A 69799-nucleotide genomic window follows, 5' to 3' on the forward strand; every position below is an offset into this window, starting at 1 on the left:
CACCCCTGCAATACACGGAACCCCGAGATAACTAGCCCCGCGACAGCTAGCAATACCCCGACCTGATGTGATACGTTTATCACCTGGTTCTCACTCTCATATGTAGTCGAGGCACTCTTAGTGCTGGCGATACTTTGCAGTGTCGTGCAAACGTTTAGAGTCAGGAAATGGCGAAAGAGAGCATATCGCTCTCGCACCCCGGTATACAGATTTAGGTCCCCCATTTCCGGATTTCACCAGACCCCCGAACCCATTGGGACGGATTAAAGAGCATCCATATTGTTTAACGTATTCTGTGGAATAAAGAGATGTAAACCTCTGTGTCTCCCTGCCAGGCCAGAGAAATTTGTGTGCTGCTATTTTGTACAGTTTAAGATGTATAGATTATTTTTGGATTGTTTGTATTTTTGGATTGTTTAAATGAGGATAGTTTATTGAGAATAGTTAGAGGTTCCAGTTTTTTATTTTTCTGTAATGCATGTATTAATGTCAGAGCGCCCTGTAGAATTTTTGATAATGAATGTATTTAAAATGGCTTAGGTAAAATTGTGTTGCATCAGATAGGACAGTGTAGAGCCTAAGCATGGGTGCCCCGGGGGTCAGAGGATGAAGACGCCATGGTAATGTGATCCTTCACGTTTCGCGTTGAGGGTCACAAGGAGGGAGTGTAGCCATCTGGGATGGCCACGTCCCGATTACAAAATGGACACTTGCAAAGACTGCAGGGAAAATTGGACAATGCTAAGAAACAAGCAGGTGCAAGCTCTGTCTGTTGATTAGAACCTTAAACGCTCAGACAGGACAGAAACTACCAAACGATTTATATACTAATGAGCCATCTCCGGGGACAAAAGGGAAACATTTAGATACACAATGTTAGGACAGACTCCCCGGCGCCAGAAGAAGCTAAGACAAAGCAGACTGACAGTCACCAGGACACGCCCAGCGATCAGGGAACCACCCCTCTATTGGAGGAAAATCGATACAGATGATTGGGAAAGACCCAATTAGTTGAGGCCAAGTTCAAGGCCCGCCCAAAAGAGCGCGAAGCCCTTTTGAGTATAAAAGGTATCCCCCAAGGGAGAAACGCCCTCCTTTGGCTTTGGCTCTCACCGAAGAGAGAGACCTGCCTAGCAGCTGCACCAGACCAAGTAAGTCCCAAGTCAACGCACGCTACGAGATAGACGCTCCTAGTTGCCACCCTGTAAACAGCTCAACCCAGCAGCCTCAGAACCGAGCAATGGCCATTGTTCCTCTGACTGAGTGGTCGCCCGAAGCTAAGTATAGGCCTTAGTAATAGTGATAGTTTAGTTTTGTAGAGTTTATGCATGAGTAGATTTGATGGTGTATAAATAAATGAGCATTGCTTTTGAACTTACTAACTGGTGTATCGAGTAGTCGGTTCTGAACCTTGTGGTGGTGTCGAAAGATACCTGGCGACTCTTGAGTAAACATGGTTAAATAGAGCCAAATTAAGAGCCAACCAAAAGTCAGCAACAATCCTATCCCTCAGTATCTTCTCCAACAGTTTGCCTACCACTGGCGTCAAGCTCACAGGTCTGTAATTCCCTGGATTACCCCTGCTACCCTTCTTAAACAAAGGGACAACATTAGCAATTCTCCAGTCCTCCGGGACCTCACCCGGGCTCAAGGATGCTGCAAAGGTATCTGTTAAGGCCCCAGCTATTTCGTCCCTCGCTTCCCTCAGTAACCTGGGATAGATCCCATCCGGACCTGGGGACTTGTCCGCCTTAATGCCTTTTAGAATACCCAAAACTTCCCCCTTCCTTATGCCGACTTGACCTAGAGTATTTAAACATCCATCCCTAGCCTCAACATCCGTCATGTCCCTCTCCTTGGTGAATACCGATGCAAAGTACTCATGAAGAATCTTACCCATTTCCTCTGACTTATAGAGGTGAATAAGATCATGAGAGGCATGGATAGGGTGAATGGACTAAGTCTTTTCTCAGCGTTGGGGAATCGAGAACTAGAGGGCACAGGTTTATGGTAAGAGGGGAAAGATGTTTTATTTATTTGGTCATGAGAATGTTGCTTTAAGAAATATTTGGCTGCTCATGTTACTGCAGTGATGTCAGAGTGTGGGTGGAGCTGAGCTCTGGCTCTGCTTTTTAGTTTCACTTTACGAAAAGCTTGGGAGTGTCTGTCTTTTTGGTTTCGTTTTCCAGTGTGTTGCAGCTGAAGTCAGACAAAGCAGCTGAACTGATGAGCTCTCTGCCATGAAGGACTATCTCTTAATCATTTGGTGAATTCAGAATTATAAATGTTTTCAGTATTGAATGTAAACTCTGATGTGCTTCTGTTTAAAGGTTTATTAAGTCTTCTGGGTGTTAAAAGGAAAGCTTAAAGGATTACTTAGTGTTGTATTCTTTGGGGGTTGTATTTTAATTGATGGTTGCGAAGATGTTCACTGTATGTTTTAAAAAGGTTAACTTGAGTTCATAGAATAAACATTATTTTGCTTTAAAAAATACTTTTCCATTTCTGCTGTCCCACACCTGTAGAGTGGGCCGTGCGCTCCCCATACCACAATTTATTAAAAGTTGTGGGTCAGGTGAACTCCATGATACACTTTGGGGTTCTCTAAACCCGACCCACAACAATTTCTTTTTAAAATAAATTTAAAGCACCCAATTCATTTTTTTTTTCAATTAAGGGGCAATTTAGCGTGGCCAATCCACCTACCTTGGGGTTGCGGGGGGGGGCGAAACCCACGCAGACGCGGGGGGGAATGTGCAAACTCCACACGGACGGTGACCCAGAGCCGGGATCGAACCTGGGACCTCGGCGCCGCGAGGCAGCAGGGCTAACCCACTGCGCCACCGTGCCGCCCAAGAGGGGAAAGAATTAACGGGAACCAGAGGAGCGACTTTCTTTACACAGCGAGTGGTAGGTATGTGGAATGTGCCGCCGGAGGAAGTGGCTGAGACAGCATTTAAAAGGAATTTGGACAGACGCATGGATAGGAAAAGTTTAGAGGGATATAGGCCCAATGCAGGCAAATGGGGTTAGCTTTGGGCTTTTGGGTTGCCATGGACCAGTCTGGGCCGAAGGGCCTGTCTCCGTGCCGTAGATTCTATGATTCTCTAATGGGATGTAGTGGTGGGCCAGTGGTTGAGGCTTTCTGGAAAGTTTTTGGTCAACAATTCCTCTACCGGGTAGATCTCGAATTGCTGCCTGAACGCACGCCACTTGGCACTGAGATTGCCGTGGCACCCTGAGCTGCTGTGGAACCGGAATCTCGAATATCTTGCCTGGGTGCTGTTGCTGGTAGTCACAGATCTTGCTGAGTTGAACTGTAGAGATACAACAGGCTACTCCTGGTACCATGTTGTGTTATGCTTCTTCACGTAGCATAAGCTACTTCCTTGATGTATGCTCTGACAAAGGAAGGTTCAGACTTGGAGATGGGTTTAACACATTTATTGAACATGATGTGGAGATGCCGGCGTTGGACTGGGGCGAGCTCGGTAAGAAGTCTTACAACACCAGGTTAAAGTCCAACAGGTTTGTTTCGAATCACTAGCTTTCGGAGCACTGCTCCTTCCTCAGGTGAATGAAGAAATACCTCTTCATTCACCTGAGTGCTCCGAAAGCTAGTGTTTGAAACAAACCGGTTGGACTTTAACCTGGTGATGTAAGACTTCTTACATTTATTGAACAGTTAGCAATTCTCCTACTTGAGTTCGACTCTCCTGCTATAGTAACTCAGTCTAACTAACCAGCCTGCTCTAAGCCATGTGGTGGGTGTGATGCTACTGATCTGCCCCTGTCCTTCTCTCTAAGTGTCGCCTGTGGAAAGAGACAGAGCATGTGTGCCCTGTCCTTATATATGGGTTGTGTAATGCCCCCTTGTGGTAGTCTCACCTCTGGGTGTCTTGACTGCCCATTGGTCGTGTCCTATTCTATGTGTTCATTAGCTGTATGTCTGCGTGTCATCACGTCTCTGGTGCTCCCTCTAGTGTTACCCTCTGAAATGACCGAGCGAGCCATCCCAAGAGAGTGTCGGTGCAGATTCGATGGACCGAATGACTTCCTTCCAGACTGTAGTGATCTATGGTTCCATGAAGAGTTCGCCCTCATCCTCTCCAGGGGAATTTAGGGATAGGCTATCCTGCCCCGGCCGCCATCCCATCCGCAATTCTTTTTCAAAGTTTGCACTGCTGCCTCACGGCGCCGAGGACCCGGGTTCGATCCCGGCCCCGGGTCACTGTCCGTGTGTGGAGTTTGCACATTCTCCCCGTGTCTGCGTGGGTCTCACCCCCCCACAACCCAAAGATATGCCGGGTAGGTGGATTGGCCGCGCTAAATTGCCCCTTAATTGGGAAAAATCTACAAATCTTTTTTAAAAACATAAACGGTTTGGAGGAGAATGTAGCTGGTCTGATTGGTCCGTTCGCGGATGACACCAGGGTTGGAGGAGTGGCAGAGAGTGTTGAGGATTGTCAGAGGATGCAACAGGACATAGATAGGTTGGCGACTTGGGCAGAGAAATGGCAAATGCAGTTTAATCCGGAGAAATGTGCGGTAATGCATTTTGGTCGGTCTAACACAGAGCGGAAATATACCGTAAATGGCAAAACTCTTCGGGATATAGAAAGTCAGAGATCTGGGCGTGCAGGTCCACAGATCTTTGAAGGTGGCAACACAAGTGGACAAGTCCGTCAAGAAAGCAGACGGAATGCTCGCCTTCATTGGACGGGCATCGAGTATAAAAACTGGCGAGTCAGGCTGCAGTTGTACAGAACCTTGGTTAGGCCGCACTCGGAATGTTGCGGACAATTCTGGTGGCCACACTACCAGAAGGAGGTGGAGGCTTTGGAGAGGGTGCAGGGGAGGTTTACCAGGATGTTGCCGGGTCTGGAGGGTGTTAGCGATGAGGAGAGGCTGGATAGACTCGGACTGTTTTCATTAGAGAGACGGAGGTTGAGGGGCGACCTGATAGAGGTCTACAAGATTATGTGGGGCGTGGATAGAGTGGATGGGCAGGCCCTCTTTCCCAGGGTGGAGGGGTCAGTCACCAGGGGGCAGAGGTTTAAGGTCCGTGGGGCAAAGTTTAGAGGAGATGTGCGAGGCAGGTTTTTTACACAGAGGGTGGTGAGTGTCTGGAACGTGTTGCCAGGGGAGGCTGTGGAAACAGATACATTAACGGCGTTCAAAAGGCATCTTGACAAACACATGGACAGGACGGGTATAGAGGGACACGGCACGAGGAAGTGCTGAGGGTTTGGCCAAGGTTAGTATCATGACCGGAACAGGCTTGGAGGGCCGAAGGGCCTGTTCCTGTGCTGCATTGTTCTTTGTTCTTTGTAAATCGGAGTATCTAACCTGGGAAGTCACATGTAGGCCAGACTGGGATGAGGACGGTAGCTCCCTCTCCCTAAAGGAGACGTTAGTGACCCAGCTGTTTTTCCTTTTAATAGGTTTCGAGCACCCAATTCGTTCTTCCCAATTAAGGGGCAATTTAGCGCGGCCAATCCACCTCCCAGCACATCTTTGGGGTTGTGGGGGGAGAGACCCACGCAGACGCGGGGCAAATGTGCAAACTCCACACGGACAGTGACCCGGGGCCGGCTCCGAACCCGGCTCCTCGGCGGCAGTGCTAACCACTCCGCTGCCATGCCGCCCTTGAACCTGTGAATCTAGAGCTCTGGAGGAACATAGAAAATAGGAACATGATCGGCCATTTTGTCCTTCCTGTCTCCACCGCCGTTCAGTACATAAGACCATACGAACTAGGAGCAGGAGTCGGCCATTCGGCCCCTCGAGCCTGCTCCGCCATTCAATGAGATCATGGCTGATCTTTTGTGGACTCATCTCCACTTTCCGGCCCGAACACCATAACCCTTAATCCCTTTATTCTTCAAAAAACTATCTGTCTTTATCTTAAAAACATTTAATGAAGGAGCCTCAACTGCTTCACTGGGCAAGGAATTCCATAGATTCACATCCCTTTGGGTGAAAAAGTTCCTCCTAAACTCAGTCCTAAATCTACTTCCCCTTATTTTGAGGCTATGCCCCCGAGTTCTGCTTTCACCCGCCAGTGGAAACAACCTGCCCGCATCTATCCTATCTATTCCCTTCATAATTTTATATGTCTCTATAAGATCCCCCCTCAACCTTCTAAATTCCAATGAGTACAGTCCCAGTCTACTCAACCGCTCCTCGTAATTCAACCCCTTTAGCTCTGGGATTAACCTAGTGAATCTCCTCTGCACACCCTCCAGTGCCAGTACGTCCTTTCTCAGGTAAGGAGACCAAAACTGAACACAATACTCCAGGTGTGGCCTCACTAACACCTTATACAATTGCAGCATAACCTCCCTAGTCTTAAACTCCATCCCTCTAGCAACGGAGGACAAAACTCCATTCGCCTTCTTAATCACCTGTTGCACCTGTAAACCAACTTTTTGCGACTCATGCACTAGCACACCCAGGTCTCTCTGCACAGCAGCATGTTTTAATATTTTATCATTTAAATAATAATCCCTTTTGCTGTTATTCCTACCAAAATGGATAGCCTCACATTTGTCAACATTGTATTCCATCTGCCAGACCCTAGCCCATTCACTTAGCCTATCCAAATCCCTCTGCAGACTTCCGGTATCCTCTGCACTTTTTGCTTTACCACTCATCTTAGTGTCGTCTGCAAACTTGGACACGTTGCCCTTGGTCCCCAACTCCAAATCATCTATGTAAATTATGAACAGTTGTGGGCCCAACACTGATCCCTGAGGGACACCACTAGCTACTGATTGCCAACCAGAGAAACACCCATTAATCCCCACTCTTTGCTTTCTATTAATTAACCAACCCCCTATCCATGCTACTACTTTCCCCTTAATGCCATGCATCTTCTGTCTCCACGCCATACCCCCGAGCTCCCCACAAACCCCTCGATATCTTCAGGGTCTCAAACTCCCTTTCCTTCTTCAATATATCCGGTGATTTGTGTCTCTACAACCTGGTGTGGTGGAGAATTCCACAGGTTCACCAGCACTGTGGAAAATTCTGCTGTTTGTTTCTTTTCTCTGTTTTTTGGCTTCATGCTTGTTTACTCTTCTTTGATTGTTTGAGGGGAGGGGGAGGGGGCGAATCAGCGGGGGATAGGATTCTAGGCGCCGGGGTAGCTGGGCGGGCTAGTTCACGGAAGCACAGTGGGGGGTGAGCTGAAGATCAGTGGGGGGAGGGGGGTGTTGGAGGGGAGGCGGGGGGGGGGATTGGGTGAGCAGGGGGGGGGGGGGACAGTATTGCTGACGGGGGGGGGGGGGGACTTTCAAAGTGGAGGAGGGGGAGGGTTGGTGACGGCGGACGCCCGAGGGCGGGACGGGCGAGGTGCGAGGCATGGGCCGAAGACTGGCTTAGGAGAGGGTATGGCTGATTGGCACGAGAAGGAGGCGGGGTGCCCCCCCCCCCCCCTCCAAACCAGGCTGGTCACGTGGAAGGTTCGGGGACTGAAGGGGTCAGTCAAAAGGGTCCGTGTGTTCGTGCAACTGAAGGTGGGCGTGGCCATGTTGCAAGAGACACATCTGAAGATGGGGGACCAGATTAGGTTGAGGAAGGGATGGGTTGGCCAAGTGTTTCATTCGGGGTTAGACGAGGGGGGGGGGGGGATTTTGGTCAATAAATGGGTGGCGTTCGAGGTGGGGAATATAGAGGCGGACCGGGGGGGGGGGGCGGGGGGGGGGGGAATGTTCTGGTCAGTAGGAAACTGGAGAAAATGTCTATGATGTTGGTGAATACATATGCCCCGAACTGGGATGACGTGGAATTTATGAGACGAGTTCTGCGGGAGATTCCGGGCCTAGATTCTCATCGTCTGATTAGGGGGGGGAAGATTTCAACACGGTTCGTGATCCAAGGTTGGACCGGACGAGGTCTAGGTCTGGGATGGTATCAGCTCTGGCGAAGGAAGGGCAGCGCGGTTGGCGCAGTGGGTTAGCCCTGCTGCCTCACGGCGCCGAGGTCCCAGGTTCGATCCCGGCTCTGGGTCACTGTCCGTGTGGAGTTTGCACGTTCTCCCCGTGTCTGCGTGGGTCTCATCCCCACGACTCAAAGATGTGCAGGGGAGGTGGATTGGCCACGCTAAATTGCCCCTTAATTGGGAAAAATGAATTGGGTGCTCTGGCGAAGCAGCTCCGGGAGTTCATGGTCATGAATTTACAGAGTAGAAGGAGGCCATTCGGCCCATCGAGTCTGCACCGTCTCTTGGAAAGAGCACCCTAGCCAAGGTCCACACCTCCACCCTATCCCCATAACACAGTAACCCCAACAAACACTGAGGGCAATTTTGGACACTAAGGGCAATTTATCACGGCCAGTCCACCTAACCTGCACGTCTTTGGACTGTGGGAGGAAACCGGAGCACCCGGAGGAAACCCACGCACACACGGGGAGGACGTGCAGACTCCGCACAGACAGTGACCCAAGCCGGGAATCGAACCTGGGACCCTGGAGCTGTGAAGATGAGGGTTTTTGCGATCCAGTTGAGGGGGCAGGAGAGGAGATTGGGAGAGATGCCGTTCAAGGTGGTGTGAGGGAGCTTTAAGTACCTGAGGGTTCGGGTGGCAAGAGACTGGGCTTCACACAAATTAAATTTGGGCAGGCTGATTGAGCAAGTGAAAGGGGACGTCCGAAGGTGGGGCGTGCTCATTGGTGGGGAGGGTACAGATTGTGAAAATAACAGTCCTCCCGAGATTGCTGTTCATGTTCCAGCGTCACCCAATTTCCTTCCCATAGGAGTTTCTAGGAAGACGAATGCGGCGATCTCGGGTTTCATTTGGGCCGGGAAAACCTCGCGGGTGAAAACCTGCTGGGGCGAGGGGGGCTTGGCCCTTCCGAACTTTATCAATTATTATTGGGCAGCTAATATATCGATGGTCAGGAAGTGGGCGGTGATGCACCGTCAATTACCCACAAAGACGAGAATAGTGGAATAATCGAGGCTTTATTGAGCAAAGATGTTCTGCCTCCTGTAGCTGGAACCAGAATGGCTGCAGCTCGGCGAGCACACACTTTTATACCCAGCCTACTGGGCGGAGCCAGCAGGCAGGGATTGACCGTTGTACCCTTAATATACGGGCAGTGCCGTAATACATATAATATACTACTAGTGGTGACTACCACATTCACCCCCTGTTAAAAAAAGCGTCCGGCGGTGGTGGTGGAAAACATTGCAAGTTCAGTCTGTCGGGGGCCTTGACCCTCCTCTGCGATCGCCTCAGTCCTGGGGGTGATTTGGGCGCCGACTTGGTCACCTGTGACTCCGGGAGCGTGTTGTCCTCGTCTTCGTCACCCCTGTGTGGAACCAGTGGGAGGCCGGATGCTGCTGGGGTGGGGGCTGCGGTGAGGTTCGCTGCAGGGAGGATGAGTGGCGCAGGGGGCGAATGAGGCAATGGGGGGGGCAGTGTCAGGTCGGGGGTCGTGGGTGGGGTTCCAGCGGGTGCCAGGTCCCGGAGGGGGGTGCCACGTAGGCGTACTGCGGGTTTGCATGTAAGAGGTGGACCTTTTCGACCAAGGGGTCCGACTTATGGGTCCGCACGTGCTTCCGGAGGAGGAACTGTCAGCCATGTTGGGAGCGAGGCCCCGGAGGTAGACGTCCGTAGTGGGGTGCATGAAGCTCTCGGAGCTCCAAGAGTCAAAGAGGCGGGTCGTCTCGTTGCCCATCGGCCTTCACCGTCGTCGTCGCGGTCGCGAGGCCGAGACTGATCCGGGGTGATCGAGGCGAGCTGCGGCAGATGCTGGGAGGTCCCGGGCTGGTCGGAGGTAGCGGCAGGCGATGGACGGCCAGACTAGCAGGGGTCCTGAGGCGCCGTCCAAAATGGCGCCGAAGATGGCGGCGCCCACGGGCCGCACGCGGCTTGCGGTGGGGACGATTTCGGATGGGGGGGGGGGTGTAGGAACACCGTGCCTGGAAACAGCGGCGACCGACCGGGCCAGGCAAACAGACTTGCGGTGAGCTGGATTCGGCAGCTGGTGGGGCCCGCGATGCCCACGAGGGTGCCGCGCGGTCGAATTAGCGAGATGCCTAGTTCCCGCAAGATCGAGCGTGCGCCCTTCCGGTAACCGCTGGCGGACGTACGCAGACCTCATGCCCGTGACGTAAGCGCCTCGAATTAAAGGTTCGGTGTGCTAGACCAAACTGCCCGGCAGTCACATTTCCTACCTCGGATATGCAGGGCACGCCGGAAATCGTCCAGAGACTCCCCGGGGAGTTGCTGTCTCGTGGTGTTGCTCGTTTTAGCCTTAGTTTAATTACTCTTGTTCTGTCACCTTTGCTCTTGAGTCGCCAGGTATCTTTCTGATACCGCCACGTGGTTCAAGTCCGAGTAATGATCAATAATCCAACACCCCGCTTAGTAAGAGTTAAATCAACGCACATTTATTACATACAGCAATCAATACTTATACATTAATTCTACTTCTAAGCTACTTCCTACAACTAACAGGCCAATACTTAACTTTGGAACTGGCCCACCAGGTCAGGGAAACGAATGGCCTTTCGTACGGGTTCTGAGCCTGCGGGATTCAAAGCTGGTACAGGTCGACAGTCAGGAGTGCCTATCTCGTAGCGGGCGTTGGAGTAAGACTTACTATTTCTCGCGGCTGTTGCAGAGGGTCAGCAGAAGGGTCTCGAAGGGTGTGGAGAGGAGAAGGGTCGATTTGAACTTGGGCCCTATCCTTATAGTCCCCAGGGGCTTCCCGCCTCTCGGGCGGACCCTGTACCTGGTTCCAAGTGATTGGACTTGGTCCCAATCACTTGGTTCGATATTCTCCAATGCTGGAGCGGTTCCCTGATCGAGGGGTGGTCAGTCACCTCTCTTTGTGTCAGCTCCTGCTGGCGCCGAAAAGTCTGGGTTGGCTTTGCGTGTCTAATTTGTAGCATATTGTTCCCGGGGATTGCTACTTACTATGCAGATGGCTGGTGTGTTGTAGTGTGTGGCTGCAGGTATCGATTCTGTCTGGCCTCCCCAGAGGCGAAAACACAGTTTTGCCTGCAGCTGTCTGTTTGAGTTCTGTTGGCTGATTTTCCCATCAGCCTCTTCCGTTCGCCATTTTAAATCGGGGTTTGTCGGGAGTTAGCCATTTTAAGTGGCTACAGTGGCCAGGAGGTGCCTGGCGTATACTTGATTCACTGGTCAAACGTAATGTCCCTTCAGGAGCACCATCGCTTCGGAGTAGGCGGGCGCTTCCCGGAGGAGGGGGGAAAAATGTCATAGAGGATAGAGGACTTGGAGTTGGGAGAATTGCAAAACCGCCGCCAGCCCCGTTTCGTGCGCGAGAACGGATTCTCCCCCCGTCGCCAAACGCGGTTTCAGCGTCGGGGTACAGAGAATCCAGCCCTTGTCTCTGGTTTGTAATTTCACCTGAAGCCAGAGGTCCAACAGATGTAGCAACAGAGGTACCATCTCTCATTCATCGAAACTCTAGTTATGTTGCAGTTGTGCAGGATGTAGGCGAGGCCGCACCTGGAGTATTGTGTTCAGTTTTGCTGCAGAGCTGGGCTGAGAGGTGGCAAATGGAGTTTAATGCAGAAAAGTGTGAGGTGATTCATTTTGGAAGGAATAACAGGAAGACAGAGTACTGGGCGAATGGTAAGATTCTTGGCAGTGTGGATGAGCAGAGAGATCTCAGTGCCCATGTACATAGATCCCTGAAAGTTGCCACCCAGGTTGAGAGGGTTGTTAAGAAGGCGTACGGTGTGTTAGCTTTTATTGGTAGAGGGATTGAGTTTCGGAGCCGTGAGGTTATGTTGCAGCTGTACAAAACTCTGGTGCGGCCGCAATTGGAGTATTGCATGCAATTCTGGTCGCCGTATTATAGGAAGGATGTGGAAGCATTGGAAAGGGTGCAGAGGAGATTTACCACAATGTTGCCTGGTATGGAGGGAAGATCTTATGAGGAAAGGCTGAGGGACTTGAGGCTGTTTTCGTTAGAGAGAAGAAGGTTAAGAGGTGACTTAATTGAGGCATACAAGATGATCAGAGGATTGGATAGGGTGGACAGTGAGAGCCTTTTTCCTCTGATGGTGATGTCTAGCACGAGGGGACATAGCTTTAAATTGAGGGGAGATAGATATAGGAGAGATGTCAGAGGTAGGTTCTTTACTCAGAGAGTAGTAAAGGGCGTGGAATGCCCTGCCTGCAACAGTAGTGGACTCGCCAACACTAAGGGCATTCAAATGGTCATTGGATAGACATATGGACGATAAGGGAATAGTGTAGATGGGCTTTAGAGTGGTTTCACAGGTCGGCGCAACATCGAGGGCCGAAGGGCCTTTACTGCGCTGTAATGTTCTATGTTCTGCGAGTCCGAGGGTTCCTCAGCGGATGTTCGGAGGTAGCTTTCGAAGCAGGCTAGCCAGTGGTCAAAGGTGGACGAAGTGTTGGCTGCTTGAGGGCTCAGCCGCAGGCGATCAGGCTTGATACAGAGATCCATTGTTTAAAAAAACTTGCTCAATAAATTGATGCACCGTCAATGACCACAAAGACGAGAGTAGTGGAACAATCGAGGCTTTATTGAGCAAAGATGTTGTGCCTCCTGTAGCTGGAACCAGAATGGCTGCAGCTCGGCGAGCACACACTTTTATACCCCGCCTACTGGGCGGAGCCAGCGGGCAGGGATTTACCCATGTACCCTTAATATACGGGCAGTGCCGTAATACATATAATATACTACTAGTGGTGACTACCACAGGTAGTGCAGGAGGGGTTGATGTGGGAGCGGGTGGAGGCGGCATCTTGCAAGGGCACGAGTCTGAGGGCTTTGTTAACGGCGCCCCTGCCGTTCTCGCCAGCTCGGTACTCCACAAGCCCGGTGTAGTGGCAGTTCCGAGGGTGTAGGGGCAGTGGAGGCAGCACACGGTGTTGGAGGGGGGGCCGGTGTGGTCACCGATCTGTGACAATCATCGGCATTATTTTATTGAGGAGGGCTTTCCAAGTTTGGCGGAGTTAGAGGAGGAATTTTAGTTGCCGGGTGGGGACGAGCTCCGGTGCCTGCGGGATTTTGCTCGGAGGCAGATTCCGAGCTTCCCTCGCCTCCCTCTCAGGGGGCTACAGGATAAGCCGATGTCTGAAGCAGGGGTTGGGGAGGGGAGGGTCTGGGAAATGTATAAGGAGCTGATGGAGTGGGGAGGGGTCCCAATGGGGGAGGTGAAGAGGAAGCGGGAGGAAGAGTTGGGAGGGGAGTTGGAAGTCGGATTATGGGAGAAGGCCCCGCGGAAAGTCAATGTATCCCCGTCGTGTGCCAGGCTCGGCCTGATCCAGCTCAAGGTGGTCCACTGGGCTCGTATGGCTGTGGCCCGGATGAGTAGGTCTATGAGGAGGTGTGGGCAGGTGTGGGCGGTGCGGGGGGAGTCCTGCGAATCATGTCCGTATGTTTTGGCCGTGTGCGAGGCTGATGGGATTTTGTAGGGATTTTCAGATGTGATGTGTAGCCACCTGGGTTGGCCAAGTCCTGATTTAAAATGGAGAACAGCAAAGGCTGAAGGGAAATTCAGCCAACACAGGCAGAAACCAGCAGGTGCAAGTTTACTGTGTATTAAACTCTGCAAAAGCCCAGACAGCATCGATACAAGCAGCCATCAGCATAATAATGTAGCAGCCATCTACGTACTAATGCGCGATCCCCGGGAACAATCGCAACATTTGGGACAAACAAAGCCAAGCCAGACTCCTCGGCGCCAGCAGGAGCCAACATAAAAGAGGTTAACGGACACCTCAAGACCGCCCATCGATCAGGGAACCGCTCCAGTATTGGAGAAATCGAACCAAGCGATTGGAACAAAGTCCAATAACTTAGAACCAGGTACAGGGTCCGCCCCGAAGGGCGGGAAGCCCCTGGGGACTATAAAGTTAAGCCCCCAAGTTCAAATCGTTCTTCTTGACCGGGTCACTCAGCAACGCAAACCAACCCTTGACAGTGACCGGTGCAGCTGCCGCCGATATCCAGTAAGTCTTAAGTCAATGCTCGCTACGAGATAGGCACTCCTAGCTACCAGTCCGTACCAACTTCGAATCCCGCAGGCTCAGAACCCGAACGAAAGGCCATTTGTTCCCCTGACCTGGTGGGCCAGTCCGAAGTTAAGTATAGGCCTGTTAGTTGTAGAAGTAGCTTAGACGTAGAATTTGTGCATGAGTAGCGATTACAGTGTATAATAAATGTGCTTTGATTTGAATCTTACTAAGCGGTGTATTGAGTTATTGATCATTACTCGGACTTGAACCTAGTGGTGGTATCATAAAGATACCTGGCGACTCGAGAGCAAAGGTTATAAAACAGAGCCAATTGAACCAACCAAAAGTTAGCAACACATGTCAGAGATCCTGGGAGGGACGGTGACTCAGAGTCCAGAGGTGGCGATATTCGGAGTGTCGGAAGATCTGGGAGCTCCGGGGGGGGGGGGGGAAAGAGGCCGACGTTTTGGCCTTCGCCTCCCTGGTGGCCCGGAGACGGATTCTGCTGGGATGGAGGGACCTGCAGCCCCCGAAGTCGGGGGTTTGGGTCAGTGACATGGCAGAGTTTCTTAGGTTGGAGAAAATCAAATTTCCTTTCAGGGGTTCGTTACAGGGGTTCGCTCGGAGGTGGTTCTTTCCGTTTGAAAGTGTTAAGCTTATAAATGCCTCAAAAAATGCAGACTCAAAATGGTGGTCACCACTAGTAGTACTACATGTATTACGATAAAGCCCGTATAGTAGAGGCACATGGGTAAATCCCTGCCTGCTGGCTCCGCCCAGTAGGCGGGGTATAAATGTGTGTGCTCGCCGTGCTGCAGCCATTCTGGTTCCAGCTACAGGAGGCACAACATCTTTGCTCAATAAAGCCTCGATTATTCCACTACTCTCGTCTTTGTGGTAATTGATGGTGCATCAATTTATTGAGCAAAGATGTTGTGCCTCCTGTAGCTGGAACCAGAATGGCTGCAGCACCAGTCAATATTTGGAAACTTAAAGTCCCCCATAACAACTACCCTCTTGCTTTCGCTCCTATCCAGAATCATCTTTGCAATCCTTTCCTCTACATCTCTGGAACTTTTCGGAGGCCTATAGAAAACCCCTAACAGGGTGACCTCTCCTTTCCTGTTTCTAACCTCAGCCCATACTACCTCAACTGACGAGTCCTCATCAAACGTCCTTTCTGCCACCGTAATACTGTCCTTGACTAACAATGCCACCCCTCCCCCTCTTTTACCACCTTCCCTGAGCTTACTGAAATATCTAAACCCCGGCACCTGCAACAACCATTCCTGTCCCTGCTCTATCCATGTCTCCGAAATGGCCACAACATCGAAGTCCCATGTGCCAACCCATGCCGCAAGTTCACCCACCTTATTCCGGATGCTCCTGGCATTGAAGTAGACACACTTTAAACCACCTTCCTGCCTGCCGGTACACCCCTGCAACTTTGAAACCTTACTCATGACCTCACTACTCTCAACCTCCTGTATACTGGAGCTACAATTCAGGTTCCCAAGTCCCTGCTGAACTAGTTTAAACCCTCCCGAAGAGCATTAGCAAATTTCCCCCCCAGGATATTGGGACCCCTCTGGTCCAGGTGTAGACCATCCCGTTTGTAGAGGTCCCACCGACCCCAGAATGAGCCCCAATTATCCAGGAATCTGAACCCCTCCCTCCTGCACCATTCCTGTAGCCTCGGGTTCAACTCCTCTCTCTCCCTATTCCTCGTCTCGCTAGCACGTGGCACGGGTAACAACCCAGAGATAATAACTCTGTTTGTCCTAGATCTAAGATTCCACCCTAGCAACCTGAATTTGTGCCTTACAACCCTATACCTTTTCCTACCTATGTCATTGGTACCTCTGTGGACCACGTCTTGGGGCTGCTCCCCCTCACCCTTAAGGATGCCGAAAACACTATCCGAGACATCGCGCACCCTGACACCTGGGAGGCAACACAACAACCGCGGGGGCCGGTACTGAGGAAGTGCTGCACTGTCAGAGTGTCAGTACTGAGGGAGTGCTGCACTGTCAGAGTGTCAGTACTGAGGGAGTGCCGCATTGTCGGAGGTGTCAGTATTGAGGGAGCATCGCACTGTGGGAGGGTCAGTACTGAGGGAGTGCCGCACTGTCAGAGGGTCAGTACTGAGGGAGTGCCGCACTGTCAGAGGGTCAATACTGAGGGAGTGCCGCACTGTGGGAGGGTCAGTACTGAGGGAGAGCCGCACTGTCGGAGGGTCAGTACTGAGGGAACGCCGCACTGTCAGAGGCTCAGTACTGAGGGAGTGCCTCACTGTCAGAGGGTCAGTACTGAGGGAGTGCTGCACTGTCAGAGGGTCAGTACTGAGGGAGCGCCGCACTGTCAGAGGGTCTGTACTGAGGGAGTGCCGCATTGTCAGAGGGTCAGTACTGAGGGAGTGCCGCACTGTGGGAGGGTCAGTACTGAGGGAGTGCCGCACTGTCAGAGGGTCAGTACTGAGGGAGCACCGCACTGTCAGAGGGTCAGTACTGAGGGAGCGCCGCACTGTGGGAGGGTCAGTACTGAGGGAGTGCCGCACTGTCAGAGTGTCAGTACTGAGGGAGCGCCGCACTGTGGGAGGGTCAGTACTGAGGGAGTGCCGCACTGTGGGAGGGTCAGTACTGAGGGAGTGCCGCACTGTCAGAGGGTCAGTACTGAGGGAGCACCGCACTGTCAGAGGGTCAGTACTGAGGGAGTGCTGCACTGTCAGAGGGTCAGTACTGAGGGAGTGCCGCACTGTCAGAGGGTCAGTATTGAGGGAGTGCCGCACTGTCAGAGGGTCAGTACTGAGGGAGTGCCGCACTGTCAGAGGGTCAGTGCTGAGGGAGCGCCGCACTGTCCGAGGGTCAGTACTGAGGGAGCGCCGCACTGTCAGAGGGTCAGTACTGAGGGAGCACCGCACTGTCAGAGGGTCAGTACTGAGGGAGTGCCGCACTGTCAGAGGGTCAGTACTGAGGGAGCGCCGCACTGTCAGAGGGTCAGTACTGAGGGAGTGCCGCACTGTCAGAGGGTCAGTACTGAAGGAGCGCCGCACTGTCAGAGGGTCAGTACTGAGGGAGCGCCGCACTGTCAGAGGGTCAGTACTGAGGGAGCGCCGCACTGTCAGAGGGTCAGTACTGAGGGAGTGCCGCACTGTCAGAGGGTCAGTACTGAGGGAGCGCCGCACTGTCAGAGGGTCAGTACTGAGGGAGTGCCGCACTGTCAGAGGGTCAGTACTGAAGGAGCGCCGCACTGTCAGAGGGTCAGTACTGAGGGAGTGCTGCACTGTCAGAGGGTCAGTACTGAGGGAGTGCCGCACTGTGGGAGGGTCAGTACTGAGGGAGCGCCGCACTGTCAGAGGGTCAGTACTGAGGGAGTGCTGCACTGTCAGAGGGTCAGTACTGAGGGAGCGCCGCACTGTCAGAGAGTCAGTACTGAGGGAGTGCCGCACTGTCAGAGAGTCAGTAGTGAGGGAGTGCCGCACTGTCAGAGGGTCAGTACTGAGGGAGTGCTGCACTGTCAGAGGGTCAGTACTGAGGGAGCGCCGCACTGTCGGAGGCTCAGTACTGAGGGAGCGCCGCACTGTCAGAGGGTCAGTACTGAGGGAGTGCTGCACTGTCAGAGGGTCAGTACTGAGGGAGCGCCGCACTGTCGGAGGCTCAGTACTGAGGGAGCGCCGCACTGTCAGAGGGTCAGTACTGAGGGAGCGTCGCACTGTGGGAGGGTCAGTACTGAGGGAGCGCCGCACTGTCAGAGGGTCAGTACTGAGGGAGCGCCGCACTGTCAGAGGGTCAGTACTGAGGGAGTGCCGCACTGTCAGAGGGTCAGTACTGAAGGAGCGCCGCACTGTCAGAGGGTCAGTACTGAGAGAGCGCCGCATGTCAGAGGGTCAGTACTGAGGGAGCGCCGCACTGTCAGAGGGTCAGTACTGAGGGAGTGCCGCACTGTCAGAGGGTCAGTACTGAGGGAGCGCCGCACTGTCAGAGGGTCAGTACTGAGGGAGTGCCGCACTGTCAGAGGGTCAGTACTGAAGGAGCGCCGCACTGTCAGAGGGTCAGTACTGAGGGAGTGCTGCACTGTCAGAGGGTCAGTACTGAGGGAGTGCCGCACTGTGGGAGGGTCAGTACTGAGGGAGCGCCGCACTGTCAGAGGGTCAGTACTGAGGGAGTGCTGCACTGTCAGAGGGTCAGTACTGAGGGAGCGCCGCACTGTCAGAGAGTCAGTACTGAGGGAGTGCCGCACTGTCAGAGAGTCAGTACTGAGGGAGTGCCGCACTGTCAGAGGGTCAGTACTGAGGGAGTGCTGCACTGTCAGAGGGTCAGTACTGAGGGAGCGCCGCACTGTCGGAGGCTCAGTACTGAGGGAGCGCCGCACTGTCAGAGGGTCAGTACTGAGGGAGTGCTGCACTGTCAGAGGGTCAGTACTGAGGGAGCGCCGCACTGTCGGAGGCTCAGTACTGAGGGAGCGCCGCACTGTCAGAGGGTCAGTACTGAGGGAGCGTCGCACTGTGGGAGGGTCAGTACTGAGGGAGCGCCGCACTGTCAGAGGGTCAGTACTGAGGGAGCGCTGCACTGTCAGAGGGTCAGTACTGAGGGAGTGCTGCACTGTCAGAGGGTCAGTACTGAGGGAGTGCTGCACTGTCAGAGGGTCAGTACTGAGGGAGCGCCGCACTGTCAGAGGGTCAGTACTGAGGGAGTGCCACACTGTGGGAGGGTCAGTACTGAGGGAGTGCCGCACTGTCAGAGGGTCAGTACCGAGGGAGCTCCGCACTGTGGGAGGGTCAGTACTGAGGGAGTGCCGCACTGTCAGAGGGTCAGTACTGAGGGAGCGCCACACTGTGGGAGGGTCAGTACTGAGGGAGTGCGGCACTGTCAGAGGGTCAGTACTGAGGGAGTGCCGCACTGTCAGAGGGTCAGTATTGAGGGAGCGCCGCACTGTCAGAGGGTCAGTACTGAGGGAGCTCCGCACTGTGGGAGGGTCAGTACTGAGGGAGTGCCGCACTGTCAGAGGGTCAGTACCGAGGGAGCTCCGCACTGTGGGAGGGTCAGTACTGAGGGAGTGCCGCACTGTCAGAGGGTCAGTACTGAGGGAGCGCCACACTGTGGGAGTGTCAGTACTGAGGGAGTGCCGCACTGTCAGAGGGTCAGTGGTGAGGGAGTGCCGCACTGTCAGAGGGTCAGTACTGAGGGAGCGCCGCACTGTCAGAGTGTCAGTACTGAGGGAGTGCCGCACTGTCAGAGGGTCAGTACTGTGGGAGTGTCGCACTGTGGGAGGGTCAGTACTGAGGGAGTGCCGCACTGTCAGAGGGTCAGTACAGAGGGAGAGCCGCACTGTCGGAGGGTCAGTACTGAGGGAGTGCCGCACTGTCAGAGGGTCAGTACTGAGGGAGTGCCGCACTGTCAGAGGGTCAGTACTGAGGGAGCGCCGCACTGTGGGAGGGTCAGTACTGAGGGAGTGCCGCACTGTCAGAAGGTCAGTACTGAGGGAGTGCCGCACTGTCAGAGGGTCAGTACTGAGGGAGCGCCGCACTGTGGGAGGGTCAGTACTGAGGGAGCACCGCACTGTCAGAGGGTCAGTACTGAGGGAGCGCCGCACTGTGGGAGGGTCAGTACTGAGGGAGTGCCGCACTGTGGGAGGGTCAGTACTGAGGGAGTGCCGCACTGTCAGAGGGTCAGTACTGAGGGAGCGCCGCACTGTGGGAGGGTCAGTACTGAGGGAGCACCGCACTGTCAGAGGGTCAGTACTGAGGGAGTGCCGCACTGTCAGAGGGTCAGTACTGAGGGAGTGCCGCATTGTCGGAGGTGTCAGTATTGAGGGAGCATCGCACTGTGGGAGGGTCAGTACTGAGGGAGTGCCGCACTGTCAGAGGGTCAGTACTGAGGGAGTGCCGCACTGTCAGAGGATCAATACTGAGGGAGTGCCGCACTGTGGGAGGGTCAGTACTGAGGGAGAGCCGCACTGTCGGAGGGTCAGTACTGAGGGAACGCCGCACTGTCAGAGGGTCAGTACTGAGGGAGTGCCTCACTGTCAGAGGGTCAGTACTGAGGGAGTGCTGCACTGTCAGAGGGTCAGTACTGAGGGAGCGCCGCACTGTCAGAGGGTCTGTACTGAGGGAGTGCCGCATTGTCAGAGGGTCAGTACTGAGGGAGTGCCGCACTGTGGGAGGGTCAGTACTGAGGGAGTGCCGCACTGTCAGAGGGTCAGTACTGAGGGAGCACCGCACTGTCAGAGGGTCAGTACTGAGGGAGCGCCGCACTGTGGGAGGGTCAGTACTGAGGGAGTGCCGCACTGTCAGAGTGTCAGTACTGAGGGAGCGCCGCACTGTGGGAGGGTCAGTACTGAGGGAGTGCCGCACTGTGGGAGGGTCAGTACTGAGGGAGTGCCGCACTGTCAGAGGGTCAGTACTGAGGGAGCACCGCACTGTCAGAGGGTCAGTACTGAGGGAGTGCTGCACTGTCAGAGGGTCAGTACTGAGGGAGTGCCGCACTGTCAGAGGGTCAGTATTGAGGGAGTGCCGCACTGTCAGAGGGTCAGTACTGAGGGAGTGCCGCACTGTCAGAGGGTCAGTGCTGAGGGAGCGCCGCACTGTCCGAGGGTCAGTACTGAGGGAGCGCCGCACTGTCAGAGGGTCAGTACTGAGGGAGCACCGCACTGTCAGAGGGTCAGTACTGAGGGAGTGCCGCACTGTCAGAGGGTCAGTACTGAGGGAGCGCCGCACTGTCAGAGGGTCAGTACTGAGAGAGTGCCGCACTGTCAGAGGGTCAGTACTGAAGGAGCGCCGCACTGTCAGAGGGTCAGTACTGAGGGAGCGCCGCACTGTCAGAGGGTCAGTACTGAGGGAGCGCCGCACTGTCAGAGGGTCAGTACTGAGGGAGTGCCGCACTGTCAGAGGGTCAGTACTGAGGGAGCGCCGCACTGTCAGAGGGTCAGTACTGAGGGAGTGCCGCACTGTCAGAGGGTCAGTACTGAAGGAGCGCCGCACTGTCAGAGGGTCAGTACTGAGGGAGTGCTGCACTGTCAGAGGGTCAGTACTGAGGGAGTGCCGCACTGTGGGAGGGTCAGTACTGAGGGAGCGCCGCACTGTCAGAGGGTCAGTACTGAGGGAGTGCTGCACTGTCAGAGGGTCAGTACTGAGGGAGCGCCGCACTGTCAGAGAGTCAGTACTGAGGGAGTGCCGCACTGTCAGAGAGTCAGTAGTGAGGGAGTGCCGCACTGTCAGAGGGTCAGTACTGAGGGAGTGCTGCACTGTCAGAGGGTCAGTACTGAGGGAGCGCCGCACTGTCGGAGGCTCAGTACTGAGGGAGCGCCGCACTGTCAGAGGGTCAGTACTGAGGGAGTGCTGCACTGTCAGAGGGTCAGTACTGAGGGAGCGCCGCACTGTCGGAGGCTCAGTACTGAGGGAGCGCCGCACTGTCAGAGGGTCAGTACTGAGGGAGCGTCGCACTGTGGGAGGGTCAGTACTGAGGGAGCGCCGCACTGTCAGAGGGTCAGTACTGAGGGAGTGCCGCACTGTCAGAGGGTCAGTACTGAGGGAGTGCCGCACTGTCAGAGGGTCAGTACTGAAGGAGCGCCGCACTGTCAGAGGGTCAGTACTGAGGGAGCGCCGCACTGTCAGAGGGTCAGTACTGAGGGAGCGCCGCACTGTCAGAGGGTCAGTACTGAGGGAGTGCCGCACTGTCAGAGGGTCAGTACTGAGGGAGCGCCGCACTGTCAGAGGGTCAGTACTGAGGGAGTGCCGCACTGTCAGAGGGTCAGTACTGAAGGCGCGCCGCACTGTCAGAGGGTCAGTACTGAGGGAGTGCTGCACTGTCAGAGGGTCAGTACTGAGGGAGTGCCGCACTGTGGGAGGGTCAGTACTGAGGGAGCGCCGCACTGTCAGAGGGTCAGTACTGAGGGATTGCTGCACTGTCAGAGGGTCAGTACTGAGGGAGCGCCGCACTGTCAGAGAGTCAGTACTGAGGGAGTGCCGCACTGTCAGAGAGTCAGTACTGAGGGAGTGCCGCACTGTCAGAGGGTCAGTACTGAGGGAGTGCTGCACTGTCAGAGGGTCAGTACTGAGGGAGCGCCGCACTGTCGGAGGCTCAGTACTGAGGGAGCGCCGCACTGTCAGAGGGTCAGTACTGAGGGAGTGCTGCACTGTCAGAGGGTCAGTACTGAGGGAGCGCCGCACTGTCGGAGGCCCAGTACTGAGGGAGCGCCGCACTGTCAGAGGGTCAGTACTGAGGGAGCGTCGCACTGTGGGAGGGTCAGTACTGAGGGAGCGCCGCACTGTCAGAGGGTCAGTACTGAGGGAGCGCTGCACTGTCAGAGGGTCAGTACTGAGGGAGTGCTGCACTGTCAGAGGGTCAGTACTGAGGGAGTGCTGCACTGTCAGAGGGTCAGTACTGAGGGAGCGCCGCACTGTCAGAGGGTCAGTACTGAGGGAGTGCCACACTGTGGGAGGGTCAGTACTGAGGGAGTGCCGCACTGTCAGAGGGTCAGTACCGAGGGAGCTCCGCACTGTGGGAGGGTCAGTACTGAGGGAGTGCCGCACTGTCAGAGGGTCAGTACTGAGGGAGCGCCACACTGTGGGAGGGTCAGTACTGAGGGAGTGCCGCACTGTCAGAGGGTCAGTACTGAGGGAGTGCCGCACTGTCAGAGGGTCAGTATTGAGGGAGCGCCGCACTGTCAGAGGGTCAGTACTGAGGGAGCTCCGCACTGTGGGAGGGTCAGTACTGAGGGAGTGCCGCACTGTCAGAGGGTCAGTACCGAGGGAGCTCCGCACTGTTGGAGGGTCAGTACTGAGGGAGTGCCGCACTGTCAGAGGGTCAGTACTGAGGGAGCGCCACACTGTGGCAGTGTCAGTACTGAGGGAGTGTCGCACTGTGGGAGGGTCAGTACTGAGGGAGTGCCGCACTGTCAGAGTGTCAGTACTGAGGGAGTGCCGCACTGTCAGAGGGTCAGTACTGAGGGAGCGCCGCACTGTCAGAGGGTCAGTACTGTGGGAGTGTCGCACTGTGGGAGGGTCAGTACTGAGGGAGTGCCGCACTGTCAGAGGGTCAGTACAGAGGGAGAGCCGCACTGTCGGAGGGTCAGTACTGAGGGAGTGCCGCACTGTCAGAGGGCCAGTACTGAGGGAGCGTCGCACTGTCAGAGGGTCAGTACTGAGGGAGTGCCGCACTGTCAGAGGGTCAGTACTGAGGGAGCGCCGCACTTTGGGAGGGTCAGTACTGAGGGAGTGCCGCACTGTCAGAAGGTCAGTACTGAGGGAGTGCCGCACTGTGGGAGGGTCAGTACTGAGGGAGTGCCGCACTGTCAGAGGGTCAGTACTGAGGGAGTGCCGCACTGTCAGAGCGTCAGTACTGAGGGAGCGCCGCACTGTCAGAGGGTCAGTACTGAGGGAGCGCCGCACTGTCAGAGGGTCAGTACTGAGGGAGCGCCGCACTGTGGGAGGGTCAGTACTAAGGGAGTGCCGCACTGTCAGAGGGTCAGTACTGAGGGAGTGCCGCACTGTCAGAGCGTCAGTACTGAGGGAGCGCCGCACTGTCGGAGGGTCAGTACTGAGGGAGCGCCGCACTGTGGGAGGGTCAGTACTGAGGGAGTGCCGCACTGTCAGTACTGAGGGAGTGCGCACTGTCAGAGGGTCAGTACTGAGGGAGTGCCGTACTGTGGGAGGGTCAGTACTGAGGGAGCGCCGCACTGTGGGAGGGTCAGTACTGAGGGAGTGCCGCACTGTCAGAGGGACAGTACTGAGGGAGTGCCGCACTGTCGGAGGGTCAGTACTGAGGGAGTGCCGCACTGTCAGAGGGACAGTACTGAGGGAGTGCCGCACTGTCAGAGGGTCAGTACTGAGGGAGTGCCGCACTGTCAGAGGGTCAGTACTGAGGGAGTGCCGCACTGTCAGAGGGTCAGTACTGAGGGAGTGCCGCACTGTCAGAGGGTCAGTACTGAGGGAGCGCCGTACTGTCAGAGGGTCAGTACTGAGGGAGTGCTGCACTGTCAGAGGGTCAGTACTGAGGGAGCGCCGCACTGTCAGAGGGTCAGTACTGAGGGAGCGCCGCACTGTGGGAGGGTCAGTACTGAGGGAGTGCCGCACTGTCAGAGGGTCAGTACTGAGGGAGTGCCGCACTGTCAGAGGGTCAGTGCTGAGGGAGCACCGCACTGTGGGAGGGTCAGTACTGAGGGAGTGCCGCACTGTCAGAGGGTCAGTACTGAGGGAACGCCGCACTGTGGGGGGGTCAGTACTGAGGGAGCGCCGCACTGACAGAGGGTCAGTACTGAGGGAGTGCCGCACTGTCAGAGGGTCAGTACTGAGGGAACGCCGCACTGTCAGAGGGTCAGTACTGAGGGAGTGCCGCACTGTCAGAGGGTCAGTACTGAGGGAGTGCCGCACTGTCAGAGGGTCAGTACTGAGGGAGCGCCGCACTGTCAGAGGGTCAGTACTGAGGGAGTGCCGCACTGTCAGAGGATCAGTACTGAGGGAGTGCCGCACTGTCAGAGGGTCAGTACTGAGGGAGTACCGCACTGTCAGAGGATCAGTACTGAGGGAGTGCCGCACTGTCAGAGGGTCAGTACTGAGGGAGAGCCGCACTGTCAGAGGGTCAGTACTGAGGGAGCGCCGCACTGTCAGAGGGTCAGTACTGAGGGAGCGCCGCACTGTCAGAGGGTCAGTACTGAGGGAGCGCCGCACTGTCAGAGGGTCAGTACTGAGGGAGCGCTGCACTGTGGGAGGGTCAGTACTGGGGGAGCGCCGCACTGTGGGAGGGTCAGTACTGAGGGAGCGCCGCACTGTGGGAGGGTCAGTACTGCGGGAGCGCCGCACTGTCAGAGGGTCTGTACTGAGGGAGCGCCGCACTGTGGGAGGGTCAGTACTGAGGGAGCGCCGCACTGTGGGAGGGTCAGTACTGAGGGTGCGCCGCACTGTCAGAGGGTCAGTACTGAGGGAGCACCGCACTGTCAGAGGGTCAGTGCTGAGGGAGCGCCGCACTGTCAGAGGGTCAGTACTGAGGGAGCGCCGCACTGTCAGAGGGTCAGTACTGAGGGAGCGCCGCACTGTCAGAGGGTCAGTACTGAGGGTGCGCCGCACTGTCAGAGGGTCAGTACTGAGGGAGCACCGCACTGTCAGAGGGTCAGTGCTGAGGGAGCGCCGCACAGTCAGAGGGTCAGTACTGAGGGAGCACCGCACTGTCAGAGGGTCAGTGCTGAGGGAGCGCCGCACAGTCAGAGGGTCAGTACTGAGGGAGCGCCGCACTGTGGGAGGGTCAGTACTGAGGGAGCACCGCACTGTCGGAGGATCAGTACTGAGGGAGTGCCGCACTGTGGGAGGGTCAGTACTGAGGGAGCGCCGCACTGTGGGAGTGTCAGTACTGAGGGAGCGCCGCACTGTCAGAGGGTCAGTACTGAGGGAGTGCCGCACTGTCAGAGGGTCAGTACTGAGGGAGTGCCGCACTGTCAGAGGGTCAGTGCTGAGGGAGCACCGCACTGTGGGAGGGTCAGTACTGAGGGAGTGCCGCACTGTCAGAGGGTCAGTACTGAGGGAACGCCGCACTGTGGGGGGGTCAGTACTGAGGGAGCGCCGCACTGACAGAGGGTCAGTACTGAGGGAGTGCCGCACTGTCAGAGGGTCAGTACTGAGGGAACGCCGCACTGTCAGAGGGTCAGTACTGAGGGAGTGCCGCACTGTCAGAGGGTCAGTACTGAGGGAGCGCCGCACTGTCAGAGGGTCAGTACTGAGGGAGTGCCGCACTGTCAGAGGATCAGTACTGAGGGAGTGCCGCACTGTCAGAGGGTCAGTACTGAGGGAGTACCGCACTGTCAGAGGATCAGTACTGAGGGAGCGCCGCACTGTCAGAGGGTCAGTACTGAGGGAGTGCCGCACTGTCAGAGGGTCAGTACTGAGGGAGCGCCGCACTGTCAGAGGGTCAGTACTGAGGGAGCGCCGCACTGTCAGAGGGTCAGTACTGAGGGAGCGCCGCACTGTCAGAGGGTCAGTACTGAGGGAGCGCTGCACTGTGGGAGGGTCAGTACTGGGGGAGCGCCGCACTGTGGGAGGGTCAGTACTGAGGGAGCGCCGCACTGTGGGAGGGTCAGTACTGCGGGAGCGCCGCACTGTCAGAGGGTCTGTACTGAGGGAGCGCCGCACTGTGGGAGGGTCAGTACTGAGGGAGCGCCGCACTGTGGGAGGGTCAGTACTGAGGGTGCGCCGCACTGTCAGAGGGTCAGTACTGAGGGAGCACCGCACTGTCAGAGGGTCAGTGCTGAGGGAGCGCCGCACTGTCAGAGGGTCAGTACTGAGGGAGCGCCGCACTGTCAGAGGGTCAGTACTGAGGGAGCGCCGCACTGTCAGAGGGTCAGTACTGAGGGTGCGCCGCACTGTCAGAGGGTCAGTACTGAGGGAGCACCGCACTGTCAGAGGGTCAGTGCTGAGGGAGCGCCGCACAGTCAGAGGGTCAGTACTGAGGGAGCACCGCACTGTCAGAGGGTCAGTGCTGAGGGAGCGCCGCACAGTCAGAGGGTCAGTACTGAGGGAGCGCCGCACTGTGGGAGGGTCAGTACTGAGGGAGCACCGCACTGTCGGAGGATCAGTACTGAGGGAGTGCCGCACTGTGGGAGGGTCAGTACTGAGGGAGCGCCGCACTGTGGGAGGGTCAGTACTGAGGGAGCGCCGCACTGTCAGAGGGTCAGTACTGAGGGAGTGCCGCACTGTCAGAGGGTCAGTACTGAGGGAGCGCCGCACTGTCAGAGGGTCAGTACTGAGGGAGCACCGCACTGTCAGAGGGTCAGTGCTGAGGGAGCGCCGCACTGTCAGAGGGTCAGTACTGAGGGAGTGCCGCACTGTGCGAGGGTCAGTACTGAGGGAGCGCCGCACTGTCAGAGGGTCAGTACTGAGGGAGCGCCGCACTGTGGGAGGGTCAGTACTGAGGGAGCGCCGCACTGTGGGAGGGTCAGTACTGAGGGAGCACCGCACTGTCGGAGGGTCAGCACTGAGGGAGCGCCGCACTGTGGGAGGGTCAGTACTGAGGGAGGGCCGCACTGTGGGAGGGTCAGTACTGAGGGAGCGCCGCACTGTGGGAGGGTCAGTACTGAGGGAGCACCGCACTGTCAGAGGGTCAGTACTGAGGGAGCGCCGCACTGTCAGAGGGTCAGTGCTGAGGGAGTGCCGCACTGTCAGAGGGTCAGTACTGAGGGAGCGCCGCACTGTCAGAGGGTCAGTGCTGAGGGAGCGCCGCACTGTCAGAGGGTCAGTGCTGAGGGAGCGCCGCACTGTCAGAGGGTCAGTACTGAGGGAGTGCCGCACGGTGGGAGGGTCAGTACTGAGGGAGCGCCGCACTGTGGGAGGGTCAGTACTGAGGGAGTGTCGCACTGTCGGAGGGTCAGCACTGAGGGAGTGCCGCACTGTGGGAGGGTCAGTACTGAGGGAGTGCCGCACTGTGGGAGGGTCAGTACTGAGGGAGCGCCGCACTGTCAGAGGGTCAGTGCTGAGGGAGTGCCGCACTGTCAGAGGGTCAGTACTGAGGGAGCGCCGCACTGTCAGAGGGTCAGTACTGAGAGAGTGCCGCACTGCGGGAGGGTCAGTACTGAGGGAGTGCCGCACTGTGGGAGGGTCAGTACTGAGGGAGCGCCGCACTGTGGGAGGGTCAGTACTGAGGGAGAGCCGCACTGTCAGAGAGTCAGTACTGAGGGAGTGCCGCACTGTCAGATGGTCAGTACTGAGGGAGTGCCGCACTGTGGGAGGGTCAGTACTGAGGGAGCGCCGCACTGTCAGAGGGTCAGTACTGAGGGAGTGCCGCACTGTCAGATGGTCAGTGTTGAGGGAGCGCCGCACTGTCAGAGAGTCAGTACTGAGGGAGCGCCGCACTGTCAGAGGGTCAGTACTGAGGGAGTGCCGCACTGTCAGGGGGTCAGTACTGAGGGAGCGCCGCACTGTCGGAGGGTCAGTACTGAGGGAGTGCCGCACTGTCAGAGGGTCAGTACTGAGGGAGCGCCGCACTGTCAGAGGGTCAGTACTGAGAGAGTGCCGCACTGCGGGAGGGTCAGTACTGAGGGAGTGCCGCACTGTGGGAGGGTCAGTACTGAGGGAGCGCCGCACTGTGGGAGGGTCAGTACTGAGGGAGAGCCGCACTGTCAGAGAGTCAGTACTGAGGGAGTGCCGCACTGTCAGATGGTCAGTACTGAGGGAGTGCTGCACTGTCAGAGGGTCAGTACTGAGGGAGTGCCGCACTGTCAGGGGGTCAGTACTGAGGGAGTGCCGCACTGTGGGAGGGTCAGTACTGAGGGAGTGCCGCACTGTCAGAGGGTCAGTACTGAGGGAGTGCCGCACTGTGGGAGGGTCAGTACTGAGGGAGTGCCGCACTGTCAGATGGTCAGTGTTGAGGGAGCGCCGCACTGTCAGAGAGTCAGTACTGAGGGAGCGCCGCACTGTCGGAGGGTCAGTACTGAGGGAGTGCCGCACTGTCAGAGGGTCAGTACAGAGGGAGCTCCGCACTGTCGGAGGGTCAGTACTGAGGGAGTGCCGCACTGTCAGAGGGTCAGTACTGAGGGAGCTCCGCACTGTCAGAGGGTCAGTACAGAGGGAGTGCCGCACTGTGGGAGGGTCAGTACTGAGGGAGCTCCGCACTGTCAGAGGGTCAGTACTGAGGGAGTGCCGCACTGTCAGAGGGTCAGTACTGAGGGAGCTCCGCACTGTCAGAGGGTCAGTACAGAGGGAGCGCCGCACTGTGGGAGGGTCAGTACTGAGGGAGCGCCGCACTGTGGGAGAGTCAGTACTGAGGGAGGGTCAGTGCAGAGGGAGGGTCAGTGCAGAGGGAGGGTCAGTGCTGAGCGAGTGGCTGCTGTTTGGGGTTGGTTACAGCCTGGATGGGCCGAGCGGTCTCTGCGCTGTGCCGGGTGTTGGTCGGGGAGCGGCCGCCGGGCGGCGCTGCCGGGACCAGGGAAGCGGAACCGTTGTTCGGTGGTCGGCGGCCGGGCGGAAGCGAAGCGGCGTCGGAACCGGAAGTGCAGGGCGTCGGAACCGGAAGCTCAGTTCGGCAGAACCGGAAGCTCAGTTCGGCAGAACCGGAAGTGGCGGGCGGACCCGCTGAGGGCGACGGACCCGGAGGCCCGGTTGCTGCGGAAACGGGCGGGAGACCCGAGAGAGGTGAAGACAGTGCGGCACTCCCTCAGTACTGGCCCTCTGACAGTGCCGCGCTCCCTCAGTACTGACCCTCCCACAGTGCCGCGCTCCCTCAATACTGACCCTCCCACAGTGCGGCGCTCCCTCAGTACTGACCCTCTGACAGTGCGGCGCTCCCTCAGTACTGACCCTCCGACAGTGCGGCACTCCCTCAGTACTGACCCTCCCACAGTGCGGCGCTCCCTCAGTACTGACCCTCCGACAGTGCGGCACTCCCTCAGTACTGACCCTCCGACAGTGCGGCACTCCCTCAGTACTGACCCTCCCACAGTGCGGCACTCCCTCAGTACTGACCCTCTGACAGTGCAGCGCTCCCTCAGTACTGACCCTCTGACAGTGCGGTGCTCCCTCAGTACTGACCCTCTGACAGTGCGGTGCTCCCTCAGCACTGACCCTCCCACAGTGCGGCGCTCCCTCAGTACTGACCCTCCGACAGTGCGGCACTCCCTCAGTACTGACCCTCCCACAGTGCGGCACTCCCTCAGTACTGACCCTCTGACAGTGCGGCACTCCCTCAGTACTGACCCTCTGACAGTGCGGCGCTCCCTCAGCACTGACCCTCTGACAGTGCGGCGCTCCCTCAGTACTGACCCTCTGACAGTGCGGCGCTCCCTCAGCACTGACCCTCTGACAGTGCGGCGCTCCCTCAGTACTGACCCTCCCACAGTGCGGCACTCCCTCAGTACTGACCCTCTGACAGTGCGGTGCTCCCTCAGTACTGACCCTCTGACAGTGCGGTGCTCCCTCAGTACTGACCCTCCCACAGTGCGGCGCTCCCTCAGTACTGACCCTCTGACAGTGCAGCACTCCCTCAGTACTGACCCTCTGACAGTGCGGTGCTCCCTCAGTACTGACCCTCTGACAGTGCGGTGCTCCCTCAGTACTGACCCTCCCACAGTGCGGCGCTCCCTCAGTACTGACCCTCTGACAGTGCAGCACTCCCTCAGTACTGACCCTCTGACAGTGCGGCACTCCCTCAGTACTGACCCTCCGACAGTGCGGCGCTCCCTCAGTACTGACCCTCCCACAGTGCGGCACTCCCTCAGTACTGACCCTCTGACAGTGCGGTGCTCCCTCAGTACTGACCCTCCCACAGTGCGGCGCTCCCTCAGTACTGACCCTCCCACAGTGCGGCACTCCCTCAGTACTGACCCTCTGACAGTGCGGTGCTCCCTCAGTACTGACCCTCTGACAGTGCGGTGCTCCCTCAGTACTGACCCTCCCACAGTGCGGCGCTCCCTCAGTACTGACCCTCCCACAGTGCAGCACTCCCTCAGTACTGACCCTCTGACAGTGCGGTGCTCCCTCAGTACTGACCCTCCCACAGTGCGGCGCTCCCTCAGTACTGACCCTCCCACAGTGCGGCGCTCCCTCAGCACTGACCCTCTGACGGTGCGGCGCTCCCTCAGTACTGACCCTCTGACAGTGCAGCACTCCCTCAGTACTGACCCTCTGACAGTGCGGCGCTCCCTCAGTACTGACCCTCCGACAGTGCGGCACTCCCTCAGTACTGACCCTCTGACAGTGCGGCGCTCCCTCAGTACTGACCCTCTGACAGTGCGGCGCTCCCTCAGTACTGACCCTCTGACAGTGCGGCGCTCCCTCAGTACTGACCCTCTGACAGTGCGGCGCTCCCTCAGTACTGACCCTCTGACAGTGCGGCGCTCCCTCAGTACTGACTCTCTGACAGTGCGGCGCTCCCTCAGTACTGACTCTCTGACAGTGCGGCACTCCCTCAGTACTGACCCGCCCACAGTGCGGCGCTCCCTCAGTACTGACCCTCTGACAGTGCGGCACTCCCTCAGTACTGACCCTCTGACAGTGCGGCACTCCCTCAGTACTGACCCTCTGACAGTGCGGCACTCCCTCAGTACTGACCCGCCCACAGTGCGGCGCTCCCTCAGTACTGACCCTCTGACAGTGCGGCACTCCCTCAGTACTGACCCTCTGACAGTGCGGCACTCCCTCAGTACTGACCCTCCCACAGTGCGGCACTCCCTCAGTACTGACCCTCTGACAGTGCAGCACTCCCTCAGTACTGACCCTCTGACAGTGCGGCACTCCCTCAGTACTGACCCTCTGACAGTGCGGCACTCCCTCAGTACTGACCCTCTCACAGTGCAGCACTCCCTCAGTACTGACCCTCCCACAGTGCGGCGCTCCCTCAGTACTGACCCTCTGACAGTGCGGCACTCCCTCAGTACTGACCCTCCCACAGTGCGGCGCTCCCTCAGTACTGACCCTCCCACAGTGCGGCACTCCCTCAGTACTGACCCTCTGACAGTGCGGCGCTCCCTCAGTACTGACCCTCTGACAGTGCGGCACTCCCTCAGTACTGAACCTCTGACAATGTGACGGTCTCTAAACACTGACCCTCTGACAGTGCGGCACTCCCTCAGTACTGACCCTCTGACAGTGCTTCACTCCCTCAGTACTGACCCTCTGACAGTGCTTCACTCCCTCAGTACTGACCCTCTGACAGTGCGGTGCTCCCTCAGTACTGACCCTCACGCAGTGCGGCGCTCCCTCAGTACTGACCCTCTGACAGTGCGGCGCTCCCTCAGTACTGACCCTCTGACAGTGCGGCGCTCCCTCAGTACTGACCCTGTGACAGTGCGGCGCTCCCTCCGTACTGACCCTCTGACAGTGCGGCGCTCCCTCAGTACTGACCCTCTGACAGTGCGGCACTCCCTCAGTACTGACCCTCCCACAGTGCCGCACTCCCTCAGTACTGACCCTCCCACAATGCGGGACTCCCTCAGTACTGACCCACTGACAGTGCGGCACTCCCTCAGTACTGACCCTCTGACAGTGCGGCACTCCCTCAGTACTGACCCTCTGTCAGTGCAGCACTCCCTCAGTACTGACCCTCTGACAGTGCGGAGCTCCCTCAGTACTGACCCTCTGACAGTGCGGCACTCCCTCAGTACTGACTCTCTGACAGTGCGGCGCTCCCTCAGTACTGACCCTCCCACAGTGCGGGACTCCCTCAGTACTGACCCACTGACAGTGCGGCACTCCCTCAGTACTGACCCTCTGTCAGTGCGGAGCTCCCTCAGTACTGACCCTCTGACAGTGCGGCACTCCCTCAGTACTGACTCTCTGACAGTGCGGCTCTCCCTCAGTACTGACTCTCTGACAGTGCGGCGCCCCCTCAGTACTGACCCTCTGACAGTGCGGCACTCCCTCAGTACTGACCCTCTGACAGTGCGGAGCTCCCTCAGTACTGACCCTCTGACAGTGCGGCACTCCCTCAGTACTGACTCTCTGACAGTGCGGCTCTCCCTCAGTACTGATCCTCTGACAGTGCGGCGCTCTCTCAGTACTGACCCTCTGACAGTGCGGCGCTCCCTCAGTACTGACCCTCTGACAGTGCGGCGCTCCCTCAGTACTGACCCTCCGACAGTGCGGTGCTCCCTCAGTACTGACCCTCTGACAGTGCGGTGCTCCCTCAGTACTGACCCTCTGACAGTGCGGCACTCCCTCAGTACTGACCCTCCCACAGTGCGGCGCTCCCTCAGTACTGACCCTCCCACAGTGCAGCACTCCCTCAGTACTGACCCTCTGACAGTGCGGCGCTCCCTCAGTACTGACCCTCTGACAGTGCGGCGCTCCCTCAGTACTGACCCTCTGACCGTGCGGCGCTCCCTCAGTACTGACCCTCCCACAGTGCGGCGCTCCCTCAGTACTGACCCTCTGACAGTGCGGCGCTCCCTCAGTACTGACCCTCTGACAGTGCGGCACTCCCTCAGTACTGGCCCTCTGACAGTGCCGCGCTCCCTCAGTACTGACCCTCCCACAGTGCGGCGCTCCCTCAGTACTGACCCTCCCACAGTGCGGCGCTCCCTCAGTACTGACCCTCTGACAGTGCGGCACTCCCTCAGTACTGACCCTCTGACAGTGCGGCACTCCCTCAGTACTGACCCTCCCACAGTGCGGCACTCCCTCAGTACTGACCCTCTGACAGTGCGGCACTCCCTCAGTACTGACCCTCTGACAGTGCGGCACTCCCTCAGTACTGACCCTCTGACAGTGCAGCACTCCCTCAGTACTGACCCTCTGACAGTGCGGCACTCCCTCAGTACTGACCCTCCGACAGTGCGGCGCTCCCTCAGTACTGACCCTCCCACAGTGCGGCACTCCCTCAGTACTGACCCTCTGACAGTGCGGTGCTCCCTCAGTACTGACCCTCCCACAGTGCGGCGCTCCCTCAGTACTGACCCTCCCACAGTGCGGCACTCCCTCAGTACTGACCCTCTGACAGTGCGGTGCTCCCTCAGTACTGACCCTCTGACAGTGCGGTGCTCCCTCAGTACTGACCCTCCCACAGTGCGGCGCTCCCTCAGTACTGACCCTCCCACAGTGCAGCACTCCCTCAGTACTGACCCTCTGACAGTGCGGTGCTCCCTCAGTACTGACCCTCCCACAGTGCGGCGCTCCCTCAGTACTGACCCTCCCACAGTGCGGCGCTCCCTCAGCACTGACCCTCTGACGGTGCGGCGCTCCCTCAGTACTGACCCTCTGACAGTGCAGCACTCCCTCAGTACTGACCCTCTGACAGTGCGGCGCTCCCTCAGTACTGACCCTCCGACAGTGCGGCACTCCCTCAGTACTGACCCTCTGACAGTGCGGCGCTCCCTCAGTACTGACCCTCTGACAGTGCGGCGCTCCCTCAGTACTGACCCTCTGACAGTGCGGCGCTCCCTCAGTACTGACCCTCTGACAGTGCGGCGCTCCCTCAGTACTGACCCTCTGACAGTGCGGCGCTCCCTCAGTACTGACTCTCTGACAGTGCGGCGCTCCCTCAGTACTGACTCTCTGACAGTGCGGCACTCCCTCAGTACTGACCCGCCCACAGTGCGGCGCTCCCTCAGTACTGACCCTCTGACAGTGCGGCACTCCCTCAGTACTGACCCTCTGACAGTGCGGCACTCCCTCAGTACTGACCCTCTGACAGTGCGGCACTCCCTCAGTACTGACCCGCCCACAGTGCGGCGCTCCCTCAGTACTGACCCTCTGACAGTGCGGCACTCCCTCAGTACTGACCCTCTGACAGTGCGGCACTCCCTCAGTACTGACCCTCCCACAGTGCGGCACTCCCTCAGTACTGACCCTCTGACAGTGCAGCACTCCCTCAGTACTGACCCTCTGACAGTGCGGCACTCCCTCAGTACTGACCCTCTGACAGTGCGGCACTCCCTCAGTACTGACCCTCTCACAGTGCAGCACTCCCTCAGTACTGACCCTCCCACAGTGCGGCGCTCCCTCAGTACTGACCCTCTGACAGTGCGGCACTCCCTCAGTACTGACCCTCCCACAGTGCGGCGCTCCCTCAGTACTGACCCTCCCACAGTGCGGCACTCCCTCAGTACTGACCCTCTGACAGTGCGGCGCTCCCTCAGTACTGACCCTCTGACAGTGCGGCACTCCCTCAGTACTGAACCTCTGACAATGTGACGGTCTCTAAACACTGACCCTCTGACAGTGCGGCACTCCCTCAGTACTGACCCTCTGACAGTGCTTCACTCCCTCAGTACTGACCCTCTGACAGTGCTTCACTCCCTCAGTACTGACCCTCTGACAGTGCGGTGCTCCCTCAGTACTGACCCTCACGCAGTGCGGCGCTCCCTCAGTACTGACCCTCTGACAGTGCGGCGCTCCCTCAGTACTGACCCTCTGACAGTGCGGCGCTCCCTCAGTACTGACCCTGTGACAGTGCGGCGCTCCCTCCGTACTGACCCTCTGACAGTGCGGCGCTCCCTCAGTACTGACCCTCTGACAGTGCGGCACTCCCTCAGTACTGACCCTCCCACAGTGCCGCACTCCCTCAGTACTGACCCTCCCACAATGCGGGACTCCCTCAGTACTGACCCACTGACAGTGCGGCACTCCCTCAGTACTGACCCTCTGACAGTGCGGCACTCCCTCAGTACTGACCCTCTGTCAGTGCAGCACTCCCTCAGTACTGACCCTCTGACAGTGCGGAGCTCCCTCAGTACTGACCCTCTGACAGTGCGGCACTCCCTCAGTACTGACTCTCTGACAGTGCGGCGCTCCCTCAGTACTGACCCTCCCACAGTGCGGGACTCCCTCAGTACTGACCCACTGACAGTGCGGCACTCCCTCAGTACTGACCCTCTGTCAGTGCGGAGCTCCCTCAGTACTGACCCTCTGACAGTGCGGCACTCCCTCAGTACTGACTCTCTGACAGTGCGGCTCTCCCTCAGTACTGACTCTCTGACAGTGCGGCGCCCCCTCAGTACTGACCCTCTGACAGTGCGGCACTCCCTCAGTACTGACCCTCTGACAGTGCGGAGCTCCCTCAGTACTGACCCTCTGACAGTGCGGCACTCCCTCAGTACTGACTCTCTGACAGTGCGGCTCTCCCTCAGTACTGATCCTCTGACAGTGCGGCGCTCTCTCAGTACTGACCCTCTGACAGTGCGGCGCTCCCTCAGTACTGACCCTCTGACAGTGCGGCGCTCCCTCAGTACTGACCCTCCGACAGTGCGGTGCTCCCTCAGTACTGACCCTCTGACAGTGCGGTGCTCCCTCAGTACTGACCCTCTGACAGTGCGGCACTCCCTCAGTACTGACCCTCCCACAGTGCGGCGCTCCCTCAGTACTGACCCTCCCACAGTGCAGCACTCCCTCAGTACTGACCCTCTGACAGTGCGGCGCTCCCTCAGTACTGACCCTCTGACAGTGCGGCGCTCCCTCTGTACTGACCCTCTGACAGTGCGGCGCTCCCTCAGTACTGACCCTCTGACAGTGCGGCGCTCCCTCAGTACTGACCCTCTGACAGTGCGGCGCTCCCTCAGTACTGACCCTCTGACAGTGCGGCGCTCCCTCAGTACTGACTCTCTGACAGTGCGGCGCTCCCTCAGTACTGACCCTCTGACAGTGCGGCACTCCCTCAGCACTGACCCTCTGACAGTGCGGCGCTCCCTCAGTACTGACTCTCTGACAGTGCGGCGCTCCCTCAGTACTGACCCTCTGACAGTGCGGCACTCCCTCAGTACTGACCCTCCGACAGTGTGGCACTCCCTCAGTACTGACTCTCCCACGGTGCGGCACTCCCTCAGTACTGACCCTCTGACAGTGTGGCACTCCCTCAGTACTGACCCTCTGACAGTGCGGCACTCCCTCAGTACTGACCCGCCCACAGTGCGGCGCTCCCTCAGTACTGACCCTCTGACAGTGCGGCACTCCCTCAGTACTGACCCTCTGACAGTGCGGCACTCCCTCAGTACTGACCCTCCCACAGTGCGGCACTCCCTCAGTACTGACCCTCTGACAGTGCAGCACTCCCTCAGTACTGACCCTCTGACAGTGCGGCACTCCCTCAGTACTGACCCTCTGACAGTGCGGCACTCCCTCAGTACTGACCCTCTCACAGTGCAGCACTCCCTCAGTACTGACCCTCCCACAGTGCGGCGCTCCCTCAGTACTGACCCTCTGACAGTGCGGCACTCCCTCAGTACTGACCCTCCCACAGTGCGGCGCTCCCTCAGTACTGACCCTCCCACAGTGCGGCACTCCCTCAGTACTGACCCTCTGACAGTGCGGCGCTCCCTCAGTACTGACCCTCTGACAGTGCGGCACTCCCTCAGTACTGAACCTCTGACAATGTGACGGTCTCTAAACACTGACCCTCTGACAGTGCGGCACTCCCTCAGTACTGACCCTCTGACAGTGCTTCACTCCCTCAGTACTGACCCTCTGACAGTGCTTCACTCCCTCAGTACTGACCCTCTGACAGTGCGGTGCTCCCTCAGTACTGACCCTCACGCAGTGCGGCGCTCCCTCAGTACTGACCCTCTGACAGTGCGGCGCTCCCTCAGTACTGACCCTCTGACAGTGCGGCGCTCCCTCAGTACTGACCCTGTGACAGTGCGGCGCTCCCTCCGTACTGACCCTCTGACAGTGCGGCGCTCCCTCAGTACTGACCCTCTGACAGTGCCGCACTCCCTCAGTACTGACCCTCCCACAGTGCCGCACTCCCTCAGTACTGACCCTCCCACAATGCGGGACTCCCTCAGTACTGACCCACTGACAGTGCGGCACTCCCTCAGTACTGACCCTCTGACAGTGCGGCACTCCCTCAGTACTGACCCTCTGTCAGTGCAGCACTCCCTCAGTACTGACCCTCTGACAGTGCGGAGCTCCCTCAGTACTGACCCTCTGACAGTGCGGCACTCCCTCAGTACTGACTCTCTGACAGTGCGGCGCTCCCTCAGTACTGACCCTCCCACAGTGCGGGACTCCCTCAGTACTGACCCACTGACAGTGCGGCACTCCCTCAGTACTGACCCTCTGTCAGTGCGGAGCTCCCTCAGTACTGACCCTCTGACAGTGCGGCACTCCCTCAGTACTGACTCTCTGACAGTGCGGCTCTCCCTCAGTACTGACTCTCTGACAGTGCGGCGCCCCCTCAGTACTGACCCTCTGACAGTGCGGCACTCCCTCAGTACTGACCCTCTGACAGTGCGGAGCTCCCTCAGTACTGACCCTCTGACAGTGCGGCACTCCCTCAGTACTGACTCTCTGACAGTGCGGCTCTCCCTCAGTACTGATCCTCTGACAGTGCGGCGCTCTCTCAGTACTGACCCTCTGACAGTGCGGCGCTCCCTCAGTACTGACCCTCTGACAGTGCGGCGCTCCCTCAGTACTGACCCTCCGACAGTGCGGTGCTCCCTCAGTACTGACCCTCTGACAGTGCGGTGCTCCCTCAGTACTGACCCTCTGACAGTGCGGCACTCCCTCAGTACTGACCCTCCCACAGTGCGGCGCTCCCTCAGTACTGACCCTCCCACAGTGCAGCACTCCCTCAGTACTGACCCTCTGACAGTGCGGCGCTCCCTCAGTACTGACCCTCTGACAGTGCGGCGCTCCCTCTGTACTGACCCTCTGACAGTGCGGCGCTCCCTCAGTACTGACCCTCTGACAGTGCGGCGCTCCCTCAGTACTGACCCTCTGACAGTGCGGCGCTCCCTCAGTACTGACCCTCTGACAGTGCGGCGCTCCCTCAGTACTGACTCTCTGACAGTGCGGCGCTCCCTCAGTACTGACCCTCTGACAGTGCGGCACTCCCTCAGCACTGACCCTCTGACAGTGCGGCGCTCCCTCAGTACTGACTCTCTGACAGTGCGGCGCTCCCTCAGTACTGACCCTCTGACAGTGCGGCACTCCCTCAGTACTGACCCTCCGACAGTGTGGCACTCCCTCAGTACTGACTCTCCCACGGTGCGGCACTCCCTCAGTACTGACCCTCTGACAGTGTGGCACTCCCTCAGTACTGACTCTCCCACGGTGCGGCACTCCCTCAGTACTGACCCTCTGACAGTGCGGCACTCCCTCAGTACTGACCCTCTGACAGTGTGGCACTCCCTCAGTACTGACTCTCCCACGGTGCGGCACTCCCTCAGTACTGACCCTCTGACAGTGTGGCACTCCCTCAGTACTGACTCTCCCACGGTGCGGCACTCCCTCAGTACTGACCCTCCCACAGTGCGGCGCTCCCTCAGTACTGACCCTCCGACAGTGTGGCACTCCCTCAGTACTGACTCTCCCACGGTGCGGCACTCCCTCAGTACTGACCCTCTGACAGTGCGGCACTCCCTCAGTACTGACCCTCTGACAGTGCGGCGCTCCCTCAGTACTGACCCTCTGACAGTGCGGCGCTCCCTCAGTACTGACCCTCCGACAGTGCGGCACTCCCTCAGTACTGACCCTCTGACAGTGCGGCACTCCCTCAGTACTGACTCTGACAGTGCGGCACTCCCTCAGTACTGACTCTGACAGTGCGGCGCTCCCTCAGTACTGACCCTCTGACAGTGCGGCGCTCCCTCAGTACTGACACTCACACAGTGCGGGGCTCCCTCAGTACTGACCCTCTGACAGTGCGGGGCTCCCTCAGTACTGACCCTCTGATAGTGCAGCACTCCCTCAGGACTGACCCTCTGACAGTGCTGCACTCCCTCAGTACTGACCCTCCGACAGTGCGGGGCTCCCTCAGTACTGACCCTCTGACAGTGCGGCACTCCCTCAGTACTGACCCTCCGACAGTGCGGCGCTCCCACAGTACTGACCCTCTGACAGTGCGGCGCTCCCTCAGCACTGACTCTCCCACAGTGCGGCGCTCCCTCAGTACTGACCCTCTCACAGTGCGGCACTCCCTCAGTACTGACCCTCCGACAGTGCGGCGCTCCCTCAGTACTGACCCTCTGACAGTGCGGCACTCCCTCAGTACTGACCCTCCGATAGTGCGGCCCTCCCTCAGTACTGACCCTCCGACAGTGCGGCGCTCCCTCAGTACTGACCCTCTGACAGTGCGGTGCTCCCTCAGTACTGACCCTCCCACAGTGCGGCGCTCCCTCAGTACTGACCCTCTGACAGTGCGGCACTCCCTCAGTACTGACCCTCCCACAGTGCGGCACTCCCTCAGTACTGACCCTCCCACAGTGCGGCACTCCCTCAGTACTGACCCTCCCACAGTGCGGCACCCCCTCAGTACTGACCCTCCGACAGTGCGGCGCTCCCTAAGTCTGACCCTCTGACAGTGCGGAGCTCCCTCAGTACTGACCCTCCCACAGTGCGGCACTCCCTCAGTACTGACCCTCTGACAGTGCGGCTCTCTCTCAGTACTGACCCTCCCACAGTGCGGCGCTCCCTCAGTACTGACCCTCCCACAGTGCGGCGCTCCCTCATTACTGACCCTCTGACAGTGCGGCGCTCCCTCAGTACTGACCCTCTGACAGTGTGGCACTCCCTCAGTACTGACCCTCCCACAGTGCGGCACTCCCTCAGTACTGACCCTCTGACAGTGCGGCGCTCCCTCAGTACTGACCCTCTGACAGTGCGGCGCTCCCTCAGTGCTGACCCTCCCACAGTGCGGCGCTCCCTCAGTACTGACCCTCCCACAGTGCGGAGCTCCCTCAGTACTGACTCTCTGACAGTGCGGCACTCCCTCAGTACTGACCCTCTGACAGTGCAGCGCTCGCTCAGTACTGACCCTCTGACAGTGCGGCACTCCTTCAGTACTGACCCTCTGGCAGTGCGGCACTCCCTCAGTATTGACTCTCTGACAGTGCGGCACTCCCTCAGTACTGACTCTCTGACAGTGCGGAGCTCCCTCAGTACTGACTCTCTGACAGTGCGGCACTCCCTCAGTACTGACCCTCTGACAGTGCAGCGCTCGCTCAGTACTGACCCTCTGACAGTGCGGCGCTCCCTCAGTACTGACTCTCTGACAGTGCGGCACTCCCTCAGTACTGACTCTCTGACAGTGCGGCGCTCCCTCAGTACTGACTCTCTGACAGTGCGGCGCTCCCTCAGTACTGACCCTCTGACAGTGCGGCGCTCCCTCAGTACTGACTCTCTGACAGTGCGGCACTCCCTCAGTACTGACCCTCTGACAGTGCGGCACTCCCTCAGTACTGACCCTCTGACAGTGCGGAGCTCCCTCAGTACTGACCCTCTGACAGTGAGGCGCTCCCTCAGTACTGACCCTCTGACAGTGCGGCACTCCCTCAGTACTGACCCTCTGACAGTGCGGCACTCCCTCAGTACTGACCCTCTGACAGTGCGGCACTCCCTCAGTACTGACCCTCTGACAGTGCGGAGCTCCCTCAGTACTGACCCTCTGACAGTGAGGCGCTCCCTCAGTACTGACCCTCTGACAGTGCGGCACTCCCTCAGTACTGACCCTCTGACAGTGCGGCGCTCCCTCAGTAGTGACCCTCCCACAGTGCGACGCTCCCTCAGTACTGACCCTCTGACAGTGCGGCACTCCCTCAGTACTGACCCTCCCACAGTGCGGCGCTCCCTCAGCACTGACCCAACCACAGTGCGGCACTCCCTCAGCACTGACCCTCCCACAGTGCGGTGTTCCCTCAGTACTGACTCTCTGACAGTGCGGCACTCGATCAGTACTGACCCTCCCACAGTGCGGCACTCCATCAGTACTGACCCTCCCACAGTGCGGCGCTCCCTCAGTACTGACCCTCCCACAGTGCGGCGCTCCCTCAGTACTGACCCTCTGACGGTGTGGCACTCCCTCAGTACTGACCCTCTGACAGTGCGGCGCTCCCTCAGTACTGACCCTCCCACAGTGCGGCACTCCATCAGTACTGACCCTCCCACAGTGCGGCACTCCATCAGTACTGACCCTCCCACAGTGCGGCGCTCCCTCAGTACTGACCCTCTGACAGTGTGGCACTCCCTCAGTACTGACCCTCTGACAGTGCGGCGCTCCATCAGTACTGACCCTCCCACAGTGCGGCACTCCATCAGTACTGACCCTCCCACAGTGCGGCGCTCCCTCAGTACTGACCCTCTGACAGTGCGGCACTCCCTCAGTACTGACCCTCTGACAGTGCGGCGCTCCCTCAGTACTGTCCCTCCCACAGTGCGGCACTCCCTCACATTGACCCTCTGACAGTGCGGCGCTCCCTCAGTACTGACCCTCTGACAGTGCGGCACTCCCTCAGTACTGACCCTCTGACAGTGCGGCACTCCCTCAGTACTGACCCTCTGACCGTGCGGCGCTCCCTCAGTACTGACCCTCCCACAGTGCGGCACTCCCTCAGAACTGACCCTCTGACAGTGCGGCACTCCCTCAGTACTGACCCTCCGACAGTGCGGCGCTCCCTCAGTACTGACCCTCCGACAGTGCGGCGCTCCCTCAGTACTGACCCTCCCACAGTGCGGTGCTCCCTCAGTACTGACCCTCTGACAGTGCGGCTCTCCCTCAGTACTGACCCCCCCACAGTGCAGCACTCCCTCAGTACTGACCCTCCCACAGTGCGGCACTCCCTCAGTACTGACCCTCCCACAGTGCGGCACTCCCTCAGTACTGACCCTCTGTCAGTGCGACACTCGCTCAGTACTGACCCTCCGACAGTGCGGCACTCCCTCAGTACTGACCCTCCCACAGTGCGGCGCTCCCTCAGTACTGACCCTCCCACAGTGCGGTGCTCCCTCAGTACTGACCCTCTGACAGTGCGGCGCTCCCTCAGTACTGACCCTCTGACAGTGCGGCACTCCCTCAGTACTGACCCTCCCACAGTGCGGCACTCCCTCAGTACTGACCCTCCCACAGTGCGGCACTCCCTCAGTACTGACTCTCTGACAGTGCGGCGCTCCCTCAGTACTGACCCTCCCACAGTGCGGCGCTCCCTCAGTACTGACCCTCTGACAGTGCGGCACTCCCTCAGTACTGACCCTCCCACAGTGCGGCACTCCCTCAGTACTGACCCTCCCACAGTGCGGCGTCCCTCAGTACTGACCCTCTGACAGTGCGGCGCTCCCTCAGTACTGACCCTCTGACAGTGCGACGCTCCCTCAGTACTGACCCTCTGACAGTGCGGCGCTCCCTCAGTACTGACCCTCTGACAGTGCGGCACTCCCTCAGTACTGACCCTCTGACAGTCCGGCGCTCCCTCAGTACTGACCCTCTGACAGTGCAGCACTCCCTCAGTACTGACCCTCTGACAGTGCGGCGCTCCCTCAGTACTGACCCTCTGACAGTGCGGCACTCCCACAGTACTGACCCTCTGACAGTGCGGCACTCCCTCAATACTGACCCTCTGACAGTGCGGCGCTCCCTCAGCACTGACCCTCTGACAGTGCGACACTCCCTCAGTACTGACCCTCCCACAGTGCCGCACTCCCTCAGTACTGACCCTCCCACAGTGCGGCACTCCCTCAGTACTGACCCTCCGACAGTGCGGCGCTCCCTCAGTACTGACCCTCTGACAGTGCGGCACTCCCTCAGTACTGACCCTCCCACAGTGCGGCACTCCCTCAGTACTGACCCTCTGACAGTGCGGTGCTCCCTCAGTACTGACCCTCCCACAGTGCAGCGCTCCCTCAGTACTGACCCTCTGACAGTGCGGCGCTCCCTCAGTACTGACCCTCTGACAGTGCGGCGCTCCCTCAGTACTGACCCTCTGACAGTGCGACGCTCCCTCAGTACTGACCCTCTGACAGTGCGGCGCTCCCTCAGTACTGACCCTCTGACAGTGCGGCACTCCCTCAGTACTGACCCTCTGACAGTGTGGCGCTCCCTCAGTACTGACCCTCTGACAGTGCAGCACTCCCTCAGTACTGACCCTCTGACAGTGCGGCGCTCCCTCAGTACTGACCCTCTGACAGTGCGGCACTCCCACAGTACTGACCCTCTGACAGTGCGGCACTCCCTCAGTACTGACCCTCTGACAGTGCGGCGCTCCCTCAGCACTGACCCTCTGACAGTGCGACACTCCCTCAGTACTGACCCTCCCACAGTGCCGCACTCCCTCAGTACTGACCCTCCCACAGTGCGGGACTCCCTCAGTACTGACCCACTGACAGTGCGGCACTCCCTCAGTACTGACCCTCTGACAGTGCGGCACTCCCTCAGTACTGACCCTCTGTCAGTGCAGCACTCCCTCAGTACTGACCCTCTGACAGTGCGGAGCTCCCTCAGTACTGACCCTCTGACAGTGCGGCACTCCCTCAGTACTGACTCTCTGACAGTGCGGCGCTCCCTCAGTACTGACCCTCCCACAGTGCGGGACTCCCTCAGTACTGACCCACTGACAGTGCGGCACTCCCTCAGTACTGACCCTCTGTCAGTGCGGAGCTCCCTCAGTACTGACCCTCTGACAGTGCGGCTCTCCCTCAGTACTGACTCTCTGACAGTGCGGCTCTCCCTCAGTACTGACCCTCTGACAGTGCGGCGCCCCCTCAGTACTGACCCTCTGACAGTGCGGCACTCCCTCAGTACTGACCCTCTGACAGTGCGGAGCTCCCTCAGTACTGACCCTCTGACAGTGCGGCACTCCCTCAGTACTGACTCTCTGACAGTGCGGCTCTCCCTCAGTACTGATCCTCTGACAGTGCGGCGCTCTCTCAGTACTGACCCTCTGACAGTGCGGCGCTCCCTCAGTACTGACCCTCTGACAGTGCGGCGCTCCCTCAGTACTGACCCTCCGACAGTGCGGTGCTCCCTCAGTACTGACCCTCTGACAGTGCGGTGCTCCCTCAGTACTGACCCTCTGACAGTGCGGCACTCCCTCAGTACTGACCCTCCCACAGTGCGGCGCTCCCTCAGTACTGACCCTCCCACAGTGCAGCACTCCCTCAGTACTGACCCTCTGACAGTGCGGCGCTCCCTCAGTACTGACCCTCTGACAGTGCGGCGCTCCCTCTGTACTGACCCTCTGACAGTGCGGCGCTCCCTCAGTACTGACCCTCTGACAGTGCGGCGCTCCCTCAGTACTGACCCTCTGACAGTGCGGCGCTCCCTCAGTACTGACCCTCTGACAGTGCGGCGCTCCCTCAGTACTGACTCTCTGACAGTGCGGCGCTCCCTCAGTACTGACCCTCTGACAGTGCGGCACTCCCTCAGCACTGACCCTCTGACAGTGCGGCGCTCCCTCAGTACTGACTCTCTGACAGTGCGGCGCTCCCTCAGTACTGACCCTCTGACAGTGCGGCACTCCCTCAGTACTGACCCTCCGACAGTGTGGCACTCCCTCAGTACTGACTCTCCCACGGTGCGGCACTCCCTCAGTACTGACCCTCTGACAGTGTGGCACTCCCTCAGTACTGACTCTCCCACGGTGCGGCACTCCCTCAGTCCTGACCCTCTGACAGTGCGGCACTCCCTCAGTACTGACCCTCTGACAGTGTGGCACTCCCTCAGTACTGACTCTCCCACGGTGCGGCACTCCCTCAGTACTGACCCTCTGACAGTGTGGCACTCCCTCAGTACTGACTCTCCCACGGTGCGGCACTCCCTCAGTACTGACCCTCCCACAGTGCGGCGCTCCCTCAGTACTGACCCTCCGACAGTGTGGCACTCCCTCAGTACTGACTCTCCCACGGTGCGGCACTCCCTCAGTACTGACCCTCTGACAGTGCGGCACTCCCTCAGTACTGACCCTCTGACAGTGCGGCGCTCCCTCAGTACTGACCCTCTGACAGTGCGGCGCTCCCTCAGTACTGACCCTCCGACAGTGCGGCACTCCCTCAGTACTGACCCTCTGACAGTGCGGCACTCCCTCAGTACTGACTCTGACAGTGCGGCACTCCCTCAGTACTGACTCTGACAGTGCGGCGCTCCCTCAGTACTGACCCTCTGACAGTGCGGCGCTCCCTCAGTACTGACACTCACACAGTGCGGGGCTCCCTCAGTACTGACCCTCTGACAGTGCGGGGCTCCCTCAGTACTGACCCTCTGATAGTGCAGCACTCCCTCAGGACTGACCCTCTGACAGTGCTGCACTCCCTCAGTACTCACCCTCCGACAGTGCGGGGCTCCCTCAGTACTGACCCTCTGACAGTGCGGCACTCCCTCAGTACTGACCCTCCGACAGTGCGGCGCTCCCTCAGTACTGACCCTCTGACAGTGCGGCGCTCCCTCAGCACTGACTCTCCCACAGTGCTGCACTCCCTCAGCACTGACACTCTCACAGTGCAGCGCTCCCTCAGTACTGACCCTCCCACAGTGCGGCGCTCCCTCAGTACTGACCCTCTCACAGTGCGGCACTCCCTCAGTACTGACCCTCCGACAGTGCGGCGCTCCCTCAGTACTGACCCTCTGACAGTGCGGCACTCCCTCAGTACTGACCCTCCGATAGTGCGGCCCTCCCTCAGTACTGACCCTCCGACAGTGCGGCGCTCCCTCAGTACTGACCCTCTGACAGTGCGGTGCTCCCTCAGTACTGACCCTCCCACAGTGCGGCGCTCCCTCAGTACTGACCCTCTGACAGTGCGGCACTCCCTCAGTACTGACCCTCCCACAGTGCGGCACTCCCTCAGTACTGACCCTCCCACAGTGCGGCACTCCCTCAGTACTGACCCTCCCACAGTGCGGCACCCCCTCAGTACTGACCCTCCGACAGTGCGGCGCTCCCTAAGTCTGACCCTCTGACAGTGCGGAGCTCCCTCAGTACTGACCCTCCCACAGTGCGGCACTCCCTCAGTACTGACCCTCTGACAGTGCGGCTCTCTCTCAGTACTGACCCTCCCACAGTGCGGCGCTCCGTCAGTACTCACCCTCCCACAGTGCGGCGCTCCCTCATTACTGACCCTCTGACAGTGCGGCGCTCCCTCAGTACTGACCCTCTGACAGTGTGGCACTCCCTCAGTACTGACCCTCCCACAGTGCGGCACTCCCTCAGTACTGACCCTCTGACAGTGCGGCGCTCCCTCAGTACTGACCCTCTGACAGTGCGGCGCTCCCTCAGTGCTGACCCTCCCACAGTGCGGCGCTCCCTCAGTACTGACCCTCCCACAGTGCGGAGCTCCCTCAGTACTGACTCTCTGACAGTGCGGCACTCCCTCAGTACTGACCCTCTGACAGTGCAGCGCTCGCTCAGTACTGACCCTCTGACAGTGCGGCACTCCTTCAGTACTGACCCTCTGGCAGTGCGGCACTCCCTCAGTACTGACTCTCTGACAGTGCGGCACTCCCTCAGTACTGACTCTCTGACAGTGCGGAGCTCCCTCAGTACTGACTCTCTGACAGTGCGGCACTCCCTCAGTACTGACCCTCTGACAGTGCAGCGCTCGCTCAGTACTGACCCTCTGACAGTGCGGCGCTCCCTCAGTACTGACTCTCTGACAGTGCGGCACTCCCTCAGTACTGACTCTCTGACAGTGCGGCGCTCCCTCAGTACTGACTCTCTGACAGTGCGGCGCTCCCTCAGTACTGACCCTCTGACAGTACGGCGCTCCCTCAGTACTGACCCTCTGACAGTGCGGAGCTCCCTCAGTACTGACTCTCTGACAGTGCGGCACTCCCTCAGTACTGACCCTCTGACAGTGCGACACTCCCTCAGTACTGACCCTCTGACAGTGCGGAGCTCCCTCAGTACTGACCCTCTGACAGTGAGGCGCTCCCTCAGTACTGACCCTCTGACAGTGCGGCACTCCCTCAGTACTGACCCTCTGACAGTGCGGCACTCCCTCAGTACTGACCCTCTGACAGTGCGGCACTCCCTCAGTACTGACCCTCTGACAGTGCGGAGCTCCCTCAGTACTGACCCTCTGACAGTGAGGCGCTCCCTCAGTACTGACCCTCTGACAGTGCGGCACTCCCTCAGTACTGACCCTCTGACAGTGCGGCGCTCCCTCAGTAGTGACCCTCCCACAGTGCGACGCTCCCTCAGTACTGACCCTCCCACAGTGCGGCGCTCCCTCAGTACTGACCCTCCCACAGTGCGGCGCTCCCTCAGCACTGACCCAACCACAGTGCGGCACTCCCTCAGCACTGACCCTCCGATAGTGCGGCCCTCCCTCAGTACTGACCCTCCGACAGTGCGGCGCTCCCTCAGTACTGACCCTCTGACAGTGCGGTGCTCCCTCAGTACTGACCCTCCCACAGTGCGGCGCTCCCTCAGTACTGACCCTCTGACAGTGCGGCACTCCCTCAGTACTGACCCTCCCACAGTGCGGCACTCCCTCAGTACTGACCCTCCCACAGTGCGGCACTCCCTCAGTACTGACCCTCCCACAGTGCGGCACCCCCTCAGTACTGACCCTCCGACAGTGCGGCGCTCCCTAAGTCTGACCCTCTGACAGTGCGGAGCTCCCTCAGTACTGACCCTCCCACAGTGCGGCACTCCCTCAGTACTGACCCTCTGACAGTGCGGCTCTCTCTCAGTACTGACCCTCCCACAGTGCGGCGCTCCCTCAGTACTGACCCTCCCACAGTGCGGCGCTCCCTCATTACTGACCCTCTGACAGTGCGGCGCTCCCTCAGTACTGACCCTCTGACAGTGTGGCACTCCCTCAGTACTGACCCTCCCACAGTGCGGCACTCCCTCAGTACTGACCCTCTGACAGTGCGGCGCTCCCTCAGTACTGACCCTCTGACAGTGCGGCGCTCCCTCAGTGCTGACCCTCCCACAGTGCGGCGCTCCCTCAGTACTGACCCTCCCACAGTGCGGAGCTCCCTCAGTACTGACTCTCTGACAGTGCAGCACTCCCTCAGTACTGACCCTCTGACAGTGCAGCGCTCGCTCAGTACTGACCCTCTGACAGTGCGGCACTCCTTCAGTACTGACCCTCTGGCAGTGCGGCACTCCCTCAGTACTGACCCTCTGACAGTGCGGCACTCCCTCAGTACTGACCCTCCCACAGTGCGGCACTCCCTCAGTACTGACCCTCCCACAGTGCGGCACTCCCTCAGTACTGACCCTCCCACAGTGCGGCACCCCCTCAGTACTGACCCTCCGACAGTGCGGCGCTCCCTAAGTCTGACCCTCTGACAGTGCGGAGCTCCCTCAGTACTGACCCTCCCACAGTGCGGCACTCCCTCAGTACTGACCCTCTGACAGTGCGGCTCTCTCTCAGTACTGACCCTCCCACAGTGCGGCGCTCCCTCAGTACTGACCCTCCCACAGTGCGGCGCTCCCTCATTACTGACCCTCTGACAGTGCGGCGCTCCCTCAGTACTGACCCTCTGACAGTGTGGCACTCCCTCAGTACTGACCCTCCCACAGTGCGGCACTCCCTCAGTACTGACCCTCTGACAGTGCGGCGCTCCCTCAGTACTGACCCTCTGACAGTGCGGCGCTCCCTCAGTGCTGACCCTCCCACAGTGCGGCGCTCCCTCAGTACTGACCCTCCCACAGTGCGGAGCTCCCTCAGTACTGACTCTCTGACAGTGCGGCACTCCCTCAGTACTGACCCTCTGACAGTGCAGCGCTCGCTCAGTACTGACCCTCTGACAGTGCGGCACTCCTTCAGTACTGACCCTCTGGCAGTGCGGCACTCCCTCAGTACTGACTCTCTGACAGTGCGGCACTCCCTCAGTACTGACTCTCTGACAGTGCGGAGCTCCCTCAGTACTGACTCTCTGACAGTGCGGCACTCCCTCAGTACTGACCCTCTGACAGTGCAGCGCTCGCTCAGTACTGACCCTCTGACAGTGCGGCGCTCCCTCAGTACTGACTCTCTGACAGTGCGGCACTCCCTCAGTACTGACTCTCTGACAGTGCGGCGCTCCCTCAGTACTGACTCTCTGACAGTGCGGCGCTCCCTCAGTACTGACCCTCTGACAGTGCGGCGCTCCCTCAGTACTGACCCTCTGACAGTGCGGAGCTCCCTCAGTACTGACTCTCTGACAGTGCGGCACTCCCTCAGTACTGACCCTCTGACAGTGCGGCACTCCCTCAGTACTGACCCTCTGACAGTGCGGAGCTCCCTCAGTACTGACCCTCTGACAGTGAGGCGCTCCCTCAGTACTGACCCTCTGACAGTGCGGCACTCCCTCAGTACTGACCCTCTGACAGTGCGGCACTCCCTCAGTACTGACCCTCTGACAGTGCGGCACTCCCTCAGTACTGACCCTCTGACAGTGCGGAGCTCCCTCAGTACTGACCCTCTGACAGTGAGGCGCTCCCTCAGTACTGACCCTCTGACAGTGCGGCACTCCCTCAGTACTGACCCTCTGACAGTGCGGCGCTCCCTCAGTATTGACCCTCCCACAGTGCGACGCTCCCTCAGTACTGACCCTCTGACAGTGCGGCACTCCCTCAGTACTGACCCTCCCACAGTGCGGCGCTCCCTCAGCACTGACCCAACCACAGTGCGGCACTCCCTCAGCACTGACCCTCCCACAGTGCGGTGTTCCCTCAGTACTGACTCTCTGACAGTGCGGCACTCGATCAGTACTGACCCTCCCACAGTGCGGCACTCCATCAGTACTGACCCTCCCACAGTGCGGCGCTCCCTCAGTACTGACCCTCCCACAGTGCGGCGCTCCCTCAGTACTGACCCTCTGACGGTGTGGCACTCCCTCAGTACTGACCCTCTGACAGTGCGGCGCTCCCTCAGTACTGACCCTCCCACAGTGCGGCACTCCATCAGTACTGACCCTCCCACAGTGCGGCACTCCATCAGTACTGACCCTCCCACAGTGCGGCGCTCCCTCAGTACTGACCCTCTGACAGTGTGGCACTCCCTCAGTACTGACCCTCTGACAGTGTGGCACTCCCTCAGTACTGACCCTCTGACAGTGCGGCGCTCCATCAGTACTGACCCTCCCACAGTGCGGCGCTCCCTCAGTACTGACCCTCTGACAGTGCGGCACTCCCTCAGTACTGACCCTCTGACAGTGCGGCGCTCCCTCAGTACTGTCCCTCCCACAGTGCGGCACTCCCTCACATTGACCCTCTGACAGTGCGGCGCTCCCTCAGTACTGACCCTCTGACAGTGCGGCACTCCCTCAGTACTGACCCTCTGACAGTGCGGCACTCCCTCAGTACTGACCCTCTGACCGTGCGGCGCTCCCTCAGTACTGACCCTCCCACAGTGCGGCACTCCCTCAGAACTGACCCTCTGACAGTGCGGCACTCCCTCAGAACTGACCCTCTGACAGTGCGGCACTCCCTCAGTACTGACCCTCTGACAGTGCGGCACTCCCTCAGTACTGACCCTCTGACAGTGCAGCGCTCCCTCAGTACTGACCCTCTGACAGTGCGACACTCCCTCAGTACTGACACTCCCACAGTGCGGCGCTCCCTCAGTACTGACCCTCTGACAGTGCGGCACTCCCTCAGTACTGACCCTCTGACAGTGCGGCACTCCCTCAGTACTGACTCGCCGACAGTGTGGCACTCCCTCAGCACTGACCCTCTAACAGTGCAGCACTCCCTCAGCACTGACCCTCCCACAGTGCAGCACCCCCTCAGTACTGACCCTCCCTCAGTACTGACCCTCTGACAGTGCGGAGCTCCCTCACTACTGACCCTCTGACAGTGCGGCGCTTCCTCAGTACTGACCCTCCCACAGTGCAGAGCTCCCTCAGGACTGACCCTCCGACAGTGCGGCGCTCCCTCAGTACTGACCCTCCCACAGTGCAGCACTCCCTCAGTACTGACCCTCTGTGCGGAGCTCCCTCAGTACTGACCCTCCGACAGTTTGGCACTCCCTCAGTACTGACGTTCTGACAGTGCGGCACTCCCTCAGTCCTGACCCTCCCACAGTGCGGCACTCCCTCAGTACTGACCCTCCGACAGTTTGGCACTCCCTCAGTACTGACGTTCTGACAGTGCGGCACTCCCTCAGTACTGACCCTCCGACAGTTTGGCACTCCCTCAGTACTGACGTTCTGACAGTGCGGCGCTCCCTCAGTACTGACCCTCCCACAGCGCGGCGCTCCCTCAGTACTGACCCTCCCACAGTGCGGCGCTCCCTCAGTACTGACCCTCCCACAGTGCGGCACTCCCTCAGTACCGACCCTCCCACAGTGCGATGCTCCCTCAGTACTGACCCTCTGACAATGCTGTGCCCCCTCAGCACTGACGCTCCCACAGTGCATCACTCCCTCAGTACTGACCCACCGACACTATTTTATGCTTGTTCCTGTTCTGTTGAAATATATATTTTCTCCGGATGACGGATATTCTCTAATCTCACTCACTGAATCTCACCCAGGAATGTGCTTTGTGTTGACAGAGTAGCGGATGGGACGATGCTGCCCGTTCAGAAGAGGAAGGCGCCCGCGTCGCCAGGCTCCCCACAGACAGCCAAAAGCGCCCGGACGGAGGAGCCTCCGGGCCGAGCAGGGCACCGCGGGAAGGGAGACTGGAGGAAAGCTGCCGCCCAGACCTCCTCGCCTCCACCCACAGCCTTGTGCAGCCGGGGCGCTGGTGGCCGGCAGAATGCCAGTCCGGAACCGCCGGCTGCCGAAGCTGGGCCCGGGTTCCGGGCCAGTCCGGTGGCCGAGGACGAGGGAGCCCCGAAACCGCGGACCGGCCAGGTGGCGACGGGAGGGATCCTGTTGGACCATGCGACAGACGGCTGCGATGCTAAAAGCCCCAAGCTGGCGACGGCTGCTGTGGGAGCACAGGACGAGGGCGGAAGCAACCAGTTAGCAGGTGAGGGAGGTATGTCGTTAACCAACGACGGTTTGCATTTCTTTAGCGCCTATCTCCACTTCGGCACCTCCCTATTCGCTGTTCAACCAATTGGGTACCTCTTTGTGATGCATTTATGTCTAATACAGGTAGGGAATAGACGGTGAATGGTAGAACCCTCAAGAGTATTGAAAGTCAGAGAGATCTAGGAGTACAGGTCCACAGGTCATTGAAAGGGGCGACACAGGTGGAGAAGGTAGTCAAGAATGCATACGGCATGCTTGCCTTCATTGGCCGGGGCATTGAGTATAAGAATTGGCAAGTCATGTTGCAGCTGTATAGAACCTTAGTTAGGCCACACTTGGAGTATAGTGTTCAATTCTGGTCGCCACACTACCAGAAGGATGTGGAGGCTTTAGAGAGGGTGCAGAAGAGATTTACCAGAATGTTGCCTGGGATGGAGGGCATTAGCTATGAGGAGCGGTTGAATAAACTCGGTTTGTTCTCACTGGAACGACGGAGGTTGAGGAGCGACCTGATAGAGGTATACAAAATTATGAGGGGCATAGACAGAGTGGATAGTCAGAGGATTTTCCCCGGGGTGGAGGGGTCAATTACTAGGGGGCATAGGTTTAAGGTGAGAGGGGCAAGGTTTAGAGGAGATGTACGAGGCAAGTTTTTTACACAGAGGGTAGTGGGTGCCTGGAACTCGCTGCCGGAGGAGGTGGTGGAAGCAGGGACGATAGTGACTGCTGAGATTGAGCTGTTTGCTCAGCTGCTGGTCGAATCTGAGCTGTGCTTTGCTTTGAATTCTGAGCTGCAAGACTGTCCTGTTAAATTGTTCACGTCTCCTTCTAGAACGCATCTTTCTTCGATTAACTTGCAATTTTCAAGTTCAATTCGCTCGCAACAGTGACGTTTAAGGGGCATCTTGACAAATACATGAATAGGATGGGAATAGAAGGACACGGACCCCGGAAGTGGAGAAGGTTTTAGATTAGACGGGCAGCATGGTCGGCACGGGCTTGGAGGGCCGAAGGGCCTGTTCCTGTGCGGTACTTTTCTTTGTTCTTTGATGTGGGACAAACATCAGATGGCTCTTCTCAGCAGTCTCCCACGTCCAGCTTTGAGAAAGTGTACAGTGAAACCCGGGGAAAGGTCTGTGACTGCTGCTAATGCGATATAGATGCAGAGTGCGCAGGAAATGTGGAGCATAAGTTTTGTGACGGTACCGGGCCAGACCCCAATTTATATTGTTGCTAACTTTGCCTTAGTTTAATTGCTCTGTTTTATCACCTTTCCTCTCGAGTCGCCAGGTATCTTTATGATACCGCCACGAGGTTCAAGTTCGAGTAATGATCAATAACTCAATACACCGATTAGTAAGATTTAAATCAAAGCACATTTATTATACACAGTAATCACTACTCATGTATAAATTCTACGTCTAAGCTACTTCTACAACTAACAGGCCTATACTTAGCTTCGGACTGGCCCACCAGGTCAGGGAAACGAATGGCCTTTCGTTCGGGTTCTGAGCCTGCGGGATTCGAAGTTGGTACGGATTGGTAGCTGGGAGCGCCTATCTCGTAGCGAGCGTTGAAGTAAGACTTACTAGATTTCTGCGATGGCTGGACTGGTCACTGTCAAGGGTTGGTTCGCGTTGCTGAGTGACCCGGTCAAGAAGAGAAGCAGAGGGCCGATTTGAACTTTGACTCTATTCTTATAGTCCCCGGGGGCTTCCCGCCTTTCGGGGCGGACCCTGTACCTGGTTCCAGGTGACTGGACTTTGTCCCAATCGCTTGGTTCGATTTTCTCCAATGCTGGAGCGGTTCCCTGATCGATGGGCGGTCTTGAGGTGGTCGTTCACCTCCCATTGTGTAGGCTCCTGCTGGCGCCGACGAGTCTGGGTTGGCTTTGTGTGTCTAAATGTTGCTTATTGTTCCTGGGGATTGCTCATTAATATGCAGATGGCTGGTGTTTTGTTCTGCTGATGGTTGCCGGTATCGATCTTGTCTGGCCTTTCTGGAGGTATATACACACTCAACCTGCAGCTGCTCGTTTGTGTCCTGTTGGCTGACTTTCCCATCAGCCTTTGGCGTTCGCCATTTTGAATCGGGAGTTAGCCATTTTAACTGGCTACAATATCACGAAACCGGACGAAACCCCAACGACTTTTCTGTTTGCGTAACTGTGAAGAAAGATCCTTCACCCCAGGAGTGATCCCAGTGAGAAAAAGAGCCTGTTTATATTCCGGGCTATAAGCTCAATGTAGGGAAAAGTGAGCTCTTCGTAGTGCGACCAGGGAAGAGGGATAGACGACCCACCGTTGAGGAGGGCGGAAAGGAGCTTTCGGTACTTGGGGATCCGGGTAGCTAGGAGTTGGGGGGCCCTGCACAAACTTAATTTGACGCGGCTGGTGGAGCAGATGGAGGAGGAGTTCAAACGAAGGGATGTGTTGCCACTCTAGCTAGCGGGCAGGGTACAGTCGATTAAAATTATGGTCCTCCCGAGGTTTCTTTTTGTGTTCCAGTGCCTTCCTATTATGATTACCAAGGCCTTTTTTAAGCGGGTAGGTAGGTAGAAGCATCATGGGCTTTGTGTGGGCAAACAAGACCCCGAGGGTAAAGAGGGGCTTCCTGGAGCGTAGTAGGAACAGAGGAGGGCTGGCGTTGCCGAATCTGGGTGGCTACTATTGGGCAGCCAACATGGCGATGATCCGTAAGTGGGTAATAGAGGGAGAGGGGGCAGCATGGAAGAGGTTGTAGATGGCATCCTGCAAAGGAACGAGCCTGAGGGCGCTGGTGACGGCACCGCTGCCGCTCTCGCCGACAAGGTACACCGCGAGTCCGGTGGTGGTGGCAACGCTAAAGATCTGGGGGCAGTGGAGACGACACAGGGGGTGAGATGGGAGCCTCGGTGTGGTCCCCGATCAGGGAGAACCATCGGTTCGTCCCAGGAAGGATGGACGGGGGGGTTTCGGAGCTGGCATCGGGCAGGGATCAGAAGGATGGGGGACCTGTTTATAGACGGGACGTTTGCGAGCCTAGGGGCGCTGGAGGAGAAGTTTGGGTTACCCCCGGGAAATGCGTTCAGTTACATGCAAGTGAGGGCATTTGTGAGGCGGCAGGTGAGGGAATTCCCGTTGCTCCCAGCACAGGGGATTCCGGACAGGGTGATTTCGGGTGTATGGGTTGGAGAAGGTAAGGTTTCGGCGATATATCAGGAGATGAAAGAAGAGGAGGCGGCTTTGGTAGAGGAGCTGAAGGGCAAGTGGGAGGAGGAGTTGGGGGAGGAAATAGATGAGGGGCTATGGGCTGATGCCCTGAGTAGAGTTAATTCCTCTTCCTCGTGTGCCAGGCTTAGCCTGATACAGTTTAAGGTTATTCACAGAGCGCATGTGAAAGGGGCGAGGCCGAGTAGGTTCTTTGGGGTGGAGGACAGATGCGGGAGGTGCTCAGGAAGACCGGCGAATCATGCCCACATGTTCTGGTCGTGCCCGGCACTGGATGGGTTCTGGAGGGGTTTCGCGAGGGCTATGTCCAAGGTGGTGAAAGTCCAGGTCAAACCAAGTTGGAGGCTGGTATTATTTGGGGTAACGGACGAGCCGGGAGTGCAGGAGGCGAAAGAGGCCGGCATTCTGGCCTTTGCGTCCCTGGTAGCCCGGCGACGGATCTTGCTATTGTGGAAAGACGCGAAGCCCCCCCAGTGCGGAAGCTTGGATCAATGACATGGCCGGGTTCATCAAGCTGGAGAGGATAAAGTTTGCCTTACGAGGGTCTGCGCAGGGGTTCTTCAGGCAGTGGCAACCGTTCCTAGACTATCTCGCGGAGCGTTAGAATGAGGTCAGCAGCAGCAACCCAGGGAGGGGAGGGGAGGGGGTGTCTCTTTCGGAGGGGGGTATATGGGTGGGCGGGGAAGGGGTTTTCCCTAGGGGCACTTGAAAAAGGAAAAACGTAATCATATGGGAGAGTTAATATGTGCGGGAGGAACCCATTGTACAAGTTCTGTATTATGTTTGATTGATATGCTTATGTTTTGTTCTGTTCTTTTTCTTTTCTGTTACGGGGGGGGGGGGGGGAGTTTAATTGGTTGAACATTTTTGTTGGAAAAACTTTGGATAAACATATTTTTAAAAAAAAAGATGGCAAATGGAATGTTGTCTTTCATTGCTAGAGGGATGGAGTTTAAGACTAGGGAGGTTATGCTGCAATTGTATAAGGTGTTAGTGAGGCCACACTGGAGTATTGTGTTCAGTTTTGTTCTCCTTACTTGAGAAAGGATGTACTGGCACTGGAGGGTGTGCAGAGGAGATTCACTAGGTTAATCCCAGAGCTGAAGGGGTTGGATTACGAGGAGAGGTTGAGTAGACTGGGACTGTACTCGTTGGAATTTAGAAGGATGAGGGGGGGTCTTATAGAAACATACAAGATTATGAAGGGAATAGATAGGATAGATGCGGGCAGGTTGTTTCCACTGGCGGGTGAAAGCAGAACTAGGGGACATAGCCTCAAAATAAGGGGAAGTAGATTTAGGACTGAGTTTAGGAGGAACTTCTTCACCCAAAGGGTTGTGAATCTATGGAATTCCTTGCCCAGTGAAGCAGTTGAGGCTCCTTCATTAAATGTTTTTAAGATAAAGATCGATAGTTTTTTGAAGAATAAAGGGATTAAGGGTTCTGGTGTTCGGGCCGGAAAGTGGAGCTGAGTCCACAAAAGATCAGCCACGATCTCATCGAATGGCGGAGCAGGCTCGAGGGGCCAGATGGCCGACTCCTGCTCCTAGTTCTTATGTTCTTGCAATCACACATTTATGACACCTTAATTGCATCTTTTGCAGACACACTGCCTGCCTGTATGTTAAACCATGATTTTTAATGATTACTGTAACAAATTTTTGTATACTGTAACCTCGATGTTTAATAACATTACTGTATACAGATTTATATATAACATGCAATCTATATAAAAACTTCTTACTTTATCATAGTTTTGTGGAGAAAGTCACAGTTAATATTTTAGCTTTTAAGGTTTGATTGGACCATTTAGTGATATTGTTGATTGCCCAGAACACCGAGGTCAGTGCGGCGCTCCCTCAGTACTGACCCTCTGACAGTGCGGCACTCCCTCAGTACTGACCCTCCGACAGTGCGGCACTCCCTCAGTACTGACCCTCCGACAGTGCGGCGCTCCCTCAGTACTGACCCTCTGACAGTGCAGCACTCCCTCAGTACTGACCCTCCCACAGTGCGGAGCTCCCTCAGTACTGACCCTCTGACAGTGCAGCACGCCCTCAGTACTGACCGTCCCACAGTGCGGAGCTCCCTCAGTACTGACCCTCTGACAGTGCGGCACTCCCTCAGTACTGACCCTCCGACAGTGCGGCGCTCCCTCAGTACTGACCCTCTGACAGTGCGGCACTCCATCAGTACTGACCCTCCGACAGTGCGGCGCTCCCTCAGTACTGACCCTCTGACAGTGCAGCGCTCCCTCAGTACTGACCCTCTGACAGTGCGGCACTCCCTCAGTACTGACCCTCCCACAGTGCGGAGCTCCCTCAGTACTGACCCTCTGACTGTGCGGCGCTCCCTCAGTACTGACCCTCCCACAGTGCAGCGCTCCCTCAGTACTGACCCTCCCACAGTGCGGCGCTCCCTCAGTACTGACCCTCCCACAGTGCGCCGCTCCCTCAGCACTGACCCTCGGACAGTGCGGCACTCCCTCAGTACTGACCCTCTGACGGTGTGGGGCTCCCTCCGTACTGACCCTCTGACAGTGCGGCTCTCCCTCAGTACTGACCCTCCCACAGTGCGGTGCTCCCTCAGTACTGACCCTCCAACAGTGCAGCGCTCCCTCAGTACTGACCCTCTGACAGTGCGCCGCTCCCTCAGCACTGACCCTCTGACAGTGCGGCGCTCCCTCAGTACTGACCCTCTTACAGTGCGGCACTCCCTCAGTACTGACCCTCCGACAGTGCGGCGCTCCCTCAGTACTGACCCTCTGACAGTGCGGCACTCCCTCAGTACTGACCCTCCGACAGTGCGGCGCTCCCTCAGTACTGACGCTCTGACAGTGCAGCACTCCCTCAGTACTGACCCTCCCACAGTGCGGAGCTCCCTCAGTACTGACCCTCTGACAGTGCGGCGCTCCCTCAGTACTGACCCTCTGACAGTGCGGCACTCCCTCAGTACTGACCCTCCGACAGTGCGGCGCTCCCTCAGTACTGACCCTCCCACAGTGCGGCGCTCCCTCAGTACTGACCCTCCCACAGTGCGGCGCTCCCTCAGTACTGACCCTCCCACAGTGCGGCGCTCCCTCAGTACTGACCCTCCCACAGTGCGGCGCTCCCTCAGTACTGACCCTCTGACAGTGCGGCACTCCCTCAGTACTGACCTTCCCACAGTGCGGCGCTCCCTCAGTACTGACCCTCTGACAGTGCGGCACTCCCTCAGTACTGACCCTCCAACAGTGCAGCGCTCCCTCAGTACTGACCCTCTGACAGTGCGCTGCTCCCTCAGCACTGACCCTCGGACAGTGCGGCACTCCCTCAGTACTGACCCTCTGACAGTGCGGCACTCCCTCAGTACTGACCCTCCCACAGTGCGGCGCTCCCTCAGTACTGACCCTCTGACAGTTCGGCGCTCCCTCAGTGCTGACCCTCTGACAGTGCGGCGCTCCCTCAGTACTGACCCTCCCACAGTGCGGCGCTCCCTCAGTACTGACCCTCCCACAGTGTGGCGCTTCCTCAGTACTGACCCTCCCACAGTGCTGTACTCCCTCAATATTGACTGCTCTCTGCCAGCAATTCAAGTATCTCTGGAGGCCCCACGGTTGTCTCTGACATCCGCTGTAAAGTTCAGATTGTGGGATTGGGCTGTGCTGCGATGCCTCCCAATTCAAATAGGCTCCATCGCTTACTCACTGGCCTGCCTGTGCCGAGTAGCGCTTGGGTAAGGTACAGTGGACGTGGAGAAGATGTTTCCACTTGTAGGAAAAACTAGAACCAGAGGACACAATCTCAGACTAAAGGACAATCCTTTAAAAGCGAGGAGGAGGAATTTCTTCAGCCAGAGGGTGGTGAATCTGTGGAACTCTTTGCCGCAGAAGGCTGTGGAGGCCAAATCACTGAGTGTCTTTAAGACAGAGATAGATAGGTTCCTGATTAATACGGGGGATCAGGGGTTATGGAGAGAAGGCAGGAGAATGGGGATGAGAAAAATATCAGCCATGATCGAATGGCGGAGCAGACTCGATGGGCCGAGTGGCCTAATTTTGCTCCTCTGTCTTATGGTATAAGGTCCTACAGATTAATCCCAACGCCTGGAGATTATTTTGGGAGATATTGTTATTTTGCTTGTGTTTGATGGAGATGTACGGATATTCGGAAGGAATTTAACCAATTCTGTTCTGTTCTTCCAGGGGAGCCATGCCCTGCTCGCTCGACGTTGGAAGCACCTCCTGTGGTTTCCGGTGGCTCGGGGTCCGGTGCATCTCAGGGGCCCAGCGCACAGGCCTGCCATTCCCCAGGACCCGAGATGTCCCACGGGGGGGGCCGGGCGGTGAGCGCCGCTCCTTCGGCGACGCCGGGACCGCAGGGGGGAAACCCCAGCGAGGACGAGAAGGACGAAGGCGATCGCAATCTGGTCATTACCATGGGTACGTCCCGCTTGAGGGAGATTTCGGGAGGGGCTTGCGGAGCCCGGTTCTGCGGGGGTGGTTAAAATCGGGGGGAGGGGGGCGTGTGGGAGGCCAGGATCGCGATTGCAGGAACGAGGTGGGTCTGCCTGCGGCCCTGAGCCTTTTCTTATTTATTCATACATGGAATGTGGGGCCACGCTGGGGGAGGGACCAGCATTGACTGGCCGTCCCTAACTACCCCTCGAACGGAGCATCGCTCTCGGCTATTTCCAGAGGGACGGGATCGCCCTCGCGGTTGCCGTTTCCCAGACTCGGTATTCGATTCCGGACTTTATTCATCGATTTTAAATTGCACCGGCGGCCCCGCTGGAGGGGGGGGGGGGGGGGGGGGGGGGGATTCGAACCCGTGACCCCCCACTAGGGCCCCTGGATGACCGGCCCGGCGACATTGCCAGTACCCCACCGTCTCCCCAAAGATGCCACCCCCGCTCTGCGCCCGAGTCCTTGCTCACCCGTGTGGTCCAAACGGCTTCTGGGCTCCCCCTTTTAATCCCCTGACCCAGGACGCCTCCAGCCGTTTCCTCCAATCCCTTCACCCCGGAGCAATGAGTTCTGAGTTGAATCTCAGCCCCCCCCCCCCCCCAACCCCTGCTCCCAAGTAGCTCCGTCTTCCAGATTCGCGAACCAACCGCGCGCAGTTTTGGTCCCCCTTACTTGGGGAAGGCTGCAAGTGCGTTCGAGGAGGTTCAGCGAAGGCCCGGGGATTGATTCCGGGGATGAAAGGACCTCTCTGACGGAGAGGGATTGAGCAGTTTAGGTCTGTACTCTCTGGAGGTTATAACAATGAGAGGCGATCGAATTGAGGTGTGTACGATGCTGAAGGGAATAGACAGGGCCGACGAAGAGCCGAGATTTCCCCTTGCTGGATATTCGAGGACGAGGCGCCCCGGTTTTAGGCCAGCGGGTGGCAGACTTAAAACCGAAATGAGGAAGAGTTACTTCACTCGAGGGGTGGTGAATCTGTGGAATTCTCTACACGAAACAACTTTTAAGGAGGCGATAGATAGATTTATAATTAGTATCGGCCTGGAAGAAGGAACTGAGGGCCCTGTTGCTGAGTTTGCAGATTGATTCAAAGATATACAGAGGGGCAGGGAGTATTGAGGAAGCAAGGGGGGCTGCAGAAGGACCTGGGCAGGCTAGGAGATTGGGCAGATGGAATACAATGTGGAAAAGTGTGAGGTTATGCTCTTTTGTCAGGAAGAATAAAGGCATAGACTATTTTCTAAGTGGGAAAGGGTTCAGAAATCTGAAAAACAGGGCAGCACGGTGGCACAGTGGTTCGCACTGCTGCCTCACGGCGCCGAGGTCCCAGGTTCGATCCCGGCTCCGAGTCACTGTCCGTGTGGAGTTTGTACATTCTTTCTTCCCGTGTCTGCGTGGGTTTCGCCCCCACAACCCAAAGATGTGCAGGGGAGGTGGGTTGGCCGCGCTAAATTGCCCCTTAATTGGAAAGAAAAATCAATTGGGTACCCTAAATTTAACAAAAACGAATTCTGAAGAACAAACTTGGAAGTCCTTGTTCACGATTCTCTTAAGGTTAACGTGCAGGTTCAGTCGGCAGTTAGGAAGTGTTATGGGCGGGACGTTTTCAGAACCCCAAAATGTATCATGGAGTTCAACCAACCCCCCCCTTTAATGTATTTGTTGCTTTTCCGAGCACACGGCTTGTTCCCCAGGTGTGGGATTACAATTATGGACACGTGGGTTTTTAAACACAAAACAATGTTTATTCCATGAACTCAACTTAACATCTTAAATAACCATTGGATCTCTTAACATCCCTGACTTCAAAGATTTACAACACTAAATAATTCCTCAAAATGTTCCTTCAAACTTCCAAGAGACTTAACACCTTTAAACAGAATCACATAAGGTTAAAGGCTTTACTATTATGAGTTTAAATCACGCAAATGATCCAGAGATAGTCTTTCATGGCAGAGATCCAGCTCACTGCAAGCACAGACATTCCCCAAGCTCTCTTCCTCCAAACTGCAACTTCAAAATGGCTGACCTGAGCTCGGCTCCACCCACTCTCTGACATCACTGTTTTCTTAAAGGTACATTGCTTAAACATCCATGTCTTAAAGGTACTCTCACATGACAGAAGGCAAATGCAATGTTAGCATTCATGTCAAGAGGGTTAGAATACAAGACCAGGGATGTACCTCTGAGGCTGTACAAGGCTCTGGTCAGACCCCATTTGGAGTATTGTGAACAGTTTTGAGCCCCGTATCTCAGGAAGGATGTGCTGGCCTTGGAAAGGGTCCAGAGGAGGTTCACAAGAATGATCCCTGGAATGAAGAGCTTGTCGTGTGAAGAACGGTTGAGAACTCTGGGTCTGTACTCGCTGGAGCTTAGAAGGATGAGGGGTGATCTTATTGAAATTTACAGGATACTGCGTGGCCTGGATAGAGTGGACGTGGAGAGGATGTTTCCACTTGTAGGAAAAACTAGAAGCAGAGGGGACACCATCTCAGACTAAAGGGACGATCCTTTAAAACAGAGATGAGGAATTTCTTCAGCCAGAGGGTGGTGAATCTGTGGAACTCTTTGCCGCAGAAGGCTATGGAGGCCCAATCAACGAGTGTCTTTAAGACAGGATTAGATAGGTTCCTGATTAATCAGGGGTTATGGGAGAATGGGGATGAGAAAAATATCAGCCATGATTGAATGGCGGAGCAGACTTGATGGGCCGAGTGGCCTAATTCTGCTCCTATGCCTTATGGTGTCATGGTGAATATTATCCTACTCTTGCATATCAACAGGAAGTCTGGGAACAGAAAGCTCACAATAATGACTACACTCGGTGGAACATAGATCTAGAATTTATTGAAACGATTATATTAACAAATAGATATTGTGAATCTCTTGCACACTCCCCGGGTCTCTCTGTAAATACTGACACACTCCCCCAGGACCCCCCTGTAAATACTGACACACTCCCCGGGGTCTCTCTGTAAATACTGACACACTCCCCGGGGACACCCTGTAAATACTGACACACTCCCCGGGGACCCCCTGTAAATACTGACAGACTCCCCGGGGACTCCCCTGTAAATACTGACACACTCCCCGGGGTCTCTCTGTAAATACTGACACACTCCCCGGGGACACCCTGTAAATACTGACACACTCCCCGGGGACCCCCTGTAAATACTGACAGACTCCCCGGGGACTCCCCTGTAAACACTGACACACTCCCCGGGGTCTCCCCTGTAAATACTGACACACTCACCGGTACCCCCCTGTAAATACTGACACGCTCCCCGGGGACTCCCATGTAAATACTGACACACTCCCCGGGGTCTCCCCTATAAATACTGACACACTCCCCGGGGTCTCCCCTATAAATACTGACACACTCCCCGGGGACCCCCCCTGTAAATACTGACACGCTCACCGGTACCCCCCTGTAAATACTGACACACTCCCCGGGGTCTCCCCTATAAATACTGACACACTCCCCGGGGACTCCCTGTAAATACTGACACACTCCCCGGGGACCCCCTGTAAATACTGACACACTCCCCGGGGACCCCCTGTAAATACTGACACACTCCCCGGGGACCCCTGTAAATACTGACACACTCCCCGAGAACCCCCCTGTAAATACTGACACACTCACCGGTACCCCCCTGTAAATACTGACACGCTCCCCGGGGACTCCCCTGTAAATACTGACACACTCCCCGGGGTCTCCCCTATAAATACTGACACACTCTCCGGGGACCCCCTTGTAAATACTGACACACTCCTCGGAATCCTACTGTAAATACTGACACACTCCCCGGGGAACACCCTGTAAATACTGACACTCCCCCGGGCACACCCTGTAAATACTGACACATTCCCCGTGCACACCCTGTAAATACTGACACACTCCCCGGGGAACACCCTGTAAATACTGACACACTCCCCGGGGACCCCCTGTAAATACCCTGTAAATACAGACACACTCCGCGCGCGGGACTCCCTGCCACACCCTGTAAATACTGACACATTCCCCGGGCACGCCCTGTAAATACTGACACACTCCCCGGGGACACCCTGTAAATACTGACACACTCCCCGGGGACCCCCTGTAAATACTGACACACTCCCCGGGGACCCCCTGTAAATACTGACACACTCCCCGGGGACTCCCCTGTAAATACTGACACACTCACCGGTACCCCCCCTGTAAATACTGACACGCTCCCCGGGGACTCCCATGTAAATACTGACACACTCCCCGGGGTCTCCCCTATAAATACTGACACACTCCCCGGGGTCTCCCCTATAAATACTGACACACTCCCCGGGGACCCCCCCTGTAAATACTGACACGCTCCCCGGGGACTCCCCTGTAAATACTGACACACTCCCCGGGGTCTCCCCTATAAATACTGACACACTCCCCGGGGACTCCCTGTAAATACTGACACACTCCCCGGGGACCCCTGTAAATACTGACACACTCCCCGGGGACTCCCCTGTAAATACTGACACACTCACCGGTACCCCCCTGTAAATACTGACACACTCCCCGGGGTCTCCCCTATAAATACTGACACACTCCCCGGGGACTCCCTGTAAATACTGACACACTCCCCGGGGACCCCCTGTAAATACTGACACACTCCCCGGGGACCCCCTGTAAATACTGACACACTCCCCGGGGACCCCTGTAAATACTGACACACTCCCCGGGGACCCCCCTGTAAATACTGACACACTCCCCGGGGACCCCTGTAAATACTGACACACTCCCCGGGGACTCCCCTGTAAATACTGACACACTCCCCGGGGACTCCCCTGTAAATACTGACACACTCACCGGTACCCCCCTGTAAATACTGACACGCTCCCCGGGGACTCCCCTGTAAATACTGACACACTCCCCGGGGTCTCCCCTATAAATACTGACACACTCTCCGGGGACCCCCTTGTAAATACTGACACACTCCTCGGAATCCTACTGTAAATACTGACACACTCCCCGGGGAACACCCTGTAAATACTGACACTCCCCCGGGCACACCCTGTAAATACTGACACATTCCCCGTGCACACCCTGTAAATACTGACACACTCCCCGGGAACACCCTGTAAATACTGACACACTCCCCGGGGACCCCCTGTAAATACCCTGTAAATACCGACACACTCCGCGCGCGGGACTCCCTGCCACACCCTGTAAATACTGACACATTCCCCGGGCACGCCCTGTAAATACTGACACATTCCCCGGGCACACCCTGTAAATACTGACACACTCCCCGGGGACCCCCCTGTAAATACTGACACACTCCCCGGGGTCTCTCTGTAAATACTGACACACTCCCCGGGGTCTCTCTGTAAATACTGACACACTCCCCGGGGACACCCTGTAAATACTGACACACTCCCCGGGGACACCCTGTAAATACTGACACACTCCCCGGGGACCCCTGTAAATACTGACACACTCCCCGGGGACCCCTGTAAATACTGACACACTCCCCGGGGACCCCCCTGTAAATACTGACACACTCCCCGGGGACCCCCCTGTAAATACTGACACACTCCCCGGGGCCCCCTGTAAATTCTGACACACTCCCCGGGGACCCCCCTGTAAATACTGACACACTCCCCGGGGTCTCTCTGTAAATACTGACACACTCCCCGGGGTCTCTCTGTAAATACTGACACACTCCCCGGGGACACCCTGTAAATACTGACACACTCCCCGGGGACACCCTGTAAATACTGACACACTCCCCGGGGACCCCTGTAAATACTGACACACTCCCCGGGGACCCCTGTAAATACTGACACACTCCCCGGGGACCCCCCTGTAAATACTGACACACTCCCCGGGGACCCCCCTGTAAATACTGACACACTCCCCGGGGCCCCCTGTAAATTCTGACACACTCCCCGGGGATCCCCCTGTAAATACTGACACACTCCCCGGGGACCCCCCTGTAAATACTGACACACTCCCCGGGGACTCTCTGTAAATACTGACACACTCCCCGGGGACCCCCTGTAAATACTGACACACTCCCCGGGGCCCCCTGTAAATTCTGACACACTCCCCGGGGACCCCCCTGTAAATACTGACACACTCCCCGGGGACCCCCCTGTAAATACTCACACACTCCCCGGGGACCCCCCTGTAAATACTGACACACTCCCCGGGGACCCCCTGTAAATACTGACACATTCCCCGGGCACACCCTGTAAATACTGACACACTCCCCGGAGACCCCCCTGTAAATACTGACACACTCCCCGGGGTCTCTCTGTAAATACTGACACACTCCCCGGGGTCTCTCTGTAAATACTGTCACACTCCCCGGGGACACCCTGTAAATACTGACACACTCCCCGGGGACACCCTGTAAATACTGACACACTCCCCGGGGACCCCTGTAAATACTGACACACTCCCCGGGGACACCTGTAAATACTGACACACTCCCCGGGGACCCCCCTGTAAATACTGACACACTCCCCGGGGACCCCCCTGTAAATACTAACACACTCCCCGGGGACCCCCCTGTAAATACTGACACACTCCCCGGGGCCCCCTGTAAATTCTGACACACTCCCCGGGGATCCCCCTGTAAAGACTGACACACTCCCCGGGGACCCCCCTGTAAATACTGACACACTCCCCGGGGACTCTCTGTAAATACTGACACACTCCCCGGGGACCCCCTGTAAATACTGACACACTCCCCGGGGCCCCCTGTAAATTCTGACACACTCCCCGGGGACCCCCCTGTAAATACTGACACACTCCCTGGGGACCCCCCTGTAAATACTGACACACTCTCCGGGGACCCCCCTGTAAATACTGACACACTCCCCGGGGACCCCCCTGTAAATACTGACACACTCCCCGGGGACCCCCCTGTAAATACTGACACACTCCCCGGGGACCCCCCTGTGAATACTGACACACTCCCCGGGGACCCCCCTGTAAATACTGACACACTCCCCGGGGACCCCCCTGTAAATACTGACACACTCCCCGGGGACCCCCCTGTAAATACTGACACACTCCCCGGGGACCCCCCTGTAAATACTGACACACTCCCCGGGGTCTCCCCTGTAAATACTGACACACTCCCCGGGGACCCCCCTGTAAATACTGACACACTCCCCGGGGCCCCCTGTAAATACTGACACACTCCCCGGGGACCCCCCTGTAAATACTAACACACTCCCCGGGGACCCCCTGTAAATACTGACACACTCCCCGGGGTCTCCCCTGTAAATACTGACACACTCCCCGGGGACCCCCCTGTAAATACTGACACACTCCCCGGGGATTCCCCTGTAAATACTGACACACTCCCCGGGGACCCCCCTGTAAATACTGACACACTCCCCGGGGACCCACTGTAAATACTGACACACTCCCCGGGGCCCCCTGTAAATTCTGACACACTCCCCGGGGACCCCCCTGTAAATACTGACACACTCCCCGGGGACCCCTCTGTAAATACTGACACACTCCCCGGGGACCCCCCTGTAAATACTGACACACTCCCCGGGGACCCCTGTAAATACTGGCACACTCCCCGGGGACCCCTGTAAATACTGACACACTCCCCGTGGACCCCCCTGTAAATACTGACACACTCCCCGGGGACCCCCCTGTAAATACTGACACACTCCCCGGGGACCCCCTGTAAATACTGACACTCCCCCGGGCACACCCTGTAAATACTGACACATTCCCCGTGCACACCCTGTAAATACTGACACACTCCCCGGGGAACACCCTGTAAATACTGACACACTCCCCGGGGACCCCCTGTAAATACCCTGTAAAGACAGACACACTCCGCGCGCGGGACTCCCTGCCACACCCTGTAAATACTGACACATTCCCCGGGCACGCCCTGTAAATACTGACACATTCCCCGGGCACACCCTGTAAATACTGACACACTCCCCGGGGACCCCCCTGTAAATACTGACACACTCCCCGGGGTCTCTCTGTAAATACTGACACACTCCCCGGGGTCTCTCTGTAAATACTGACACACTCCCCGGGGACACCCTGTAAATACTGACACACTCCCCGGGGACACCCTGTAAATACTGACACACTCCCCGGGGACCCCTATAAATACTGACACACTCCCCGGGGACCCCTGTAAATACTGACACACTCCCCGGGGACCCCCCTGTAAATACTGACACACTCCCCGGGGACCCCCCTGTAAATACTGACACACTCCCCGGGGACCCCCCTGTAAATACTGACACACTCCCCGGGGCCCCCTGTAAATTCTGACACACTCCCCGGGGATCCCTCTGTAAATACTGACACACTCCCCGGGGACCCCCCTGTAAATACTGACACACTCCCCGGGGACTCTCTGTAAATACTGACACACTCCCCGGGGACCCCCTGTAAATACTGACACACTCCCCGGGGCCCCCTGTAAATTCTGACACACTCCCCGGGGATCCCCCTGTAAATCCTGCACATCTCCCCGGGGACCCCCCTGTAAATACTGACACACTCCCCGGGGACTCTCTGTAAATACTGACACACTCCCCGGGGACCCCCTGTAAATACTGACACAGTCCCCGGGGCCCCCTGTAAATTCTGACACACTCCCCGGGGACCCCCCTGTAAATACTGACACACTCCCCGGGGACCCCCCTGTAAATACTGACACACTCTCCGGGGACCCCCCTGTAAATACTGACAGACTCCCCGGGGACCCCCCTGTAAATACTGACACACTCCCCGGGGACCCCCCTGTAAATACTGACACACTCCCCGTGGACCCCCCTGTGAATACTGACACACTCCCCGGGGACCCCCCTGTAAATACTGACACACTCCCCGGGGACCCCCCTGTAAATACTGACACACTCCCCGGGGACCCCCTGTAAATACTGACACACTCCCCGGGGACCCCCCTGTAAATACTGACACACTCCCCGGGGTCTCCCCTGTAAATACTGACACACTCCCCGGGGACCCCCCTGTAAATACTGACACACTCCCCGGGGCCCCCTGTAAATACTGACACACTCCCCGGGGACCCCCCTGTAAATACTGACACACTCCCCGGGGACCCCCTGTAAATACTGACACACTCACCGGGGTCTCCCCTGTAAATACTGACACACTCCCCGGGGACCCCCCTGTAAATACTGACACACTCCCCGGGGATCCCCCTGTAAATACTGACACACTCCCCGGGGACCCCCCTGTAAATACTGACACACTCCCCGGGGACCCACTGTAAATACTGACACACTCCCCGGGGCCCCCTGTAAATTCTGACACACTCCCCGGGGACCCCCCTGTAAATACTGACACACTCCCCGGGGACCCCCCTGTAAATACTGACACACTCCCCGGGGACCCCCCTGTAAATACTGACACACTCCCCGGGGACCCCTGTAAATACTGGCACACTCCCCGGGGACCCCTGTAAATACTGACACACTCCCCGGGGACCCCCCTGTAAATACTGACACACTCCCCGGGGACCCCCCTGTAAATACTGACACACTCCCCGGGGACCCCCCTGTAAATACTGACACACTCCCCGGGGACTCTCTGTAAATACTGACACACTCCCCGGGGACTCCCTGTAAATACTGACACACTCCCCGGGTACACCCTGTAAATACTGACACACTCCCCGGGGACACCCTGTAAATACTGACACACTCCCCAGGGACACCCTGTAAATACTGACACACTCCCCGGGGACCCCTGTAAATACTGGCACACTCCCCGGGGACCCCTGTAAATACTGACACACTCCCCGGGGACCCCCCTGTAAATACTGACACACTCCCCGGGGACCCCCCTGTAAATACTGACACACTCCCCGGGGACCCCCCTGTAAATACTGACACACTCCCCGGGGCCCCCTGTAAATACTGACACACTCCCCGGGGACCCCTGTAAATACTGACACACTCCCCGGGGACCCCCCTGTAAATACTGACACACTCACCGGTACCCCCCCTGTAAATACTGACACACTCCCCGGGGCCCCCTGTAAATTCTGACACACTCCCCGGGGATCCCCCTGTAAATACTGACACACTCCCCGGGGACCCCCCTGTAAATACTGACACACTCCCCGGGGACTCTCTGTAAATACT

The 69799-nt window shown here is 57.7% G+C and overlaps 1 long non-coding RNA gene across 1 annotated transcript; it reads left to right on the forward strand.

Moving 5' to 3' along the window:
* The first annotated feature begins 28995 nt into the window (after positions 1 to 28995).
* Positions 28996 to 59629, forward strand: LOC140402978 (uncharacterized). The gene is made up of 3 exons (XR_011938204.1): positions 28996 to 29088; positions 51580 to 52001; positions 59399 to 59629. It is a non-coding gene; the product is annotated as an uncharacterized lncRNA (long non-coding RNA).
* The last annotated feature ends 10170 nt before the right edge of the window (positions 59630 to 69799 follow it).

This window comes from Scyliorhinus torazame, chromosome 26 (genome assembly GCF_047496885.1).
Source record: "Scyliorhinus torazame isolate Kashiwa2021f chromosome 26, sScyTor2.1, whole genome shotgun sequence".
Classification (NCBI taxonomy): Eukaryota; Metazoa; Chordata; class Chondrichthyes; order Carcharhiniformes; family Scyliorhinidae; genus Scyliorhinus; species Scyliorhinus torazame.